The sequence below is a fragment of the Sphaeramia orbicularis genome, chromosome 19 (genome assembly GCF_902148855.1).
Source record: "Sphaeramia orbicularis chromosome 19, fSphaOr1.1, whole genome shotgun sequence".
NCBI lineage: Eukaryota > Metazoa > Chordata > Actinopteri > Kurtiformes > Apogonidae > Sphaeramia > Sphaeramia orbicularis.
In genome coordinates, this window is record NC_043975.1 from 46,423,411 (window position 1) to 46,495,499 (window position 72,089).

Consider the following 72,089-nt stretch of genomic DNA (forward strand, 5'->3'; position numbering starts at 1 on the left):
GCAGCGTTCATGTGTAGAAGAACAGTTCACAGATGATGATTCCACTGACCTGGAAATGCAACCGCTTTGTGTCTGTGCTTTGGATCACATTTACTGTCCCAGTAATTTCAGCTGTGAAATAAGAATTAAAAATACATTTGGAAACGTTTTTTTGGTCATTGATTGTGAATGACCTACTGCAGGGGTGTCACACTCATTTTAGTTCAGTTCCACATTCAGCTTAATATGAAATAAAGTGGGCCAGACCAGTAAAATAATATAAATAATAGAATAAGAACTTAGAGATAATATCAACTCCAAAGTTCTCAATGTTTTTGAGTGAAAAAAGTAAAATTCCATAATTGAAATGTTTACATCTACGAACTGTACTTGAACATAACATGAACAAATATGAACAACCTGAAAATTCTTAAGAAAAATAAGTGTAATTTTAACAATATTACACCTCAGTTTATCATTTATACATATGCATCACAACTTACAGGTCCCAGTGGATCTACAAATACACAAAACATTTGATAATAGGCAGAATATTGTTAAAATACTACATACCTCTCTTAAAACATTTCGGGTTGTTCACATTTTGTGAAAAGCCAGTCTGTAAATGTAAACATGTTTGTGTAATTTTACTTTTTTGACACTAAAACAAAAAATTAGCTTTTTTTCATCATTTATAGGTTATTATGATAGTATTTTACTGGTCTGACCCACTTTAGATTGAACATCCTTGACTGATAATATCTTCAGCGTAATTTTTACATTTCACAAATTCATCCCAGGGATCAGATTGGACCCTACGGCGGGCCGGTTTTGGCCCCCGGGCCGGGTGTTTGACACCTGTGACCTACTGGACAGATGTTGAGTGGTATTTGTAAATGTTGGAGCTGGAACCTAAGGGGTGTCAGTCAGAGGAGAGTGCACTGGTCTAGTCTGCATCTGTTCCATTTAAAGTTGCTCAGGAGTGGAACACACACCTGGAAAGATCAGGGAAACGCCCACATACAACACATTTAAAACACCTGGAACAACATGGCTTTGGACCAACCAGAGCTGACAACACCAGCCCCTGGAGTCTGGACTCCACCTGCTCCCAACAACACACCGACACTTGAACGCATCATACGCTCCGACTGTTTTCTAAATGTCTATTTTTATGAATGGGACTGATGTCTGTAGAGGACGTCACATGTCTTCTATATATATTTGCATGCATTCTATTTGTCACATAGGCTTTTACATCTATTCCCTGTGTCTTCACATAGACCACATAAGAGTGGATGACTTTCTTTGTAGTTTATAGCACCTGTAAAGTCTTAACCTTTTATGACCTTTCTTATCTGTTGTGTTTAGGCCACAGACCAGTGTGACACTTGGGGGGGATAAAATTGAGATCTCACAGACTCTCAGAGAGGCGTTATCTCTGAGTTCTGGGTCTCTCTGGCTCTGGTATAAGACACAGAAACTCAGATGATTCTTGGGACTCTCAGACAGACAGCCTCTTTCTGATCTGTACCCCTTTATTGGAGCTCCAATAAACTTTCTTCCTTGAAGACACTGATCGCTTGAACTGACCCTTCTTTATTTTAGACGAATTAGTAGAGTATTATTTTTTCCATAACATGTCGGATTAATGCTGATAGATCCCATTTTTTGGGCGACTCCAACATCTGTCCAGGGACAACAGATGAAAAACAGCCTTCATTCAAACTCTGGTCCATTTATTCATTTATTTATTAGTCTGACAGGGACAATGCAGTCAAACATAATTACAGCTGATGTGATGCATATAGACTTTATTAGAGAAGAGAATAAAATAGAACAGCACAGAACAAAACAGAATAAAATAGAATAGAAGAAGTCCAAGGAAAAATAATCCTAATTCTTTTTTTTTAATGCTGATGGATCCTGTTTTTAGGGCGACTCCAACATCTGTCCAGGGACAACAGATGAAAAACAGCCTTTATTCAAACTTTGGTCCATTTATTCATTTATTTATTTGTTTGTTTGTTTGTTTATTTGACAGGGACAATGCAGTCAAACATGATTATTTGGTATTCATCTGGTATTAATTCATGTTTAGGGGTTTTCCAGTTAGTATTTCCTGTTCACTATTAGTTCAGTATGTATTTAGTTACAAATTGGAAGTTATTTATTAAAGTCTAATCAGTTACAAAGAGTCGATATATTAAGAACTACAAAGCAAGGCATGCTGGGAAACTACGAATAAATGAAAAAATATTACAGAAACTACAATACGAGGATGTGTGTGCAGATAAATATGAAGGTCATTTTATTAAACGACAAAAAAAAAAAGGTGCAACTCCGTACAAATCACACCCAACGCAAGACAAATAGTCCTGTCATTGACAACCAAAACCATCAGTCTAGAGCAGGGGTGTCCAAACTTTTTTTAAAGAGGGCCAGATCTGATAATGTGGACATTGCCAGGGGCCAGTGGTCCCTTCAGACATTTTTTAAACAGTAAAAATTACATATAAATGAGCTGTTCTACAATAATTTTATTTTCATTGTCACAATATAATTTTTTTTAATGGCAATGTAACCAGATCTACGCCACTGAGGTGTGAACAAATTAAAAAAAAAAAAAAAAGAAAAAACAATTCTGCCTTCCTTTCACATCTGGAGTCAGATTACATAGAACAAACTGTATAGAGTATCTTAAACTTCAAAAAAGTTGATAAAAATCTTAACCCCACATTCATTTTAAACATGACTTATATGAGTAATCATTACTCATATATTACTCAGTAATGTAAAGTCTGTTAACGTTTAAGATGAAAACATATGACTCTTACTCTTGTCTTTCACAAAATCATTCAGAAAGTAATATTTGTGTCACATCTACAAGTACATAACACCAGCAGTTAGAGGCAACTAACCTGGCAACTTGGTAGCCTGCCTTGGTGGTGAATTCATTGAACTCCCAGGTTCACATGAAGAGTTACTGTTGTGAGTTTAAAGCAGCTTGAATTTGCTTCACTTTTTCAGAACGCTCACTCCCTGCTAGCTTGTCGTATGCGTTAGCATGTTTTGTCTGCTAGTGTGTCTTTACATTGAATTCCTTAAACAAGGCAACAAGCTCTCGACAAATTAGGCAAACACAATCACCTCGATTTTCAGTGAAAAAAAATTGCAATTCCCATCTCTCCTGGAAGCGGCGGCCCTCACTGTCAACTTTCCTTTTTTTTATTTACAGGCGCCATGGTTAGAAATGAGCGAAAATGGTTCACGGCGAAGTCACAGAGCCAGATAGAGTTAGAGTGGTGCTGCCACCATGAGGTGACAGGAGAAACTGCATTTAGAACCTTTTATGATTCATGGACTCGGATCAACAGTCCAAGCGGGCCATAAATAATATAATACAAAACCCAAGCTGTGGGCCGTATTAAATCTGACCGCGGGCCGTGATTGGCCCCCGGGCCGGACTTTGGACATGCCTGGTCTAGAGTCACACTGGGACCAACATCCAGACCCAATCACAGAAAGACGCTAATATGACAAAGAAGGACTTCAACCAAAAACCACTAGGATCGAACAAACAACTGACAAACCAAGAATTCAACTGCAATGAAATCCATCTGAACCACAGTCATATGTGTGAAAAGATGGAAACCCAGGAAATATACTGAACCAACTTCATATGTACCAACAGTCATATGGGCTGAACTCCATCTGAACCACAGTCATATAGGCTAAAAGATGGAAACCCAGGAAATATACTAGACCAAATCCATCTGAACCACAGTCATATAGGCTGAAAGATGGAAACCCAGGAAATATACTAGTCCAACTCCATCTGTACCAACAGTCATATGGGCTGAAAGATGGAACCAGGAAATATACTAGACCAACTCCATCTGTACCACAGTCATATGGGCTAAAAGATAGAAACCCAGGAAATATACTGGACTGACTCCATCTGAACCACAGTCATATGGGCTAAAAAAAATGGAAACCCAGGAAATATACTAAACCAATTCCATCTGTACCAACAGTCATATGGGCTAAAAGACGGAAACCCAGGAAATATACTAGACCAACTCCATATGTACTAGCAGTCATATGGGCTAAAAGATGGAAACCCAGGAAATATACTAGACCAACTCCATATGTACCAACAGTCTGAGGATCAGAAATGTTAACATGTGTAGATGTTGTGGCATGACCTAACTGTTTAAAAAAAAAAAAAAAAAAAAAAAAAGCAATTCACAGTAAATGCACACATCATCCATGTAAGTGTGTGTTTGTGCAGTTGAATGTGAAGCTAACACAAAACACAAGGTGAAACTCAAAGAATCACCTCATAATCACAACAGACGAAAGAGTTGAAACGACACAAAACTGAACCTAATCCAACTGTTCCTGTCCATGAGACAACAAAATCGATGGTTTTGGTTCGTTAAGTTGCACTAATGAACATTATACAGTCCCAGTACAACGTCCCAGTAGGATCCAACAAACTGACAAACCAAGAATTCAACTCTAATCAAATCACAAGCATATGGACTAGATGATGGAAAACCAGGAAATATACTAGACCAACTCCATATGCACAAACAATCTGAGCATCATATGAATGTGAACATGTGTAGATGTGATGTGATGGCACGACGGCCAACGAAACAGCATCGGAAACAAGCATGAATAAAGGGCAGCGATTAACAGCGAATACACTTAAACAAAAACAACAACAAAAAAAACACCATCGGCCATAACATGAATACAGGGCAGCGATTAAGAGCGAATACACACACAAAAAAACAGCATCGTACATAAACATGAATAAAGGGCAGCGATTAACAGCGAAAACACACACACACACACACACACACACACACACACACACAAAAAAAAAAAAAAAAACACCCAAAACAAAACAGCATCGGACATAACATGAATACAGGACAGCGATTAAGAGCGAATACACACACAAAAAAAAGAAAAACACCATAATAAATAACATAATAAACATGAATAAAGGGCAGCGATTTAGAGCGAATATACATAAAAATAGCAAATAAACATATCAAACTATTCATGTAAATGTGTTTGTGTGTGCAGTTGAATGTGAAGCTCAGTTTAATCCAAAGTGTAACTGCACAAATCTGAACCAGTCCAGTCAGTAAACTCCACCAACACAACCAGATTCAACCAAAAACTGACAAACCAACAATTAAACTAAAGAAACCACTGTCATATGGACTAAATGATAGAAAAACAGTAAATATACCAGACCAAACTCAACTTCATAAGTATGTTACATATGTGAACATGTGTTGATGTCATGGCATGGCGGCCAATAAACCAGCAGAAGAAGGGATGAAAAGAAAAACAAAAAAAAAAGTCCAAAACCAGCCATGTAAATATGTAAATGTATATGTGCACAGATGAATATGAAGCTCATTTCAACACACAACAGTTACAACACCACAAGACACATAGTCCTGTCATTGATGACCAAAACCATCAATATTAAGTCACACTGGGAAACAATATCCAGTCCCAAAATCACAGAAATAGATTTAAATATTAAAGACTTTACACAAACAACTAATTCAACCAGAGCCACCTGATTTAACCAAACTGACAAACCATGGCTCAGGGGGTAGAGCAGGTTGTCCAATAACCAAAGGGTTGGCGGTTCACCAACTGGTATGACCCCATACTTCTTCTTCTTCTTCTTCTTCAATTTTTAGTGGCAGTTGGTGAACCTTGCAAGCACAACTCACGTAAAGTCACGTCAGGTACAAGAACGAGCAAAGCCGAACGCAGCCGGAATGAGGGAGCCTGTGAGCCAGAGCCCAGGGCAGCCTGAGCCCAGGCACGCAAACCCTGGTTTTACAGACAAATCCCGCTACGCATTTGTGGATCTGTCACGGCAGAAGTGTAGCAAAATTCACGTGTGTAAAGAGAGCCAATCGAGAACCCGCTTGACTTGTAACCAATGATTTGTCTGTATTTCTGGGTCTTGTAGTGAAAATACTTTGACTTTTCAAATCTGATTACACACACACACAAGTTGTTTTACACATTTGCAGATTGTTGTACAGACACACAAATCTCATCACGCATTTACAGATTCATTTACACATTTGCAAATCCGACTGCGCATTGCAAATAATATTGCTACAATAATGGCCCCATAACTAGCATAAACCACTACTCTCTCCAGCCCCCCCTTATCCTAAGCTAACACTGCCCCTACAGCTTCCATTGAAGCATCTGTATATACCTTAAAGGAGACAGTATAGTCTGGCATGGCAACTAGTGGAGCAGAAGACAGGGTTGATTTTAAGTAGCTAAAAGCAGAATCACAGTCACTAGTCCATTCAAAAGGAACATCCTTGCATGTGAGGTGATGCAGCGGGGCAGCACAATGGGCAAAATCTTTTACAAATCGCCTGTAATAAGAGCATAGACCCAGGAAGGCTCTCACCTCTGTTGGCGACTGTGGCGTGTGCCAGGTCTTCACCTTGTCTGTGTTTCTGGGATCAGGCTGCAGGCCCTGGCGGGAAACAACGTGACCCAAGAATGCCACATGATCTCGAGCCAGGTGACATTTCTTTGGGTTAAGCTTTAGGCCTGCTGTCTGGATACGGGAAAACACTTCACACAGACTGGCCATGTGGGGCTTTGGGGGTTTTCCAGTGTTTAAGAATAATCCTAACTGCCACTGAGACCCCAACCATGATGACAGAAAATTTTCTATTTGATACGTTAGCTGTCTGTCCTTTTTCACCCAGTAGACACAGCCTTGGACAGAGTGGGACGATTCTGTCCAACCAGTTCCTTAAAATATGTACAACAACCATCCAGAAATGTTTGATGTAAATTGTACACTTTTTATGGCGATTAAGCACTTTTAAGAATGTAGCAGCTTTACTTCTCGTTGTAGAATTGTACAGTGACAATAAATATTCTGTTCTATAATTTTGAACCCTTATTATAATAATTTGACATGTTTTATTAAATTAAACAATTTTAAATGTTCTTTAAATAAAATTAAATTTAAGAGTGAAACAAACTGGGACATTGTTAAATGCATAAAGTGTTGTAGCAGCTATTTGTCATCAAAATGAAATCAACTTAAAGGTGACTGAACTTAAGACTTTAACATAACTCAAATAACCACTGGATGCACCGTGGGTTTGTAGTTTGCACAGTCAAAAACAAAATGTCCATACCATAGATGTAGTTCAAGTGGTTTATTTCCAGGATTTTACAGGCAAACAACAATCAAGGCCTTTTGTGCTGTCTCTCCTGCTCATCCTGTCTGACTGACTGTGTGTGAATAACTGACTGGTCGTCTGGTAAAAAACTTTAGGCCCACCCAGGTGCATGCTGATCTAATTTGGTGCTGCCTATTTATGCCCAAGTATATGGAAATAAATCTGTCTCATCAGATTTTGAATTATAAAAGCCACTGAATTACTAGCACTGAATTTTTTTGCACTGAAATTAAGTATGTGAATTTTTTTGGCGTCACATGACCAACCTAATGTAACTTGATTGGCTGGCTGTCGGTTTGACTTGAGATAGAATCAGTGTTTATCCTTGGTGTCCCAGATGTGTAATCTGAATTTTTGGCATCTGAATTTCTTGCTTCTGCATTTTTTGCATTTGAATTTTTTGCTTCTGAATTTTTTTACCTCCGCTAAGGAGGTTATATTGTTGCCGGTGTTGGTTTGTCTGTCTGTCTGTCTGTCTGTCCGTGTGCAAGATAACTCAAAAAGTTATATACGGATTTGGGTGAAAATTTCAGGAAATGTTGATACTGGCACAAGTAACAAATGATTAAATTTTGGTGGTGATCGGGGGGGGGGGGGGCGGGCACTGATCTACCTTGGCGGAGGTCTGCGCTCTCCGAGTGCTTTTCTAGTTTGCATCTGCATTTTCTGCATCTGAATTTTTTGCATCTGAATTTTTTGCTTCAGAATTTTTTAAATTCTACATTTCTGAACATAGTAAAATTGAGTGACAAAAAATTCAAATACTTAATTTCAGTGCAAAAAAAAATTCATATACTTAATTTCAGTACAAAAAAATCAGTGCTAGAAATTCAATGGCTTTCATAATTCAAAATCTGATGAGACAGATTGACTTCCATACAGGTGCCCATGATCTAAACCAGAGGTGGGCAATTAATTTTCCTGTGGGGCCACATGAGAAACTTTAACAGTTATTAAGGGCCGCATCAATTCACTTGCAGCTCTGTTCAATATATATCTCTATAAAAACAGTAAATGAAACAGTACAATGATACAATGAAAATGTGGAGCACAGAATACAACTATCTAATGAATATTCGCAAAAACATTTTCAAAAATGTGCAAAACCAGCTCCATGTTAACTTTACATGAAAAACCATAAATGCAGCTTTGTTTGCATATCTCAGTTCCTTTTCTGACTTCAGTGAAGAAATACCTAGAAGTCCATGTCTTCTTAAAATCGCTGCATTCTTAATCGATCTTTCTTTCTTTTTTTGGCATTAGCTGACATCTTAACGGGCTGAAACTGACCAACAAACCAATAAGCTTTATTATAACCATAAGCTTCATGCTGAGAATGGAAAGTAAGTGCGAAAACACGCTAATTTCGCAGATCCTACTAAATAAAAGCTGTGGCGTTGCACTGGTTGCATCTATTACCCTGATAAATATTTGCATTGACTTTTAATTTGCCAGTGACCTCATGCAGGCCGGTCAGGGTCAGCCATCAGGCTGCATGTGGCCCGCGGGCCTTACTTTGCCCAGGTCTGATCTAAACCAATAAGAAAACACAAAAAAAAAGGTGCTAAATACTAAAGAATGAAAGCAATAACTGTGAAAAACAAACAAACAAAAAAAACCCTCTAAATATTTAACAAACAAAAAGCAAACAAATCAAAATAAACAATTAGCAAAAAATACTAAATTTGTAAACAACAAAGTAAATTAACTTTGAACAAAAAATTAAACAGACAAATAGCTCCTACATAAAGGTTAAAGGTTAACTGACTGCATTATCCCTGAGGGGATATTCGGCCTCTGCATTTTACCCATCCTCATACATGCAGCATTTTCAGCATTTTGCATTATTATTACTGTCACATATACATTAAATAAACACACTGTGGAGTCTGCTGTTTGATGCCATATTCATACACATTGTAGGCCAACTCAGTTGTATGATTCTCTTGTTATATTTTTATACATAAATCAAAGTCATTTAAGTCTATGCAAACTGAAAACATGCATGTATATGGAAAGAAAAGCCTTCTTTAGGCACTAAGTGAAATACAGTTTCTTTATTATTGTGCTTCCAGTGTTGCTCTGTGTGACTAACATTAACTTGACTCAATCTGACTTCCTACAGTGGGGGTGTCAAACATAAGGCCTGTGGGCCAAAACTGGCCTGACTAATGGTCCAATCCAGTCCATGAGATGAATTTAAGATAAGCAACAATTACACTGAAAATATGACCATAATGCAGGAATTATACAATTTTTTTTTTCGAGAAAACATACAATCCACACATTTGCTCTTTGTTTTCTTTGTTTATTTATTTAGGAGCAAACTGTGACATTGGAATGTCTTTTTTATTTGCATACTTTTGCTTCATTGCCCCTTTTGAGCACAATGCATGATTTAGCTCCTCAGACCCAGCTATGGGTTTTCTGTCCACATTTGTGGACAAGAGTTTCACAACTTTATACAAAAGAAAAGAAAGCTGTCCACCACAAAGGACATTCCATTGTAGCCTCCTGACGGTGCAGTGGGTGAACAGAATCGAAAACAGAATTATAAATTATATTATCTTCTTCTCCGTGTCAAACCAAATTCCTGAACAACCATGCTGATTGGTTGGTATCAGGTCAATGCAGGGACATCCTCTGCAAGTGACATTTACGAAGACAGATGATCTTAAGGAATGAGCCTAATGGACTTAAAAAATATTTACTCAGCCATTTTCATCTGTTCTTCATCAGAGACATCCTCCTTGCCATAGTAAACTAAGGACTCATAAACTGAGTGTTTACACTTAGCTGACCATCTTCTTCTCAACATCTGTGTTTTATTATGTTTGCTCATCCAGAGGTGAAGATGAACCCAGAAACGAACAATAGGCTGAATAACCAAAATCACTACATGTGCCATGTTAATAGGATCACAGAAATGTGTTAATGTTGATTAACTCAGCATGCTAACTCTTTTATGTAGACGTAATACTTAAGCCATTTGCCTGACCTGTGGTTTCATATATGTGTGTCCTATTCATGTTCACGTTGAATTATGTTGAAAGTAAGAATATTACTGGTTATAACATGTCTGATAATCATGCTATTATCTTAATTGAAGCCGAGTGAGGTTACAGGTGATGTATAGAGTTTGAGTGATCTTTTTTAAGGATCTTATTTAAGGATGCAAAGTTTTCTTACAAGTCTGCACAATGTCCTCTCCCCCTCTGTCTTCCTAAGAGGGAAGAGAAACGTGATACTTTGAGATATGCAAACAACTCGTCAATATGCACGAGGAGGCCGGATTAGCGCCGAAACAGACAAAGAAGGCAACGCCCCGAGGCTTCGATGACTCATCAATATGCACGAGGAAGGCGTTCCAGGTTGGTTGGACAGAACTATAAAAGTAAATGAAACCAACTTTTCATCAGAGTCTTTTCCATCTTCTGGGCTCTCAGCTACTAAAAGAGCTTTCTCCACCTTATCTGCTCTCAATTACTCAAAGAGAGCTTGACTATCTCCTTGGTTCTCACAGAGCTGTTCCATCTCCGTCGCTCTCCAAACTTCACAAAGAGCTTTTACCATCCTCTGAGCTCTCAAAGAGCTTTACCATCTTCGCTGTTCTCCACTTCTCCTGGCAAGCTTTCCAGAACCAGCTGTCAGAGCCAGCTGTACACCTCTTCCAGCCAGCAGAACTTCAGACCTCCATACCTTCAGGCCTCCAGCGCAAGCACGTCGCTTCACAGCCTTTTCCTGCTTCGAACTCTGTCAGAAGACATCAGCCCAACTGCATCCGTTCTCCGTCAAGGCCTCTCCAGCCTGCATCCTCACCTTTGGCATGTCGCTCCAGCCACTACATGCTCCTTCTCCAAAGTCACGTCCTGCATCCTTCAGAAGGCCTCTAACTTGTAAGAAAACTTGCTCCTGATTTATCTGAGTTGGTGTTATTCCAATTTAAGCAGGTTTACCTCAACGTAACCTCACTAACATTATAATATCTTGAATATAGCTATCTGCCAACTTAATCTACGTATTCTCCTGTCCATAATCTCCTGCTCCCTATTATCTTGTTTGTCTCTTTTCTTTTTGTTATTTGTGTGTCTTAGTTTAGTTAATAAATTATATATAGGTGTATAAATCTGCTGCCTCAGTTTATCCTTGTGTACTGCCTTTTCACGCTCGGGTTCACTGTGCGATCCACAAACTACCACCTCTGCAAGATTTCCAAATTATTGTTTTGGGTTGATTTAAGTTTAAGCTTAGTTATAAATCTATAATTAAATTAATCAATAAATCAACACTCCATTCTTAAATAATTTGGTATCCTATTCTTGCTACACCATAAAAATTTTAAAAACTGCATCTGAAAAAACTGTTGCATCATGATGTTTCCAATATAGGCACTTATTTAATAAAAAACAAAAAAAGCTGGTACTTTACTGACATTTTCTGGGTCTTAGGAGGTTAAGACAGTTCACTTTATGACTGAAATATCATTTACAAATATCCAGATGATTCACGGGCATTTGGAAAACATTAAAAACCTCTACAGGAGGTTAATTAAAATAGACACTTAGAAATACATTATGTGCAAAAACGATCACAGGATGCTGTAAACATTGAAGCCCACTGGTCTGTGAACCCTAACCCTGGTGATCAGTAGGAAAATGAAACATGAACCCTCCACACTGACCTTCATTCCACTTCAGTGGAACTTTGTCTCAATGTGAAAGGTGTTTCCTGCAGAATGCTTCACAGTCAACATATGGAATGTGTTTTCCATCCATCGTCAGTGTCAAAGTGTGTCTAGTCTTGGTCCATTGGACACAGAGACACTGAGTTACAGCAGCCATAGGTGAACTCAGAGCGGATCCTGAAGGCCGGGTACACAGGTTCAGTGAAGCTGCAGTAGAAGGTGTGGATGTGCTCCAGTCTGTCCGAGGACACGGCATAGAAGGAAATGGTGCCGGCGCTCCAGTCCAGACACAATCTCACTCTGCCGCCGGCGCCGTCCGGGACGGGCTGCTGGATAGAGATGCCTTTGTTCTGATGCCAGGCACAGTAATGGTCAGAAGAGCAGTCCAGAGTCCAGGAGCAGGTGTTTCCTCCCAACATGGACTCTTCACCCGTCCTGCGGATTCCGCTGTAGGCCACTCCCACCGACACCAGCCCCATCCATGCCACCTCCCAGTAACAGCGACCTCTCAGAGCGTCGCTACAAAGCACCTGGTAGCAGGACAGGAAGCGGTCTTCCTTTTTGTCGTAAGGCTGGTCCTCGTCCTCATCGGTCACAGTGCAGTTGTCAAACAGACACAGCCTTGGGTGAGCGGTGGCAGAGTCCAAACTAGGCTGACAGGCATCTACGGGAAAGACCAGAATGCACCATTTAACACCAATACACCATGGAACTAACCCCAATCCTAACCATTTAACTAACCCTAACCCTAACCTTGTGTCTGAGTCCAGTCTGAGCTGACAGGCGTCTACAGGACAGGACCATAATGCACCATACTACATACTATATACCATACAATACTATAATATAATACCTTATACTATATTATACCATACTATACTATAGTATACTATACTATAGTGTACTATAGTATACTATATAACAACTACTACACTATACTATACTATACTATAAACTAAAGATCATTTCAGTTCAGGTTCCACATTCAGACCAATACGATCTAAAGTGGACCAGTCAGACCAGTAAAATATTATCTTAATAACATATAAATAATGTTTTAGTATCAAAAAGGAAAGTTACATGACAATATTTACATTACATCACAAAAAAATATGAATTAAAAACCTGAAAAGATATGAACAACCTGAAATGCTTTAAGAGAAGTAAATGCAATTTTAACATCCTTTTGTTAATCTGTCTCAAGTTTCTGTTCATTTTTCTGCATGTTTTGTTCTTGTTATTCTTTATTTTGTTCATATTTGGGGCTTTTTGGGGTTTTTTTTTCCCTGTTAATTGTTTTCATGTTTCTCAAATTTCTCAAAATTACAAAATGTTTTATGTATTTGCAGAGTTGTAAGTTGTAAGTCATCTTGTTCTCATAGTCATCCAAGCCTACAGCCTCCTGGGCATCACAGGAGCACAGAGAAGAAGAGCCATCAGAACAGCTTCTGAGGCTGCAGAGAGAGCCTCATGATGGCTGTGGATCAGGAGGGACAAGGAGTGGGCCAGCGCTTTTTGGACACGGGCTGGGAACTGATCACCGGTCGGGTCGCCTGGGCGAGGGGGTCTGAAGTTGAAAGACCCCAAACCCCCAGTGACCCCAGGTACGATCACTGATGATGTGTCCAAGAAACAGCATCACAAGAGGTATGTAAGAACCATAAGGCACATGTGTAAATGATAAACTGAGGCATATCATTAAAACTGCACAATTTTTTCTGAAGAAATTTCAAGCTGTTCCTTTATTCAAATTCTTCTTAAAGAACAGTTTTTAGATGTAAAAATTTCATAATGTAATTTAACTTTTTTCACCCCAAAACACAGAGAAACATTTGAAGTTGACATTATTTATTGGTTATTATTCTATTTTTATTCAATTTGAGATCACATTGGGCAGAATGTGGCCCCTGAACTAACCTTAGTGTATTTCTGTTGTAGATACTAGAGTCAAAAGCTGTGTTTGTTTTGTGAGAATATTCTGGAAGATGACGGGGGTCAGTCACATCATTTAATGGCTGCTATGACTGAAATTATTGAAATAACTGAAATTATTGCTTTCCATTATGGGCATTAACTCTTTTTCAAAAATCAGCTCAACTGAGCCTTTTTGCAAATTTCCAGATTTGGCCCCCTCTGTGAACATTTTCTGATGTGATGCTTAAAAATGTGCAACAAAAATGTACCTCATAACACCAGTAGATCACAACACACTTTTAACACCCTAATTGTACAAACATTTGGCTTTGAGGCGAATAAGACAGACACGATAAACCACAGTGTCTAAAGTCTTTGAACTTAGTACAGATGGAAAAGTTTTGTAAATTCTAGTTGATAAATCCAGTCAAAATTCACTCACACTTCTTCACCCCTGGTTTCAGTCGGTGTACTCCAGCATAATCCGTCCTGTAGAGAGTAAAAGAACAAAAAGTCAAAAAAGCATCTTCTCTTGGATGATAAGACGAAGTCATACTGTCCTCAGTTCAGTCCTACATGACAATCTTCTTTTTTTTTTTTTACACTTAGTTTTTATTAGTTATTTATCATTTTGTCATACAGAACATAACAAACAACAGCAACAGATAATAGTCACAATCTAATAGTAATAATAATTTAGGTAACAGTTATGAAATAGCAATCATGTTACCTAATGAATTACATTTTTAGAGCATTTAAAGCATTTCACAGGATTATGAGACAAACCACACATTAATTGTATTCAATTAAACTAATCCATTTGCCCCATCTTATTATGTAAAGTTCATCTTGCAAATGTTAATGTTAATCTCTCCATTTTGTGAATTTTATCAACAATTTTCAACCAGTCCTCCAGCACCGGTGGATCAAGTTGAGATGAGTGATTGTTTTTTTTGCTGCATCATCAAAGATTTTTAGAAGGTATTTATCACTTATTGTCAAATCATCAGGAAGATCTACTAACAATAGTGACAAAGTGGGTTATGGCAGTCTTCTTAAAGGTGGACAGATGTTTTAATGTCTGCACAACTGATATTTTTACACACCTACAGACATATACACAGTTATTTAGAAGACAGAACTTTACTACAACATGACTGAAAACCATGCGTATTTCACTGTTAGGGTTGGGGTATGTTACTGGGAATCCTCCTCTGTACCTGACAATATCCAGTTTGTAGTTTGGATCTTTCTGTTTGTCAGAGAGTGCGTTCATTCCGGAGTCTCCTGGATGATTGTAGCTCAGGTCTAGCTCCCTCAGATGATGTGGATTGGAGATTAGTGCAGATACCAAAGAAGTGCAGCTATTCTCTGTGAGCAAACAGCCTGACAGACTACATACATTCAACAGTAGAGAAGACCAGAGTCAGAAGAGGTTTACAATCAAACTCACTCAATCAGTCACTGAATGTCGTATCTGTAGAAGCAGTGTGTAAATCATCGGTCTCATTGATAAATAAGCAGAACAGTCGACATTGAACACTAAAAAGATGCATGTGTGTGTGTGTGTATGTGTGTGATATGATTTGTATCAGACAGCTATTGGTTGGTGAAGGAGTACAAAGTACTTAGCTAGCATTTGGTGGAGCTAATGTGCTATGGACACAAACAGAGCCTGTTCTATCTGTAATATCAGGTCCATCATATCCAGGCTCTGTCTGGAACCAGCTGAAACCATGGGTGTCTTTGAAGAAGGATGGAACTGTTGTGTGCGACCACTGTACATGTAAAGCAGGGTTAAAAACGAACAAAAACGGAACGTTCAGATCAAATTTGATATTAGCCGGTTTGCCGTCCAGTTTGCAGTCCGGCTCTTCCGCCGTCCGTCATGGCGGCTCGAACAGAGCGTGACGTAACGTGTAAAGGGTCAATATCTTAAGTGTAATTTTTGCATTTCACTAAATCACACCACAGGCCAGATTGGACCCTTTGGCGGGCCAGTTTTGGCCCATGGGTCATACGTTTGATATCTTTGCTGTAGAAAATCTGGCTGTAGTTCGACCGACAAAGGGTATATATAATTAGAGGAAGGGAAAAAAAGTGGAGGATCAGCATGAAACGTTGTACATGCTATGTATCAGTGGCGGCTGCTTGTCTTTCAGACAGGGGAAGCTCATTGTCGGCTTACATAAAAAAAAAAAAAAATCAAGTTATTTAAACATAAATTCGGCCCTCCGTTCCTTTTTAACAAAATGGTCGTATCGTACCAAGTAAACAAGAAAATGTTGAAATTATGTTAAATTGAAACAAGGAAGTACAATGAGTGTGTTTTATTTACAGTGCAAGAAATGAACAAGTAATTTCGTAGTGGTTTCTCTCTTGATTTCACAGCAGAATGCGTGACGGTATGATACTGAACTCTGTCGAGTGAAGGAGTAGATCTCAAACTAGCTGTCAATCAAACGAGATTCAGCCTTTAGACCGATCCTCCAACCAGCATGTGTAATCCTGGCATCCAGCCCAGCTGAGCTCCGCCCACAGCTCCATTCACCCCCAGAGATACCCGGCGTCCGGGGGTGGGACAATATCGTGGCATTTATCCAATTACCGTCCAGTTTTGAGGCAATGAAAAAAACTGTTCCACTCAGTCCCATTGAAGTGCAGTGTCCATGCGTCTACGTGCATTGAACAGAGATCGTAAGAGAAAACAGCGCAATGGTGATGTATGAGAAGTTAACAACATCGAGTCCGTTGATTTGTGATAAAGCTGATTCTGAATGAACTCATCTGTGAGATGAACGTGTTCTAACACATTTGTAGTCAATGAAATGTCAACACAACCGTACATATTTGATCATTTAATTTTCGTAATTTTAGGGGAAGCCGAGCTTCCCTTGCAGTCTATGAGAAATTGCCCCTGCTATATATAGTTTCACAGAAACATCATAACATGATCTAACCTGAGAGTTTCCAGTACACAATGTGAACTCTGGAGTCCAGTCGCAAGAAGATGTACTCCTGAATCCTGCAGGTCGTTGTTGCTCAAATCCAGCTCTCGAAGACTAGAGGACTGACATCTAAGAACCGAAGCCAGGACGTCACAGCTGTCACTGAACAAGTTACAGCTACTACACCTGAAGAACAAATACAAGAGTTCAGTCAAATGAACTCCTTTAAAGTCGTGTGCATGAACAAAACAGTAATTTCACAATCAGTAATGCTGCAATTTCAGCTTAAAGGTATCCATGTTAATTAAAGGGAAAATGTGTTTTTCTAACTTGAGAATTTCCATTTTGCAGTGTGGGCTCTGAAGGCCATTTGAGAGCGACACTACTCCTTCACGCTTCAGGCTGTTATTACTCAGATCCAGTTCTTTGAGCTTGGAAAACTGAGAGGAGAGAACCGATGATAGAGCACAACAGCTTCTGGACATCTTACAGCCATTTAACCTGAAAATCAATAACAGGGACAACAATAGGGGATCAAACTTCATAGTCAGGATTAAGAATATGCAGCCATTTTCCTACATAGTTGATTAGCCAAATCCTTGAGAAGAAGCAACAACAAAACAGCAACCAAAATGGCAACAAATTAGGTTGATAACACAATGGATCTGAGGTCACCATCAGGGAAAAAAATTAAAGATTTGCATTATCAGAGTGCTGCCGATATTAGTCTTCAAACCATTTAACTGCAGCCAACTGAATTTCACTGTTTCCATTCCCTGTGGTGACCCTAGTCAGAGTCAGTGTGTTATCCTTTCTGGTATTTTTAGTTATAGGTGCAGTGTGAAATGTTTTCCTGGAGCATTTTTTACTAAACTGCTTAAAATCCCCTTCACGCTCATATTACAACCAATTAATTAAATGCTCTAACACAAAAATAAAAAAATTTTGTCACCTGTGGAAGAGACAGGACTGAAAAAACACCATCCAATCATTTTAAGCGCCCAGTTGAAATGATTGAATGGTGATATGTCTATCAAACTCAACTGTAATTTGAGCCTCCCCCCTCCGTCCTCTGCGCGTACTCCTCTTCCTGCATGAATCATGCGTTCTCAGGTTTGGAGCACTTGCGGATGTTGACAGCTGTCATCTTCAGATTTAGGTTATTTTCACAGACTTTAATCACTGGAGTACATATGATGCTGCAATAAAAGATCCACACAATAGGTCCAAAAGAACACAGCATTGGAGGAGGCGGATGATATTAAAAAGTCACTTGACTTTCTCTCAGGGGAAGTAACTGTTGTAAAGACGCAACAGAAACAACTACTGGAGCTATACTTGAGGAGGTGAAACTGCTACGCCTTCAGAACGCCGAAAAAGATAAACGGAGAGCGGACCTGGAGAGGAGAGTAGATGACCTGGAGCAATACTCCAGAATGAACGAGGTGGTCATCACTGAGCTCCAGATTAAACCCTGGTCGTATGCTCACGCGGTGACCGCAGACAGCGAGGGTGAACCCGGTGAGCTAGAGATGACATCAGCAGAGCAACAAGTGACGGCATTTCTCAACTCCAGAGGGATTACGCTGGATTCTGACAGTATCGAGGCATGCCACCCTCTCCTCAGGAGGAAAGATGACACACCAGCCGTGATCCTGAGGTTTGTGAACAGGAAACATAAGACTGCTTTGTTGAAACAAGGACAGAAGCTGAAAGGACCGAATGTGTACATGAATGATCACTTCACCAGAAGGAATGCTGAAATAGCCAGGAAAGCCAGATATCTGAGGAAGCAAAACAAAATTCAAAGTACGTGGGTCAGTAACTGTAAAATATTCATTAAACTCAATGGAACACCAGAACAGGCCAAGGTTCTGGTAGTCAGAACCCTGGAGGAGCTGGGTAAATATGACTGAGACTCATCTTCATGACCAGTGAGGTACTAGGCCGCTGTAGCTGTATGTAAACAAGGACATCTGAACTAAGGAACATTTCATCTACCTCAAAAGACATGAATGACAGAGAGCTGCTATCAAGGATTCAAGGATTTGAAACGATGGAACTGAATCTATTTTCTGACACCGATCACAATACATTACACTTGGAAGAGGATATTGACCCAGACATGTTTTTTTCATCCACTATTATTAACTGTAACTACTACACCGAAGAGGAATATAATTCATTTTAATAGTAGAAGCATGTATTCTAATTTCAACTCCATCAAAGAATATTTATGTCAATTTGTCCATTGCTTTAATATTATAGCAGCTTCAGAAACAAGGTTTAATACGGACAAAGGAGTGGACTTTGAGTTAGATGGATATGAACTTCATTATGTAAACAGATTAAATAAAGCAGGTGGTGGAGTAGCTTTATATGTTGACAAATCATTGCAATGCAAAATAATTGATAATATGACAATAGCGGTCAAAGATGTACTGGAATGTATATCAGTTGAAATCCATAACGAAAAAAAGAAAAATGTTATTATAAGCTGTATATATAGGGCACCAGGTTCGAGTGTGGAATGTTTCAATGATTGGATGGAAAAATTGTTCTCACAAATAAGTAACAAAACCATTTTCATTTGTGGAGATTTCAACATTGATTTGATAAATCCAACTAAACTCAAAATGATGGATGAATTTGTAAATAGGATGTACAACATGAGTCTATTTCCATGTATTACTAGGCCTAGCAGAATTACATCTCACAGTGCAACTCTCACTGACAATATTTTTACTAATAACATTGAGTATTCCAATATCAGTGGACTTTTGGTCTGTGATATAACTGACCATTTACCAGTATTCACACTGTATGATGTCAACTACAGGAAAAATAACACTACAAACAAATATATTTACAAACGAGTACAAACTGAAGGGTCAATTAAAGCCCTCAGCTCGGACTTATTGGCACAAGACTGGAACACAGTGTATGGAGAGAAAGATGTGAATACAGCATACAATAACTTTTTTGAAATATTCAGTGCTTTACATAATAAACACTGTCCTATGCGACAATATAATATAAAGAATAAACGTATAAAGGGTCCCTGGTTAACCAAGGGATTACAAAACGCTTGTAAAAAGAAAAATACTCTCTACAGACAATTTATTAAACTACAGACAGAGGAATCAGAGAAGAAATATAAAGTATACAAGAAAAAGTTGACCACCATATTAAGATCTAGTAAGAAATTATACTACACTAAACTATTAAATGAAAATAAGAGTAATACTAAAGGGGTATGGGGTATATTAAACAGCATTATAAAAGATGGTGTAAAAAAGAATACATATCCAGATTATTTCATTGATAGGACTGGTGACAATTATAATATGAATGCTGTAGTGAATAATTTCAACAAGTTTTTTGTTAACATTGGTCCAGAATTGGCAGCAAAAATACCTGATATTGGAACCAATAAACAAAATGAACCACTTATACAAAGGAACCCAAACACAATCTTTCTCTCAGCTGTGACTGAGTCTGAGATCTCAACCACTGTTAATAAATTTAAAAATAAAACCTCTACAGATTGTTATGACTTAGACGTGATCTTAGTCAAAAAAGTAATAATTGGTATTTTGAAACTACTAACACGTATTTGTAACCTGTCATTTCAAACTGGTGCATTCCCAAACAAACTGAAAATCGCAAAAGTAAAACCTTTATATAAAAATGGTAAAAATCACATCTTCACAAACTACAGACCTGTCTCTCTGCTCCCACAATTTTCAAAAATTCTGGAAAAATTATTTAATAATAGGCTAGACAACTTTTTAAGCAAATATGACATAATAAATGAAAGTCAGCATGGATTTAGAGCAAAGAGATCAACGTCAATGGCAATAGTGGAAGCTGTGGAAGAGATTACAAATGCATTGCATAATAAAAAAATATGCAGTTGGAATATTTATTGACTTAAAGAAAGCCTTTGACACACTTAATCACTCAATTTTAATCAATAAATTGGAAAGGTATGGCATTAGGGGAATGGCCTTGAATTGGCTCAAAAGCTATTTGACGGGGAGACAGCAGTATGTGAGGATGGGTGAGTATACATCTGGATGTCTGGACATTGCTTGTGGGGTCCCTCAAGGTTCAATATTGGGGCCCAAATTGTTTATTTTATATATAAATGATATATTCAATGTATCTAAAGCTTTAAAATTAATATTATTTGCAGATGACACCAATATATTCTATTCTAAGGATAATTATAATAAACTGGTGGATATGATAAATAATGAATTAACTAAAATAAAATTATGGATGGATATGAATAAATTATCGCTAAATATAAACAAGACTAAGGCACTGTTGTTTGGCAATTATAAAAAAACCTCAGAATTATGCATATGCATAGATAGCGTTCCGTTAGAAATACGTGTCAGAACACACATTTTTAGGTATAATTTTTGACAATAAATTAAGCTGTAAATCACACATCAGATTCATCCAAACAAAAGTATCCAAAAGCATTTTCATCATTAACAAAGCTAAACACATCCTGGATTATAAGGCACTCTCTATATTGTATTGTTGTCTGGTCCTGCCATACCAAACCTACTGCATAGAATTATGGGGCAATAACTATAAAACTACTCTACACCCTCTCTTCATATTACAAAAACGTGCAGTCAGAGTCTTACATAAAGTCGGCTATTTGGATCATACTCATTTATTATTCTTGCAGTCAAAACTATTAAAACTCAATGATTTGGTACATTTTTACACAGCTCAACTTCTATATATAGCCAATAAAAATCAACTACCAGCCAACATACAAAAACTATTTGCCCATAGAGAGGGGGGCTATAACCTGAGGGGATGTGGGAATTTCAAAGTCCCAGCAGTCAGGACATCCAGGAAAAGTTTGTGTGTATCAGTGTGTGGGGTCAAGCTTTGGAATGGGTTGGGGGTAGACCTCAAGCAGTGTCCAAATATTCAAAAATTCAAGAAAATGTACAAAGAAATGTTATTTTCACAATATCTGGCTCAAGGAAGGGTGTGATCATTATTTGGATTGTCAGGTTGTTCTATTGTATGGTGTGTGTATATAAACATGGGGGTGCAGACGTGTGTGTACAGCGGTAGACAATAAACTGGTGTGTATGTATGTGTGTATGTAGATATGTATGTGACTGTATGTGTGTATGTAGATATGTATGTGACTGTATGTGTGTATGTAGATGTGTATGTGACTGTATGTGTGTATGTATATGTGTATGTGACTGTATGAGTGTATGTTGAAGTGCATGTAGATAATCACAATTTTATGTTGTATATCAAGTGATTTAGCACTAACAGTCTGAGGACTGGAATTAGGGGGTAGGACTGGATAAGCAGTGGCTTCTTCCTACTCCCTTTCAGGCACAACAGTTTTTCTTTTTTTTTTTTTTTTTTCTATTATTTGATTTTTTTGGGTACTGTTCATCATTATTATTATTTTTTTCTATTGTTCGATTTTTTATTTGTGTGTTGTTTATTATTATTATTATTATTATTTTTGTTTCATATGTTTGTATTATGTCTGTGTCTGAAATAAACTAACCTAACTTAGCCTAACCTAACTTGTTCAGGAAATGAAGCCAGAGCCAGAGCTTAGCTATATTAGCTGTATTAGGATGGAAAGTTCACCGGCAAACTGTTTTGTCACTAACATAAATCGGCAGTAAATGTAATGTTAGTCAGATAGGTATGAACTGGGGCTGTTCTGTAAGAGTAGAGGTGTTGGAGGAGACTGAGCGAGGTATGCATGGATCGAGGCTGCCGGAGCTGGGTCAGCCGGAGCTGGGTCAGCCGGAGCCATCGGGGCAAATTGTTGCAGTGCAGCGCTCGTGAACCCTCGAGAACAAGCACTGTGTGTGCCAGTACTCTGGAGGCGTGGCTTCAGGGGGATGTCTGAAGAAAGGGGTTTGGACTTCTGAATTGAGCGTTTTCAAAATTTAGCTGCTCGAACCATTTTTCTAAGATCTCATACCCCACCTTTAAACGGTTGATAACTGTGGCCCACACTCAGAGTAGATGATGGTAATTTAACAACAACAACAACAAAAAAGATTAACTTGCTTTATTATCACTGTAGGGAAATTTGGTCTCTGCATTTTACCCGACATAATACAAACACACAGTACCTAGCATTAGCATTAGCACAGACATTAGAAGAATTGAGCTGCCATTGAAGGCACTTTTAGATGGACTCCATATCTGGTCAGGAGAATAGAACAATGAAGAGACCAGGCAAACTCAACACAGAAAGGATCCGGTCTGACGGAATCAAAACCCAGAACCTTCTTGCTGTGAGGTGCAGGCGCTAACCACAACACTATTATAACACTACTATCATTTTCATGGGATTGCACATGAAGGAAAACATAATCAGATAATGTTCATGGTGTAAAACAACACGTTATGTTGTATATATTATATTCTGTTTCCGTAATTAGAACATTCAGAATCCCTTTAAAGTGCTGGAACAGGCTGGCCAACCAGAGGCTGTGGAACCAGACCGAGGGTTGGCAACTGCGGGGCAGCCAGCCTAGTGATGTGTGTGAATGTGAGTGTGTCTATGGTTGGTTAATGTGAGACTGGGTGGAGTCAGGGCCGAAACAAAGACCCAGCCCTCACATTTTTTGTGAAAAGATGGTTGTAAACATATTTATTCCTGGTCTCATCCACTTGAGATGGAATTTAGTTGTGTATGTGGCCTCGTGATTGTTAATATCTTCAGTGTAATTTTTGCATTTCGCTAAATCACACCACAGGTCGGATTGGACCCTTTGGCGGGCCGGTTTGGCCCATGGGTCATATGTTTGACATCTTTGCTGTAGAAAATCTGGCTGTAGGTTGACCAAAAAAGGGTATATATAATTAGAGGAAGGGAAACAAAGTGGAGGATCAGCATGAAACGTACATGCTATATATAGTTTCACAGAAACATCATAACATGATCTAACCTGAGAGTTTCCAGTACACAATGTGAACTCTGGAGTCCAGTCGCAAGAAGATGTACTCCTGAATCCTGCAGGTTGTTGTTGCTCAAATCCAGCTCTTGAAGACTAGAGGACTGACATCTAAGAACCGAAGCCAGGGCGTCACAGCTGTCACTGAACAAGTTACAGCTACTACACCTGAAGAACAAATACAAGAGTTCAGTCAAATTAACTCCTTTAAAGTCGTGTGCATGAACAAAACAGTAATTTCACAGTCAGTAATGCTGCAATTTCAGCTTAAAGGTATCCATGTTGATTAAAAGGAAAATGTGTTTTTCTAACTTGAGAATTTCCATTTTGCAGTGTGGGCTCTGAAGGCCAGTTGAGAGCGACACTACTCCTTCACGCTTCAGGCTGTTATTACTCAGATCCAGCTCTTTGAGCTTGGAAAACTGAGAGGAGAGAACCGACGATAGAGCACAACAGCTTCTGGACGTCAGCTTACAGCCATTTAACCTGGAAATCAATAATAGGGACAACAATAGGGGATCAGACTTCATAGTCAGGATTAAGAATATGCAGCCATTTTCCTACATAGTTCATTAGCCAAATCCTTGAGAAGAAGCAACAATAAAACAGAAATCAAAATGACAACAAATTAGGTTGATAACACAATGGATCTGAGGTCACCATCAGGGAAAAAAATGAAAGATTTGCATTATCAGAGTGCTGCTGGTATTAGTCTTCAAACCATTTAATTGCAGCCAACTGAATTTCACTGTTTCCATTCCCTATAGTGACCCTAGTCAGAGTCAGTGTGTTATCCTTTCTGGTATTTTTAGTTATAGGTGCAGTGTGAAATGTTTTCCTGGAGCATTTTTTACTAAATTGCTTAAAATCCCCTTCACGCTCATATTACAACCAATTAATTAAATGCTCTAACATAAAAATAAAAAATGTTGTCACCTGTGGAACAGACAGGACTGAAAAAACACCATCCAATCATTTTAAGCGCCCAGTTGAAATGATTGAATGGTGATATGTCTATCAAACTCAACTGTAATTTGAGCCTCCCCCCTCCGTCCTCTGCGCGTACTCCTCTTCCTGCATGAATCGCGCGTTCTCAGGTTTGGAGCACTTGCTCAGGAAATGAAGCCAGAGCCAGAGCTTGGCTATATTAGCTGTATTAGGATGGAAAGTTCACCGGCAAACTGTTTTGTCACTAACATAAATCAGTAGTAAATGTTATGTTAGTCAGATAGGTATGAACTGGGGCTGTTCTGTAAGAGTAGAGGTGTTGGAGGAGATTGAACGAGGTATGCATGGATCGAGGCTGCCAGAGCTGGGTCAGCCGGAGCCATCGGGGCGAATGGTTGCAGTGCAGCGCTCGTGAACCCTCGAGAACAAGCATTGTGTGTGCCAGTACTCTGGAGGCGTGGCTTCAGGGGGATGTCTGAAGAAAGGGGTTTGGACTTTTGAATTGAGTGTTTTCAAAATTTAGCTGCTCGAACCATTTTTCTAAGATCTCATACCCCACCTTTAAAGGGTTGATAACTGTGGCCCACACTCAGAGTAGATGATGGTAATTTAACAACAACAACAAAAAAGATTAACTTGCTTTATTATCACTGTAGGGAAATTTGGTCTCTGCATTTTACTTGACATAATACAAACACACAGTACCTAGCATTAGCATTAGCATAGACATTAGAAGCATTGAGCTGCCATTGAAAGCACTTTTAGACGAACTCCATATCTGGTCAGGAGAATAGAGCGATGAAGAGACCAGGCAAACTCAACACAGAAAGGATCTGCCAGCACCTGGAAAACGGATGGAATGTACGCAGAGGACGGACAGAACACTGCATCCGTATCTGTCTGTCTTTAACGTTACTTGCAGTCAGCGTTACTTTTATCAGCGTCATTTATTTTGAAAAATCTCCACACTCTTCACACTCCCCACACATTATTCCTCCTCCTCATACCTGCTGCACTGAACTGTGAATGTCACACAACCATAAGTGGTATCAGTGCAGTCGTATTGGATTACTTTTACGAGTACAAGTACAAGTACACACACTGAGTATCGGAGCCGATGCTCAGTGATTGGATCGGTATATCCCTAGTGAAAACAGTCAAAAAAAATAAAATACTAATATGTTAATCCTGACTAAAGAGACTGTTTGACTGAACAAATGATTAGATACTAGAAATCTTACCTCAGAACTTCGAGTTTACATTGTTTGCTGGTCATATTATCAGACAGCACCGTTAGTCCTGAATCTTGCATCTCAGTATAACTCAGATCCAATTCTCTTAGCAAACAGGACTGGCTCCTGAGAAGTGAAGCCAAAGCTGTGCAGCCTGTTTTAGACAGAATGCAGCCACTCAGCCTAGAAAGAAGAAAATCATTCAGTTGATCATTTCTTTTTCTTTCAATCATATGGCGTACATAAGGTTAAGCTTGAGTGTGAACATACAGAGATTTACGGGAAACTTTGACCACTGGCAGCAGCCTGAGAAGACCTTCTTCTGAGGGAGAGAATTTCTTCAGATCAAACACATCCACCTCTTTTTCAGAAAGTAGAATGAAGACCAATGCTGACCACTGAGCAGGAGAGAGTCTGTCCTGTCTGAGATTTCCTGAACTCAAGAAACGTTGAGTCTCATCCACCAGAGACTGGTCATTCAGCTCAAACAAACAGTGAAACAAATTGATGGTCATCTCTGTAGAAAAACTCTGGGAAATCTTTTCCTTAATAAACAGGACTGCTTCCTGACTGATTTGTGAGCTTCTCTGAATTTGTTTCATGAGCCCGTGAAGGAGTGTCTGGTTGTTCTGCACTGACAAGCCCAAGAGGAAGCGGAGGAACAGGTCCAGGTGTCCATTTGGGCTCTCTAGAGCCTTCACCACAGCAGCCTGGTAGAAGAGTTTCGCTTTAGCTTTGTCTGTGACAGGCTTAGGCCTCTGACTGGTCGACTGTGTTTCTAACAGATTGACCCCAGTGTTGAAGAATGTCAGATGGACATGAAGAGCAGCCAGAAACTCCTGAACACTCAAATGGATGAAGCAGAACATCTTCTCCTGGTACAGTCCTTTCTCCTCTCTAAAGAACTCTGTGAACACTCCTGAGTACACTGAGGCTGATCTGATATCGATGCCACATTCTGTCAGGTCTGACTCATAGAAGATCAGGTTTCCTTTCTGCAGTTGCTCAAAGGCCAGTTTTCCCAGAGACTCAATCATTTTCCGGCTCTCTGGACTCCAGTGTGGATCTGTCTCAGATCGTCTGTCATACTTGACATTTTTTACCTTGGCCTGAACCACCAGGAAGTGGATGTACATCTCTGTTAGGTTCTTGGGTAGCCTTGCACCCTCTTTGGTTTTAATCACTTCCTCCAGAACTGTGGCAGTGATCCAGCAGAAGACTGGGATGTGACACATGATGTGGACGCTTCGGGATTTCTTAATATGGGCGATGATTTTTCTGACCTGCTTCTCATCACTGAATCTCTTCCTGAAGTACTCCTCCTTCTGAGGGTCATTGAACCCTCTGACCTCTGTCACCATGTCAACATATTTAGCAGGGATCTGATTGGCTGCTGCAGGCCGTGTGGTTATCCAGAGGCGAGCATTTGGAAGTAGTTTCCCGGTGATGATGTTTGTGAGCAGCACATCCACTGAGACGGACTCTGTGACATCAGTCAGAGTCGGATTGTTGTCGAAGTCCAGAGGAAGTCGACACTCATCCAGGCCATCAAAGATGAACACAACGTTGGAGTCTTCAAAGCTACAGCTTCCTGCTTCTTTGATTTCATGAAAGAAGTGATGAACAAATTCCACCAGGCTGAAGCGTTTTTCTTTCAGTACATTCAGCTCTCTGAATGTGAATGGAAATATGAATTGTATTCTGTGGTGGGTTTTGTTTTCAGCCCAATTCAGAGTGACCTTCTGTGTTAGGACAGTTTTTCCGATCCCTGCAACTCCCTTCGTCATCAGTGTTCTAACCTGTCGATCTCTGGCAGGCAGGGGTTGAAATATGTCGTTACAGCTGATTGTTGTTTCCAGTCTTGCTGGTTTTCTTGATGGTATTTCAATCTGTCTGACCTCATGTTCATCATTAACTCCACCAGCTTCTCCCTCTGTGATGTAGAGTTCTGTGTAGATTTGGTTTAATAGCGCTGGGGTTCCTGCTTTAGTAATCCCCTCAAACACACACTGGTATTTCTCCTTCAGGTTAGATTTGAGTTTATACTGGCAACGTACAGCAGAGGTCCCTGTAGAGTAAACAACAAAGACCACTTAGAAAAGGTCAACATATTAGAGATGAAGTGGACAATGGCTGAAACTTTGTCAAGGTGCATATACTATATTACAAAAGGCATTGGGACACCTCTCCAAATAATTGAATAAAGGTGTTCTAATCACTTCCATGGCCACAGGCGAATAAAACCAGTGCATGCAGACTGATCCTACAAACATTAGTGCAAGAATAGGTTGAATGTCAGGAGCTTAGTGAATTCCAGTGTGGTGGAACATGAAAGGACACCACCTATGCACAGTCCATTCATGACATTTCCTCAGTACCAGTGGTGGCTCTTGACAAATTTCTCAAGGGGGCAACTGTTGTGATGATGGCTAAGATGAGTGGGTCAAATGGTCAATGGGTCAAATGATAGTAAATCAGTCCGATAGCTAACTTTACAGTGTTACATTGCATTGTTTAATTTGGGTTTCTTGTTCAACCACTAGATGGCAACACCAGACATGAATTGCACTGGATAGTATATTTGTACAACTACAGTATATCAAGTTCAATGTCTCAAATACAACAAATTTGGTTCCAGAATAAAACACTTCCACCATGGCCATGAACACATACATTTATCAACTAGTCTGACCATGAACTCACTGTTAGTACAGTCTACAGTTTATAGAACCATCATGGATGAAATAACCATAATCACATCAAATTACACTATCATCAAAACTGTAATTAATCCAATCTGTCCAGAACATATTCAGTGTATATTTGACTGGGAGTATGTAATCAATACAACTATTTACAATTTAACATTTGGAGAGTACAACAGAACACAACTCAACATTTAATAACATACTCAATCATCACTTGGATTGAAATGTTGCAAAGTGATCAGTGATCCTCTCTTTCAATCAAAGTGATCAATGACCATTTGATTGAAATCAGCCAAAGTGATCAATGACCTTCTTGACTGAAATCAGCCAAAGTAATATAAATATTCCATGGTCAACTGTTAATGGATTTATAATTAGTGGAAGCCATTTGGAACAACAACTCAGTTACGGAGAGGTAAAATCCCAGAGTGGGATCAGTCCATGCTGAGGCCACAGTGTACAGAAGTTGTCAACAAGTCAATATCTCGAGACGTCCAAACTTCATGTATCCCTCAGATTAGCTCCAGAACAGGCATACAGAGCTTCATGGAATGGATTTTCATGTTTGAGCAGCTGCATCCAAGCCTTTCATCACCAAGGTAGCAGCGTAAAGCAGCCGCCACTAGACTCCAGAACAATGTACACTGTCCTTTGGTCTGAACAATCACACCTATGTATGTCTGCCAATCCCATGGACCAGTCTGGGTTTGGCTGTTCCAGGAGAACAGTACTTGCCAACTCCACATTACACCTTACAGATTAAGAATGGGATGTCATTAAAGTTCATGTGTGATGCACCAGATGCCACTGCTCTTATTCAAATGAATTCAGCTCAGCCTGGATTAGTAGAGCCATTCACATTCACAACCACTTATCTGATGTAGGGTGGGTCTGATCAGGTTTGATATAACAATGGGCTGGCTTTTATCTGTATTTGTTGCTCTGAGTGGCTGTAGGTCAATCAGTTGCATTCAGAGACATTTAAGAATTAGTCCAGCAGTGTCAGGCTAATGAGCTGTGCCCATATGTCATTTAACGTGACCATGCTCTAAATGATCTAATACTATAAGCCTTGATACAGTCTAAACAATAAATAGTAAGAAAAACCATCCCTTGTACAGCTATCACCTACTGGGAAATAATCTATGAAGCAGGGATCTATGGAGACCAAAACTGTTATTTGTACCAGGTTGTAAACCTGTTTATTTCTTTAAGCTGGTCATTGTAACGTGGAGGTCTATGGAGAGTGACTGACATTTGGAGCCAGCCTAAAGTGGACAGTCAAGGAACTGCAAGTGTTGGAACTTGTGCATTGGTTTAATTTTGCAGCTCTGCAGGTTACTGCTTGATATCTACACAATGTTGCTTTACACTGCAATGGTTGAACAGTTGGTTGTCAGACAACCTTGAAATTTTTCTTCCACTGCAGCAATGCAGTAGCCATTTAAGTTGGTCAAACTGTTAGTACCTATATGTGGCCTTGGAGTGGCCTTTAATATGAGAATCAATGACAATACACTGACATAGACTACTTCACAGAAGAGTATATGCTTCATCAGTGAGCTCAGCAAGTCAAGACAAATGATATTACAGCAGCTTATTTTCACCTGGTGTTTTATGTGTTCATTTTCTAGTGAACGCCCACTCTTTCAAAAGTCAGGATGGATATCAATATATTACTTTTAGAAAAACAAAGCCATGAAATAAAATGCACAGAAAAACTGGACTGTAATTATAACATACACCAATTGCAAATATATGTCCATATGCAAAAGCATCTTACTGATTTGCAGACATTCAGCCAGGTCATTATGCTTCATCATCCTGAGAAAATGGATTGCAAACTTGGCCAAAGCCTCCTTGCTGCTCCTACACTGCTCCGCCTCCTCACTGTCTACCTCAGCACCATCATCTCTGGACTCTGATGAAAAGTCTTGGTAATCTGGACTGAGGAGCCTGGAAAAAAAACTTCAGTTCCTTCTTCACGAATGCAACCATCTTCTCCTCAAGCAGCTGCAGCAGAAAAGAATAAACACACAAATGTATAGAGCGAGAAGTCCACAGGTCCAGAGCCTTGTTGCAGAAAATGTGCTTATGTAATACCCACCGCCAATACTGAGCCCTGGTCGGTTGGACATGTGACCTCTGACCTCTGCTGGTCACTAAATCAAAACACACACACAAATATAAGCTGTGTCCAAAAGTGTACATTCATTCACTACAGTCAACATTACAATTTCTAGTCATTTGAGAGATCATTTCTCATTGACATTTAACACCACAACTGAAAGGTCACACAAAGGTCATTTTTCACATCTAAAATGTCTCCAAGCATTGCACTGATGAGTGGTAAGGACCGCAGCTCCACAATGAGGCAGAGACTGTGCTTTGAAGTGTAATAGAGCTGATGGTGTCGGCTCCATGAAGCCCTGGTTCCCATAGACCAGGACTAGTCAACTCAAATGTAAACAGGCCCAGTTAGACAAAATGCCTTGAAGCAAAGGTGCAGAAGATCAGAACGCTTAACTGTTTAGTGTGTTATATATTTAAGTAACCTGGTAGTCGTAACAATATTTGAATGTAATCAATACCTGACTGACAAATCAAATGAATTCAGTACAATTAAAAAACTGACAATATTTATTGTCACACAACATAGAACTGAACATTTATGTATGACTGCAGATATGTGTCACATTCCCTCATAAATTAAATAAAAGTAGCGCTGCATTTCAAAATAAGAGAAAATAAATAACAAGTAGTATGTTGACCTGTGGGGAAACCCAGGTTCTAGATCCTCTGGTCCAGTTCATTCCTTTCTTTCTAAATAAATTCCAGGGTCATTTTCAGTTGAATAACCTCTCAGCTAGACACACACACACACACACACACACACTCACCGAGTCTGCTTCCCTTTTATACTGGGACAGTATGAAAACTATAACTGGATATGGTTCTAGTAAGCCCAGTGTACAAGAGATAAATGTGAATGAAATTAATCAATATTTTGCGCAATTTGATGAAATTGATTTTACACATGAAAATTGTAAATTGTTTTCAGCTTTGGCAGCTGATGGTATGGAAAGTCTAGTCCTGTTATGGTTTTGAATGTCAGTGATGTCCAGCAGCAGCTTCAGTCTTTGAGGCCCAGTAAGTCTGCAGGGCCAGATGGGGTTCATCCTCACACCCTCAAAGTCTGCACTGAGCAACTGAGCTGGGTTTTGCATTCTATATTTACACTGTCTTTGTCAAGTGTTAAAATTCCTGCCATGTGGAAAACTTCTTGTTTGGTGCCTATCCCAAAAAAGGCAAATGTCAGCTGTACCTCGTCTAATCTGACACCTGTTGCACTGAAATCACACATTATGAAATGTTTCGACAGGGTTGTTCTTTGTCAGCTAAGGAAACAAGTAGCTTCATTCCAGGACCCACTCCAGTTTGTTTACAGGAAGAGTGTGTGTGTGGATGATGCCTTACTGGATATGCTCCACACTACCTACCAACACCTGGAAACCACTGGCAGCTCTGTTCCAAACTGGAGCTCCGCAAGGCACTGTTTTATGACTCTTCTTATTCACACTGTACACGACTGACTATAGGTACAGTTGTGCCTCTGTCATCTGCAGACATGTTCAGATGACACTGCCCTAAACCTGGGCCTGACTTCTCAGGGTGATGACTGGGGCTAACAGAGAGGAGAATGACTCTTCTATGAACTGGAGGGATTCTCATTTTTTTACAGCTCAACGTGAACAAAACACAGGAGCTAATTATTGACTTTAGAAAGAAAAAACAGCAACTCCAGTGGTCATCGAAGGTCAGTCCCAATGGTCATCAAAGGTCAGTCCCAGTGGTCATACATGTGTAAATGTGGACAGTAAACTGAACTGGAAGAGTCTGGAACACTGACACTGGGTTTAAAAAGGCTCTGTCCAGGTGGTTTTTCCTGAGGAAGCTCAGATCTGTTGAGGTGAACAGGAGGATCCTACATGTGTGTGATCAGGGTGTGGTGGTACTGTGGAACTGAGCCTGGACTGGGGGGTCCAGTGGTTGGTCTAAGCCTGTACTGGGTGGTCCAGTGGTTGGTCTGAGCCTGGACTGGGGGGTCCAGTGGTTGGTCTGAGCCTGGACTGGGGGGTCCAGTGGTTGGTCTGAGCCTGGACTGGGTGGTCCAGTGGTTGATCTGAGCCTGGACTGGGGGGGTCCAGTGGTTGGTCTGAGCCTGGACTGGGCAGTCTAGTTGTTGGTCGGCGTCTGGACTGGCACCTTGAATGCACAGATCTGATTGGCTGAGTGGGATGATGTGGGATGCTTTACATGCATGTAACTGGTCTGTGCGTTTCCTCAACCACTAAACCACTCCCTCAAAGACTACAAAACCTGCACCGCGCCCCACCACTGACTGTAGGTCCAGGTCTGTATGGGACAGCGGTCCACCTGTTAGTGACCTCTGGTCTACAACATTGATTGACCAGTAAAACCCATGGAGTTGGATCAATGTCAGTGGATGGACACGCTGGGTTTATGTTTAGTTAATAAGAGAATGGACTGAAAAAGACAGTGTTTATTCAGTTTTATCTGTTTTTATATAAGAACCTCTGGATTTACTCTGAGCTTTAATGAACACCTACATTATCAGATTAAATTAAATAGAGGAAAATACATAATTTACATTGAAAAATACAAAATACAGATTTTACTGATATTATAATAAATGCCGTTAATCACCTGGGAAAGACAAAAAATTGTTGTTGTGATAAAAATAATTGTGGGTGTTTAAGTGTTATGATAATGATTAGCATTAGCACTACCATGACTAACAGAACTGTAAAAGCTTCATAATGACCCCTAACCCTCATGTTGAAAAACCAGTGGGTGACCTCACAGTTACCTCTTACACAAACTGATGATGGGTGGATTGCTATCTCACCGTATTGTCCAAAAATGGACCCTTAGATTAATGTGGAACCGAAGACCCAAATCAGGGGCCAAAGTCCAAGACCTGACTTTGATCTGCTGCTCAAAAACTTCTTATTTGTGTTCAGAAATCATCTGGAGGAGTCAGCATTCAAAGCAAAGGAGTTTTACTGTTTACTGTGTGTTTACTGAGAGTGATTCACAGTGTCTGTAAGTTAAACAGCACAAGCATTTTATTCACCTCTGAACCACTGTTGTCCAGGTCAATGATCATTTCAGACCATTTACAAAGTTACACCACTGGACTAAAGCCCTTTGGCCATCGGATCACATGACACCATCAGCTCGTCCTGTTGTGGGCTAGTTCTACCGTTTCTGGGTGGTTTCCAAGGTCATGTTTACCTGGCTCAGGTGATGGTCATGTCATGAAATAACCCTTTTTTTCTTTTGAATCTTACTGAAAAATGTGAAAGATACTGAAGAAAGTGGAAAGAGTTCCTGAATCAGAGTTTACATCAACTGCTCTCTTTCTTTCTTTCTCTCTCTCATGCTTACTCACTAAAACAGGGGTGTCAAACTCATTTTAGTTCAGGGGCCACATTCAGCTAAATTTGATCTGCAGTGGGCCGAACCAGTAAAATAATAACATAATAATATATAAGTAATGTCAACTCCAAACTTTTCTCTATGTTTTAGAGTAAAAAAAGTAAAATTACATTATGAAAATGTTTACATCTACAAACTATCCTTTCAAACATTATGAATAACATGAACAAACTGAAAAAATAAGTGCAATTTATGTAATATGCTTCAGTTGATCATTTACACATGTACATAATATATAACTTACATATCACAGTAGGTCTAAAATACACAGAACATTTAGTAGCAGGTGGAATATTGTTAAAATTGCACTTATTTCTCTTAAGACATTTCAGGTTATTCACATTTGTTGTGAAATTATACTTTGTTTTAGTGTAAATACATGAAAATATTTACATTTACAAAGAGAAACATTTGGAATTATGAGTATTTATAGATTATTGGGGAGTATTTGACTGATCTGACCCTTTTGAGATTGAATTGGTTCGAATGTGGAACCTGAACTAAAAGGATTGTTAATATCTTAGTGGAATTTTAGCATTTCACAAATTCCTCCCAAGGGCCGGACTGGACCCTTTGGTGAGCCGGATTTGGCCCCCGGGCCACATGTTTGACACCTGTGCACTAGAAGGTCCTGAGTTCCATTCCAAGTTAGAGTTAGGGTCAGAGTCAGGGTCAGGTAACCCTGTCCTGAGTTCCCTTCCAACACCAAGACCTTTCTGTGTGGAGTTTGCATGTTCTCCCCATGTTTGCGTGGGTTTTCTCTGGGTTCTCTGGCTCCTCCCACTATCCGAACACATGCACTAATAGGGTTATTGGTTCATCTAAATCGCCCATAGATGTGAATGTGACAGTGATCGGTTGTTTGTCTCTATATTTCAGCCCTGTGATGAAAGGCGACATGTCCAACCCCACCTTCGCCCATACATAGCTCCAGGCTCCGCCCCCTCCATCCTCTCAAGGATAAAGCAGTTCAGAAGATGGATGGATGTTTACTCAGTCCATTTTGCTGTATAATTGTTTCTCTATGTTGTTAAAATGTAAATAAGTTCAAAAAAGAAAATAAAAAACCCAGTCTTACTGCACCACTATATCTTGACTGTTCTTTTTACTGTTTTTTAAAACAGCCCAAATGATCCTGGGCTGACTCCATTAGGTGTTAGTTCCTTTACATGTCTTTGTTTTCGTTTTAATTGGCCTATATGTTTCTTCACACGTTTTTTTTTTTTTTTTTTTATATATATAAGATAGATATGGCATGCAGTAATCATTTTATATGGTGACCTTGAACCCGTATTTTAAATCCTTCCACCTTATTCAGATGTGTGTATTAATAATATTGTTTTCCAACCTATAATTACAAATACATTTTAAACATGTTCTAACCCTAAAGCATTAAACTTCAGCACATCGTACATCTAAAAAAACATTATACTACAAGATGATATGGGGGATATTCAGGATTGGAAATGTTGGGCATGTGGACTCAGACTCGTAAAACAAACCATTTGTTTTATGTGTTAAACTCGAACCTTTGATTGGAGGTCTGTCCACATGTGAAGGACACAGGACCAGCTTCCATGGACCAGTCACTCTTCAGGGACTCACAGCTCAGGGGTCTTTGCACAATTCTGATAGAAATAGAAAAAAACAGGATTAAAATTTAAGTAATTACAACTGCAATTTTCAGTTCATGAGACTAAAGCTTCTGATAATAACTATTTCACAAGAGGCGTAATGTCGAATCAACTCAGAGGGACATTTAGATGAAATTCTGATTAAAGGTTAGATGTATAATCTGTGGTGACAAACCCCACTTCACCTTCAACAAAAACCTTTGTTAAGGGGATTTGTTTTGGGCTGTCAGAATTTTTAGATAAAGCATTTTGAAAACTTCTTATTGAACTAAAAATACAAACACACAAAAAAAGAACAGAAATCAAATTCAGGCATGAATAGATTTCTTTTTACTGTAAAGTGGCTTCAGGTTTATTTAAGATGCATATTCTATCAAATACGCTCATAAATTGTAATTTTTTTCTTCCCTCTGATATTCGGTTTTAAACACTAATCTTACTGCTTTACACTCCCTCCTTCTGCATGTGTTACTTGATTCTTCTCTGGTTTTATTTCTACCTTGTGTCTTCTTGTCTGCACAGACCTACACACCAAGACTAATCCCAAAATAAAATTAACTGATTTCTGTTGCATTGTCATTTGGGTGTCAATAAAATCTAGAAATATATACAGAAATGTAGGTCATATTAGTATTAGTAAAAAATAACCCTAACCCACATTAACCCTAAGACACACTAACCCTAAACCACATTAATCCTAACCCACATTAACCCTAAGGTACACTAACACTAACCCACATTAACCCTGAACCACACTAACCCTAACCCACCCTAACCCTAACCCACCCTAACCCACATTAACCCTAACCCACACTAACTCTAAACCACATTAACCCTAACCCACACTAACCTTAACCCACACTAACCCTAAGGTACACTAACTCTGACCCACACTAACCCTAACCCACATTAACCCTAACCCACATGAGCCCTTAGGTACACAAACCATAACCCATATTAACCCTAACCCATATTAACCCTAAAGTACACTAACCCTAACCTACATTAACCCCAACCCATACTAACCCTAACCCACATTAACCCTAACCCACACCAGCCCTAACCCACATTAACCCTAACCCACACCAGCCCTAACCCACATTAACCCTAAACCACATTCATTGTACCCCACAATAACCCTAACCCACATTAACCCTAAGGTACACTAACACTAACCCACATTAACCCTGAACCACACTAACCCTAACCCACACTAACCCTAACCCACCCTAACCCAAATTAACCCTAACCCACACTAACTCTAAACCACATTAACCCTAACCCACATTAACCCTGACCCACACTAACCTTAACCCACACTAACCCTAAGGTACACTAACTCTGACCCACACTAACCCTAACCCACATTAACCCTAACCCACATGAGCCCTTAGGTACACAAACCATAACCCACATTAACCCTAACCCATATTAACCCTAAAGTACACTAACCCTAACCTACATTAACCCCAACCCATACTAACCCTAACCCACATTAACCCTAACCCACACCAGCCCTAACCCACATTAACCCTAACCCACACCAGCCCTAACCCACATTAACCCTAAACCACATTCATTGTACCCCACAATAACCCTAACCCACATTAACCCTAAGGTACACTAACACTAACCCACATTAACCCTGAACCACACTAACCCTAACCCACACTAACCCTAACCCACCCTAACCCAAATTAACCCTAACCCACACTAACTCTAAACCACATTAACCCTAACCCATACTAACCCTAACCCACATTAACCCTAACCCACACCAGCCCTAACCCACATTAACCCTAACCCACACCAGCCCTAACCCACATTAACCCTAAACCACATTCATTGTACCCCACAATAACCCTAACCCAAATTAACTCCAAGCCACACTAACCCTAGCCCACATTAACCCTAACCCACATTAACCCTAAACTAGGGCTGAAAGATATGTCGTTATCGTATCTATATCTAGATATGAACATTCAAGATATTAATATCGAAAAAGCAATGATATAAACGATATAGATTTCCCCTGCGCTCGCCCTGCATGTACAGCTCTGGAAGTCACAACAAATTTAATTTTTACGATTGCCCTTGAATGCACCACTAAGGCCAGCCAACTACAAACCTTATACTGATGACTGGCAGTGAGTTCTTATAAATAAAACTGCACTTTCCACATTCTTTTGTACTATGATGTTTGTATTTTTCTGACAAATGCTTGGTTTTCACCAAACCCGTAGTCATATCGTATCGTATCGATATTGAGATATCTGGCATGAATATCAAGATATGAAATTTTGTCCATAATGTGTCAGCCCTACCCTAAACCACACCTAACCCATAATAACACTAATCCACACTGACCCTAACCCACATTAACCCTAAAGTACACTAAACCTAATGCACATTAAAACTAACCATCATCAACCCTCATCCACATTAACCCTAACCCACATTAACCCAAACCACTATACACCACTAACCCAAACCACTAGAGTTAGTGCAATAACATGTCATTTAGAAATCAAACAAATGTATAAATGCAAATATCAGAAGGATTTGTCACTGGGTTCTGATATGTGTTCATTTTAACAGTCTTAGTTATTTTTGTAACTGATTAATCTATCAGTTATGTACTTTGATTCATTTCAATGTTTATTTGAATAGATGAAACAAAATAATAAAATCGTCTGAAACTGACAATTCCAGAACCAGCTGAAACAACAACCACAACAGTTGTGTGCATTTGTGTAGCTCTAGTGTTTCTGATGTGATTCTGCTCTGTCTTTGTGTGCTATTTGTGTTTGTTTTTCCATTTCAGGTTTTTGATGATGGTAAACATAGAACACAGTCCTACCTGTGTTTGAAATGGAACGGAGGATCCATGGACTGGTCGCTCTTCAAGGACACACAGCTCTGTACAGGGGAACGTGGTCTCTGCTGGACCCTGGTGGGTTAGAGTTAGGGTCATTCATTCAGTCTCACATTCACACTCTGGTGGTGGTAAATGACATGTGTATCCACAGCTGCCCTGGGGCAGTGGGGGGGTGGGGTCAGGATGACAGAAGTGTGGCTGCCAATTTGCACCAAATGGTCCCTCCAAACGGTTATTTTTGTGGGTACAGACCCAGGTAAAACTAAACAAAATGCAGGTGGGTAGCAGGCAAGGAAGTGAAAAAAATAAAAATTTGTGAATGAAAATAATTGTCAGGACATTTAATGATGTCACCACTAACCCTAACCGCTATACATCACAAACCCTCACCATCAATGTACTTGTGATGTTCATATTAATCAAATTAAATTAAATCAAACTAAATTAAATAATTACTTATATAAACGCACAAAGAAATGACAGCCCAGATCCTGGGTCCTGGGTCTGAGTTTTAGATTCCAACCTTTTGTGAATGTTGTCCTACCTGTGTTTGAAATGGAACGGAGGCTCCATGGACCAGTCACTCTTCAGAGACTCCCAGCTCTGAGACCTCTGCAGGGTCCTGGAATCCCTGGAAGTATGGCACACACTGCATTCATACCAACAACACAATCTATAAATTATACATCACTAACACTAACCACTATACACCACTAACCCTAAACACTAGAGTCAGTGCAAAAACATGTGATTTAGAAATCAAACAAATGTACAAATGCAAATATCAGAAGGATTTGTAACTGGGCTCTGATGTGTGTTCATTTTAACAGTTTTATTCTAGTCTTTACTTTTAGTCTTATGTAGAGCTACAGCTACCGGTTATTTTTGTAACTGATTAATCTATCAATTATGTACTTTGATTCATTTCAATTAATATCTGAACAGATGAAACAAAATAATAAAATCGTCTGAAACTGACAATTCCAGAACCAGCTGAAACAACAACCACAACAGTTGTGTGCATTTGTGTAGCTCTATTGTTTCTAATGGGATTCTATTTGGTCTTTGCGTGCTATTTGTGTTTGTTTTTCCATTTCAGGTGATTGATGATGGTAAACGTAGAACACAGTCCTACCTGTGTTTGAAATGGAACGGAGGATCCATGGACTGGTCGCTCTTCAAGGACACACAGCTCTGTACAGGGGAACGTGGTCTCTGCTGGACCCTGGTGGGTTAGAGTTATGGTTAGACCTTACACCAGATACTGCATTGGTATTATAATAATTATGGATTAGGCTTCTATGGAGCTTCAAGGGACCCTTTACATTATTGATCCATCATTCATTCAGTCTCACATTCACACTCTGGTGGTGGTAAACTACATCTGTATCCACAGCTGCCCTGGGGCAGGGGGGGGTGGGGTCAGGATGACAGAAGTGTGGCTTCCAATTTGCACCAAATGGCCCCTCCTACTCACACTTCACCAGTGTGAGTGACACTGGAGGCAAGGTGGGTGAGCTTTCTTAAGGACACAAAGGCACATGACTAAAGCGGGGTACACACACCAGGATTTTCTATTATCTCTAGAGATTTGTTATTTGTTAAAGGTGCGGGAGACTTTCATGACCAATTTTTCATCAAATCTGTCAAACCTCAGTCATATCCTCAGTTTCATGAATCTGTAAGTCTTAATCTATCATTACTCACCTGAATCTCTTCCCTCACGGTGAACAATTTTTTAGTGCCATCCACCATGAACAAACCATGTGTTTACAAACAGAGCTGGGAGGGAACTCGGGGATCTTCGGAGTTTTGTCACGATGTGCATTGTGGGAAACGGAGTTCTAGCCGTTTCCGCGTCATGTTTGTTTCATCCATATAATATCATATGGTGGTATTGCTGCTGCAGCTGCCAGGTGCTGGCGTGAACCTCCGAATGATGAAACTGCGACTGTGCGGATCGAGGACGCCTTTGTGACTGACATGCCTGATATGGATAAGTTAAAGGAATGTCGGCATTGGATTGGACGGATGCGGAGTGTTGCCTTTGTCTTATGGTCAGTCACTAATGGCATTTTGTTTGTACCACAGCTTCACCTCACAGACAAAGGCAGGGGACGCTGGAGTGAGAAGGAAGATGCATTCAAGGCCGTTGGTTGACCATGGGAAACCTGTGCATTTGGTCTACTGGACTCGTGCCTGGCCTCCATGGCCCTACACTGAATTTTGATGTATGGCTGAACCACAGTCTGTAGAGCTCACTATTTTACCTTACTCTAATTTTCTCTTAGACTGTGGTTATCTGGTTTTAAGTGGGGTTTCTTTTGTTTGTTCGTTTGTTTTACTGCCACTTCCCTGACTAAAAAGGCCACTGTTTAACTGCATTACTGAAAAGAGAATGAAACTCTTTCTATTAATTTCTGGTGTGTGTTTGTGCTGTTGGCCCAGGATCTTGTTTAACCTGCTGAAGATAAAGTCTTAGCTCGTAATTGTGACATATAAACAAACCGAAACAAAGAGTTGCCAATAATTTGAACAAATATGAAAAAAATTAAATGTCTTAATATAAATCAGTGTAATTGGACCAATATTCTGCCTGTTCTTAAATGTTGTGTGTGTTTGTAGATCCACTGTGATCTGTACATTATAATGTACATGTGTAAATGATAAACTGAGGCAGAATATTGTTAAATTTGCACTTAGATTTCTAAAGAAATTTTAGGTTGTTCCTGGAAGATTATATTATTCACATTTCTTTAGAGGATACTATGTAGATGCAAACATTTCCATCATGTATTTTTTTTTTTTTTTTTACTTGTTTTGACTCTAGAACATAGAGAAATGTTTGGAGTTGTCATTGTTTATAGGTTATTACCTACCTATCTACCTTAGATTAAGGGGCGTCCCTGCCTATCTTCAAGAAGCTCCCGAAGACCCAGCTCTTCCAAGAGTACCTCCTGTCCTAGCACTTTCAAACATTCCATTTTAAATGTATTATTATGTTTATTCTGTTGTTTTACTTGGTATTTTTATTTCACTGTTTTAATTGTACAGCTGTTTTTATGTCTTCTTAATCTATTCTTGTATTTTAGTATATCATTTAGCTTTTTTAATCTTCTGTACAACACTGTTTTTAATTGTACAGCTGCTTTATGTCTTTAATCTATTCTTGTATTTCATTTCATTTTATTTTATTTATTTATTTTTTTTTTTAAATTCTGGTTTTCCCCTGTAAGTCATTTTTGGAAAAAAGTGTCTGCCAAATGCATAAATGTAAATGTAAACTACATTCTCCAAACTTCACATTTTGTGGTTCCCGAGTATCTGACAATTAGGATGTAACTGTGGTTTCAGAGCCGTTCTAAAGTCCAGTAGAAGCAGCGCTAGTTGGTCACAAATAAAAAACTGTCGAACCATTGGATTTAAATACACCTGGATGTGTCGTCATCTGTGTTTTCCAACTGACCTTTCCGCTGCGTGGTACCCATCATCCCTCCCCACAATGCTTTGGGAGGATGAGAGCCCCTCCTCTGTGTGTTCAGCTGTCTTCTCCATGGTGGAGGGGTGGAGGGGAAAGGGGGTTCACCTCTGAGCCCTGGATGAACTAGAAAGAAGAAGTTCAGGTTTCATACATCACACCTTTAAACCCCACATTAGAACACATGCAGTAGGGCATTTGATCATGTCACAAAAGACAAAGACCGACATCAACTGTTGGGAAACCAAAGCCCACCCTAATGCCCATTTCCTTGTATTATAGCTCCGCCAAGGAGGTTATGTTTTTGCCAGGGTTTGTTTGTTTGTCTGTCCGTTAGTGTGCAACATAACTCAAAAAGTTATGGACAGATTTTGATGAAATTTTCAGGGTTTGTTGGAAATGGGATAAGGAAGAAATGATTAAATTTTGGTGGTGATTGGGGGGGGGGGTGCAGACCAGAAAATTTCATCAAAATCTGTCCATAACTTTTTGAGTTATGTTGCACACTAACGGACAGACAAACAGACAGACAGACAAACAAACAAACCCTGGCAAAAACATAACCTCCTTGGCGGGGGGGGGGGGGCACTGATCAGCCTTGGCGGAGGTCTGCGCTCTCCGAGTGCTTCTAGTTCATTTATTTAATTTTAATTTTTAAAAGTTCAGCGAAATGACCTTCTGCCTTAAAATGACATCTTTAAAAATGTCACTTTCAGCTCATCTCAAAGTGAAGAAGTATCCCACTAACTCTAACCCTTTATCTGATACTAACTACCACCTTTTATCTGACAATAACTACCACCTTTTATCTGACACTAACTACCACCTTTTATCTGACACTAACTACCACCTTTTATCTGACACTAACTACCACCTTTTATCTGACACTAACTACCACCTTTCATCTGTTTTTTCTGCTGTTCACATATACAGGGTGTCCCATAAGTCTCCATACATAGGAGACATAATACATTCCATACATATATGGTTCTAACATGTATTTCTTTATATTTCTTCTTTATAGTTCTTCAGCAGTGGAGAACACGCATTGAAATGTGTTCCCGACAAAATGGCAGTCATATAGAGCATATTATATAAATAAAAATGGTTTATGTCAAGAAACGTTTATTTTTCCTATGTATGGAGACTTATGGGACACCCTGTAGATTGGATGTAAATACAGTTGTGTGATGACCCTAACCCTAACAGATGTGTGGACATCAGAACTTTAAACCAACTAACCTACTGGTGGAGGTGTTTTCTCATGGTCCGGGTTCTTCTGTGGTCCTGGTCTTTGGCTCAGGGTCCGGGTTCGGCTTAGCTCAGTCCATGTCTGGCCTTACACAGCTGACACCAGTGTTAGACTGGTGAATGTTTACCTCAGTTTTCAGATCCACTCAGCTCAGGCTGTTGGTCCTCTTCCTGGATCTGCGTACAGACCTGTCTGACCCGGTTTAACCCCACGGACCCACGGACCAACCCAGTCAGCTCCCACTGAAAATGATTTCACCATCACATGATACAGGTGATAGAAAAGAAGAGGATTACAGAGGAAATCAGACACAGATTTACAGAAACTTACGACAAACCTACATTTAAAGACCCGAGACTCGGAGGCGTAGTGCGCAAAGTGCGCATGCGCCAAAACTCAGAAATGAAACTGAAACTAACGGACATTGACGTAAACATTAACAACAACAGAAGTTTTCTTCTCTTCTTGGGTCAGACAGTAGAATTACATTCTTAATCCCCATAGTATCAATAATAAATTATGGATCACAATAACATACCCCTGCATCCATTCACACAAACGCATCTGATCCCACAATAAACCCCCAGAGTCCCCAAGTCCTATAGAAGTACTGTAACCTGAGCTAAAGAACTCTAACCTGAGCTCTTATAGAAATCCAAAAGTACCCTAACCTATGCTCTTTAAGAAATCCAAAAGTACTCTAATCTGTGCTTTTTAGGGTTAGGGCTGAAGCTACTGAAGAGTTTAGTGTAAACCTGGTCAGACCAAGAATCAAACCAGGGCCTTCAGTGTGACAGGCTAAAGCTCTACCTGTTGAGCTAGATCTACATTCACTAATAATTGCCCTATTTGTTATCTGATTGTCTTGGTACTTTTCAGGCTCTGACATTCATATTTAAGATTCAGGGTTAATTCAGATTAAAGTGTATATTGTGTTGTAAAATATGATCGTAGTGCACAATATGTTCTGTAAACAAAGCAAGTAGGAATATGACAGTTCACAGAAGGATATCATATATGTATGTATATACCCCCCCCCCCCCTTCATTTTTTTCTGTATCTGCCACTACCTAACAATAGAGCACCTCTGTGTTGGGAAGAAACATGTAATTTTAATTTCTAATTATTTTAATTTCAATTTATTGCTCCTGTACAAAGGTAAATACATTTTCATCTTTATCATATTTTTACCTAATAAATCTGTATCTGATTTAAATTTGAATTTAACATATTGTTAAAGTGAAGTGTTTTCTGTTAATGTACCAACATATACCTGAACTTATAAACAACACAAAAGCATTCTCAGAGCTAGCTGCTGTTACATTATTTCAAATTCCTCCTCCATGGAAAAAGTGGGCCGGTTTGGGCAGGAAACTCCCAGGCTGAAGAAGGGGTCCACTCCGCCTCTGGTTTACCCTAACCCTAACCCTGAGCTGACCTGTGGTCCAAGGAATCCCTAGAAGGAGGTCCTCTGGACCTGTCACCAACCAGGACACAAGTACCTATATTAAATGTAAGAACACACACACACACGCACACACACACACACACACACACACACTTACATGTGTTTCTAAATCTATGGGATGGTGTTTGTTCGGATAATGCATGTCTAACAGTGTGTTTGATGTGGGTGGAGTCAGGTGAACCTCAGGATTTCTGTAGAAAAGCTGCCAGTGAGCAGGTTCTGTTCACAGAGAATAGAATAGAATAGAATAGAATAGAATAGAATAGAATAGAATAGAATAGAATAGAATAGAATTTATTTACCATCTGCACAGATACAGTATAGGTACATTGGAATTCTTGTGCGTTTCCCTGAGTCACAGAGTTGAAAAAAAAAGACATGAACAAAAACAGAAACACAGCTAAAACACATAAAACAGTTATTGCACAGACAGGCACAAATGCACACTTGTAAAATAGAGTACTGTGTCAGAAAAATAATAATAAAAGTCCTGGGAGTCAGTTACAATGGTGACAGTGTCATGCGTCGTCGTTTATGTTAATTTAGTTTTGGGTTTTTTGTTTCTTCCTGTATTATTTTGGTGAGAGTAGTCTCCTTCCTGTTTAGTCTGCACTCGGTCAGTCTTGTCTCTGTCTTCCCTTCCCCTTCATTGTTTACACCTGGTGTTTCCCTCGTTATTGTCCACACCTGTTTTTGATCCCTGCCTCCCTTGTATATTCTCCCTGTTCCCTTTGTCTCTTGTCAGTGCGTCGTTTCTGTGATCTTGTGAAGACCAACCATTGTTAAGTATCTTGAACCTTGAATCTTGAACCTCTTGTTATCTTCCTTAGGCTTTATACTGAGTACGTTGTACTTCACTTTTAGCTCATTAGGGTTTTTAGAGCACATTGTGCTTTCTCCTTTTGTTAACCTTTTTGTGATTTTGAGTTCTTTTGTAAAATAAATCCTTTTTTTTGACCACTGATCCATCGTCTCGATGCATTTGGGTCCACACCTTGTGAAGTGTCGTAACAGAGGTCAGTGCGTTCTGTTAAATCTTATGAATAGAACAATAACATTTCGCTGTAAACACATTTGTTCAACCCCCTTTTTTTTCTTTCAAACAGCTTTGACCTTAGCTTAATCTGTGTACCTCTGAGGAACTCTTATGGCTCGACCTCTGGAGGTCACTTGCACAACTTTGCGTGGTGTTGAGTGTTGTGGCTGTTTTAAAGTCTCATCAGATTGTCCTGTGTCCAAACCATTTTGGTCATTAGGAATGATCACAAGAGGGCTACTAGACAGTTTTACTGGGGAGCCCCCTGGTGACAGTTCCTGTGGCTGTGTTGGATCTGGAACAAGTTGTAGATGTCTCCTGTTTCTGCGTGATACTGTACAATTATCCATTTTCACCAAGTAAGAACATGGTTCATCACACTTGCTGAGGACTTTAGCTGAAGTTTTCCATGCTTTTTCTCCATCCAACTTTATTTTGACATCCTGTCCAGGCAGTAGCTCAGGCAGCTGTTGAGCTGAGTAGTGGCGATCATGGAAGAACTTGGATGACTTGGTCTGAGTGTCCTTATGTAGAATGCTTTCTTTGTTTGTTTACAGGCTCACTCTGCATTTTGTTTTCCAGCATTGGTAGTGTGGTTCTGATATGTCTGCCTGTCATTATCTTTGCTGGGCTCACACCAGTTGCAGTACTTGGAGTAGCTCTGTAGCACATTAGAGCTAAATGCGGGTCTGGTTGTTTCAGGATACGTTTTGCAGTCTGGACAGCACGCTCTGCAGCACCATTTGCTTGTGGAAAGTGTGGGCTGGAGGTTATGTGTGTGAATCCGTACTCCACACAAAACTGCTTGAACTCATCGGACATGAATTGCGTGCCATTATCTGTAACTAGCTCCAGTGGTATTCCCCATCTCACAAACATGCTTTTTAGTCTACCAATGACCTGTCTACTTGAAGTGATTGACAGGTGACTTATCTCAATGTCTCTGGAATAGTAGGCAGTCACAATCAGATAGTTTTGTTTCTCAAACTCACATAGGTCAGCCGCGATACGCTGCCAGGGTCCTTCGGGTAGAGGAGTAGTGAGGAGAGGTTCATGTCTTTGTGAAGGTTTGTTCTCAATACAGAATCTGCATGTAGTAACAAGCTGTCTAATATCTGTGCTGATGCGAGGCCACCATACTGACATCCTTGCTTGGGCGCGACACTCAGTTAGTCCTTGATGGCCCTCGTGAATGCGTTTTAGAACATCAGGCCTGAGAGCTGCAGGAATGACTAGTCTGTCCTGATACAAAACCAGTCCATCTACCTCTGAGAGTTGTGAACGCGCTGAATAGTAGCCATGGAGTTTAGGATGTAGTGACTGTCTGGGTGGCCAACCTTTCTGTATTAGGCTGGTTACTTTTTTCAACTCTTCATCCTGTTGTGTGGCTGCTCGGATTTGTCTTAGCTTTTGTGGTGACACGGGTGCATTTGACACAACAGATTGTAAGTAAACTTGTACCTCTTTGTCAGTGCTGTTGTCACTTGTGTTGCTCAGTGGGTTTCTGGAGAGAGCATCCGCTACGGCCAGTTGTTTCCCTGGGACATGCTCTGCAACCACCTGAAACCTCAAAAGACGCATTAAAAGTCTTTGACACCTGGGAGGGGCTTTGTCCAAGTCATAAGTGTTTATTAAAGCGACCAGTGGTTTGTGATCTGTTTGCAATCAGAAACTGTCCATGCCCTGTACATACCGTGCAAATCTCTCACAGGCCCATACACCAGCTAGACACTCTTTCTCAATTTGTGAGTATCTTTTCTCTGAGTCAGTTAAAGAGCGGGAACAGAAAGCTACTGGCTTTAACTTACCCTCATGTACCTGTAGTAGAGTGGCTCCCAAGCCAAAGCTGCTGGCATCTGCACTAATGACAGTCTCTCTATTAGGATGATAGTACACAAGTGCTGGTGCTGATACAAGCATAGTTTTTACCTCCCTGAACGCTTGCTCTTGTGCATAGTCCCAAATCCACTTGCTCTCCTTCCTGAGCAGTTCAGTGATTGGATGTAACTTGGTTGACAGGTCTGGGAGAAACCGTCCCACGTAGTTGACAAGGCCCAGGACCTGGCAAAGCTCTTCCACATTTCTTGGGCTTGGCATTTCGGTAATGGCCCTGACTTTGTCGGGATCTGGTTTCATTCCCTCAGCACTGATTATGTGGCCAAAGTACTGTATTTCAGATTTTAAGAAATGACACTTCTGTTTGTTCTGTTTTAGTCCACTTTCTTTGATTGTTTTCAGAACTTTGCTCAGACGTTTGTCGTGCTCTTCTTTTGTTGTCCCAAAGACTAGCACATCGTCCATCACAACTACCACACCGTCGTGACCCTTTAATAACTCTGACATTTGTCTCTGGAATATTTCAGGGGCAGACGTAATCCCAAAAGGTAAGCGTTTGAAACAGAATCTGCCCATGGGTGTGATGAAAGTAGTTAGTTTTCTGCTGCTTTCTTCTAAAGGAATCTGCCAGAATCCACGTGACGCATCCAATGTTGAGAACACTTTAGCTCCCGCCAATTCTGGGGCTATGTCCTCCAGCGTTGGCAGCATGTACCTTTCACGTTTAACTGCATTGTTTAGGCGCTTCAGGTCAACACACACCCTGACTCTTTCTCTGTTCTTCTTTTCGACCGGTACCATGGGGGCGCACCAATCAGTGGGCTCTGTGACCTCTTCGATTATCCCCAGTGTTAACATGCGCTTCAGTTCAGTTTCGACTTTTGGCAAAAGGGGAAAAGGCACTCTTCGTGGTGTTGTTAGGGAGTAGGGCTCAGCATTGGCTTTCAGTTCAATCCTCACCGGATCACACTTTAGAAGACCAATGTCCCCAAAAACGTCCTCTAACAGTCCAGAGTTTATCCCATCAACTCGTTTGACTAGACCCATTCTCTTGGCTACACTGCCACCTAGCAGGTTGTGTGCATAAGGGCCAGTGATAACAGTTATCCAAAACTTGTACTTTTGTCCCTTGTAGTGACTAGTGGCCAGGAATTTTCCTGTGCACTGTACTTTTCCTCCTGGGCTTGTAATATGTCGTGACTTTCTCTGAGCGACCAGACGGGGGCAGTGTTGTAACTTGTTAACTTCACTCTGCCATGACTGTAATGTCGGCTCCTGTATCAATTTTGAACTCGACCGTGCTGCCATTGACAGGTAAGTTCACCAACCATTCCTCGTCTGTACCATGTTGCTCAATGACACTGTCCTCATTCACAGCTCCAAGGAAAAACTGATCCTCTATGTCCAACTCTTTGGTAATGACAGTTACTTCTTTCAGTGTTTTTGTGAAACGAGCCACCTCAAAATGACCAATTTTGTTGCATTTCCTGCAACTTTTATTTCTTGCTGGGCAGGGCTGTGCTTTTCCATGTTGCCTTTTGCAGCGGGTGCAGCTAGTAGAACTCTGCTCGCGGTCCTCAGCTCTCCCTTGCTGGCTGTGGGACAAAGTGGTCGCTGAACTTTTTAATCACTTTGTCATAGTCCAACTGTGGCCTGGGTCTTTCCACATCTTCCTCTTCTTCGTTTTCATTATCAGTCTCCTTGCCATCACTAAACACAAACGAGTCATATATGGCTTCTGCCTCTCTTCCCATGGCGTAGAGAAGCATGTTTACCTGGACCCCACCGCTGTCTTTGTTTAGCTTCGAGGCTATTCTGTAGCGGTCGAAACGGCGGCACCACATTGTCCATTCAGCCGGTCTTGAAAAATCAAAATGTTCTGGTGGTCCGAACTTTGCCATTACTCCGTTATGCAGGCGTCCTGTCGGCCACTTCTGACACCATGTCGTGTATAGCGAGTAATAAATGAAGAGGCAGTTCAACTTCTGATCGGTGTTCTTTATATAAAGCAGGACAGGCACATGTCAAGTCTAACAACAACCAATTTCCTGTTTACGTTTTGTGCTCTCTTCCAAGAAATACATGAAAATAATAAGTAAAAATAACTTTAAAAAGTGTATCTGTTTGGCATTGCATAGGGTCTTTTATTCAATATCTGTGTTGAGCCTCTATAGTTCTATACTCTTGAACTAACTTACACTTTGACTCCTAAAGAAGTGTCTTATGTCCAGTTTTCTTTTCTCTGACATCCTTCAAATCCTAATTACCAAGCACACATGCATGGACGCACGCAAACAGACACATGTACAAATGTACATGTAAATGACACCACTGATGTTCAAATCCATCTAGCTGATGTGACCCAGGCAGAAAAAAATGCAAACATAGTTGTTCAGACACCAGGGGCCTCATGTATAAAGCGTGTGCACGCACAAAAACCTGGTGTATGTCCTTTGCCACGCTCACGTTCAGATGTATAAAGAGTGAAATGACTTTGGAAATGTGCGGTGCTCCATGCCAACTCCATAGCTGGTGTACGCACGGTTCTAGTGCTTTTGAACCATTGGCGACACTTAGAGGTGACACTGGGAAACTGTTAATAATGTGAAAAAGGTCATTCCTCCGATTGATGGGCACATCAGAGATACACAGATGAACAATGAACACACCAGCACGTCATCCTACTGTCAGAGCAGCACATCCACCCACCAGAACCAGAACCAAACAGACCCTGGACCCACCAATGCCAGTCCTGCCCGGGAGGACATTAAGCAACAACCATATAAAGTAGGGCTGCACGATTAATCGATTTTAAATCGAAATTGGATTTTTTAATTAGTACAATTTTTAAAAAAAGGGAAATCGTAAAATCGATTTCATCTCTCTCGTGCCTGCGGGCTGCGCGCTTGCGGGCTCCCGTAGGCTCCTCCTCCTATCAGTGACAGCGGTCTGTCACAGAAGTCCGTGTAATGACTGGACTTTAAATGTGTTAATGAGCCCGCAGTACTTATACCAATGTAAGCCGTGGCTTCACGCACGGATCCCGCAACTGAAATATAACTGCATGCGGATCACTCATCTTCCGTTGTCCCGGATCCGTACTGTACTGTCTTCTTCTGAACCGGGTCCGGGTCTCGGGGTCAGCAGCCTCAGCAGAGGAGCCCACACAGCCCTGTGCCCACACACATCCACCAGCTCCACACATAGAATCCTTCCAGCGTGTCCTGGGTCAGTCTGTTCCACGCACGGATCCCCCAGTTTAAATAGAACCGCATGAGGATCACTCATATTAACCTGGTCCATGCACACACATACGCACGACTGATGCCTGTCACTGACTTACATTGGTATCACTGCTGTGGGCCAGATACCCAGGAAAAAAAAACAAAAAACAAAAAAAAACCCCACATATATATATATATATATATATATATATATATATATATATATATATATATTTATAATTTAGTCATCTTTCTTGCTAAATTTTTCATTCACAAATGTAAGTTCTGTAACACAAAACCAAATATTATTTATTTGTTGAAAGATGTTGAACTTTATTTAAAGCTGTTCGATAAATCTGGAAACAAAAAGGCTATAAAAAACATAAGTATTTGCTCTGATTTGGACATTATATTGTAGTGTATTCCCCCTGACAAACTTCTGTTATTTTCTTGTTGTATACATTGTTTGTATACTCTACTTCATTCAATAAAGATTTAATTAAGAATAAAACTTATGTGGGTTCATCACGTGATTCCATCACAGATTTGAGGTGCCTTGCATTGTTGGCTGCTCATGAAAACAGCATGCTGACTTCTGTTGTCTTTTGTAGTTTTACCCAAAAATCGAAATCAAAATCGAAAATCGAGTTTTTAGAGGAAAAAAATCGGGATTTTTTTTTTGCCAAAATCGTGCAGCCCTAATATAAAGAGATGAGGACACAAAATTCACTTGTTGATAAATGCATTTTTTCTAATATTAATGTCTGTGAGAACATTTATTAGTCGGTCCAGTCGCTCATTGACGCAGCTGATTGTCCTCTCGATGCCCTCTTGTGACTCGGGTCAGCATGGACCCATGCCGGTCGGACAGGCATCAGCAGTGAGCTGTGGCGGACTGCAGGATCAGCTAACGCCGGGGAGGCAACAGGAAGCCTCTGTGACAGGAGGATGATACTGCGTCTGACCGTCTTCTGCCTCTTTGTTGGAAAATAATAATTTCAGTGATTAAACATGAGTCGAAGTCTTTGATTTCCTCTTTGATATCCTGACATGATTACGCATCAATCTTTGTCTTGTTTGGTTGTGATCAGACTGTTGGATGACCCGTAGAATGAACTAATGTGTGAGTTACACAAATACTAAACATATATTTACCTTGGGGGTGATTCGAGTCAGCCCTGTTAGACCAGTGTCACTCATAGTAGTGTCGACTCTCAGCTCAAACAGGCTGAGTTTGTCTCTTTTCTCCTTCCGCCTGTTTTGGCCTCCGCTTCACGTCCACCTTGACATCATGTGATCATGCAAAGAGGGGAATCCCAGAGGGAATCCCACCTGCAGGCTCCGTTTATACTAATTTGCATATTTAAATGTGGGCGTGGAGAGGGAGGAGTCTAGTACTCCAACATATGCACTCAATTCCACGCTGATTGGGATGTACAGAGGAAATTAACTTGGATTCGAGCGTACGCTCAGTTTTATTCATCTGGATTTTTTTATGCGTACAGACTTTTCTGGATTTAAGCGTACACCAGGTTTCAGTATGAAATCCACACAAGTCTTTATATATGATGCTAAGTATTTGTTAATATTGCGCTCTTACTCCCTGTGTAAAAGAGGCTTTTATTTTGTAGACGCCTACAGGATGTTGTGTATGTATTTCCTGTTGTCCTTCTGCTCGGCGCTCATGGTCATGGCTGTAGTTGTTGCTACGCGCTATATAAGTTGTGAGTAAAAGTTATAATAAATATGCCCACAAAAGCGGCTAAAGAGAACACACGTGAAAACATCGTTTGTTGCAGTGGAAGCCAGAATCCGGACCTGCACGGTTTAACACATGAGGCCACTGGTCTAATTGCACAATTTGGATTTTTTTGTGAAATCTGATTTTTTTTTTGTGTGTGTGTGTGCTCATTCATATCACAAATTAAATACGACTTCTATCAGTTTTGAGTATGAACTGAATGCGACCCTGAAGTGACCCGCATGTGCAAAAGAGGTCCTGACGTATGTGTGGCACTGATAAAGTTTCTGTACAACCGAAGTCAGCACCATTACAGTCAAATAATTTTAAGTAGTAGATTAAAAAGAGCAGAGCCAGGTTTTTTTCGCTGGCCTTTTGTGGTGCAATGGCTGCTACGTCTGTACAACGGAGTATTTGGATGTGGAGGCGGAGTCAGGAGTGGTGGGATAGTGATGTTAGCAGCTTCACTGCCACAGACTTTATTCATAATTTTTGAATGACAAGAAGAATGTTTAAATATACTGAACAAAAATATAAACGCACCACTTTTGTTTTTGCTCCCATTTTTCATTAGCTGAACTCAAAGATCTAAAACTTTTTCTGTGTACACACAAGGTTTATTTCTCTCAAATATTGTTCACAAATCTGTCTAAATTTGTGTTAGTGAACACTTCTTCTTTGCTGAGATAATCCATCCACCTCACAGGTGTGGCATATCAAGATGCTGATTAGACAGCAGGATTTTTGCACAGGTGTGCCTTAGGCTGGCCACAATAAAAAGCCACTCTAAAATGTGCAGTTTTATCACACAGCACAATACCACAGATGTCACAAGTTTTGAGGGAATATGCAATTGGCATGCTGACTTCAGGAATCTCCACCAGAGCTTTTGCCTGTGAATTGAATGTTCATTTCTCTACCATAAGCCATCTCCAAAGCTGTTTCAGAGATTTCATGAAGAAGACTGTGCGAGGAAAATGGTGGTCACACCAAATACTGACTGGTTTTCTGACCCCCCTGGACCAGCCAATACAGTAAAAGTGCACATTTTAGAGTGGCCTTTTATTGTGGCCAGCCTAAGTCACACCTGTGCAATAATCCTGCTGTCTAATCAGCATCTTGATCTGCCACACCTGTGAGGTGGATGGATTATCTCAGCAAAGGACAAAGGAGAAGTGCTCACTAACACAGATTTAGACAAATTTATGAACAATATTTGAGAGAAATAGGCCTTTTGTGTACATAGAAAAAGTTTTAGATCTTTGCGTTCAGCTCATGAAAAATGGGAGCAAAACAAAAGTCGTGCATTTATATTTTTGTTCAGTGTATATCTGGGACCATCTCTGTAACACTCTCACAACAAGACACTCATCTACAACGACCTATATCTGTTCACAAGCGTGTTGCAGTTGGGCTGTACTGGCGTTTCAATAACATAAAGGTTGGATAAATGCGACCTGGCCGTTCAGACTGACGTCACATTGCAAAATATCCGATATGTATTGGAATGAGGACCACATATGAAAGAGGCCTGGGTTGGTTTTAAAAAAAATTGGATTTGTGCCGTTCAAACTGTCAAATAGCAGCAAAAAATGGGATTTGGGCCACATTTGGCTGCAGTCCAAACAGAGCCTTAGTTTCCAAATAAATGTTTAATGGACTCTTTAATGCCTTTCATTTACTTTTGGCTATTAATCATTTATTAAACATTAAACTTTTCTCATTTATTCTCATCATTTCTTCATTTTTCGACTCAATCTTTACCTATAAAGGTTGTAGTTTTCTGACTTTTGGTGGTAGTGGACTTGCTGTGTGCTGCTGCTGCTCAGTAGAAAACCTGGACCCTGCTGCCCTCTAGTGTCTCAGACAACAAACTGCAGCTCACTGACATTTATTTCTGTCACTGATTAAACCTGTTTCTGCTGCAATAACTCAGACTTTAAAGAGCACTGAGGGGACAAGGAGAACCTCTACACTGAACAAAAATAAATTAATTAATTAATTAAAAAAAAAAATAGTGTGTGTTTGAATACACAAAAAAGAAGTGAACAGATCTAACACATTTAAATCCTATTCCCACTGAACATGATGTGATCACATGGTCTTCAGTGATTTTTAAGGAATACTGAATAAACTAGTTTGTTTATTTTAACAGAAAGAGACTGAATTGGAAATATTACATGAATTCCATCACGTTTGTTCATGAATGGAAGTAAAATGACTGTTTATGATGGTGGAGCTAATGCAAGTTTGAGAACTAACAGGTTAGTTTTCTCCATACTTCAGTGTTTTTATTTATTTATTTTTTATTAAGTTTAATGAACAAAACATTCATGGCGTAAATTTGTTTACAGACCAGAACAGGAAAGGGTACAAAGGGCATGGAAAAGATTAAGAACAAAAAAACAAAAAAAACAAAAAAAAAAACGAAAAAACAAAAAAACACTTCAGTGGTCGGTGTGTCCGTGACCACCGGAAGTCCAGGAGTTCACTTCCGGAACAGCTGAAGGAACAGCGAAATATACAGAATTACTGAAGAAGTACATTACTATTATAGTTTGATACTCTTCTATTGTTTTCCCAGAGTATTTAATTGTGATATTTGTCTTTCTAGTCATTTATGTTTATTTAATTAGCTTTTCGGCTACCCAGCTAATAGCGATGCTAACAGTCGCTAGCTAATCTTCCTGCTGAGCTGTGATGGTGAAAAGTCACCAGTCGGTCCCAACCTTTTTTGGCTCCTGACCCCATTTTAACATCACAAATTTCTGCAGACCCCAGACATTCCAAACTGAGCCTTTTTTTTTTTGCTAAAAGTAATTTGTTTTTGATCATGTAATGGTTTGCTGTATTATGTTGTATATAAAAGGTAATTTTAGACAACTTTTAGGCTATATAATGTATATTATTATGGACGGAGGCAGTAAATCCAGGTGTAGTTTGCTGCACAAAGTGAGAATTTTATTTTCCTTGGTCAGGATATGTACAGTCAGTCCAGCTTGTATTTACAAGGCTGACAATGAATACTGAACAAACAAGAACTCAAACTATGAATTATGAAAGAGCTGTAGCATCTGAAACTGACCATAATGAACATTTGACAGAGAAACAGAACCACAGTGCTTCAGTTCCAGCTTCACAGTTTGTCATGTCTTTTATGTATAGTATTTGTCTTTCTCAACTCACCATGTATTTTGTATTTGTAATTTTTTTTTTTTTTTTTTTTAAATCAATTACTAGAAATTTCAGGTGACCCCATTTGAATTCCAGGCAACCCCACATGAGGTCCCGACCCCAAGGTTGAAAAACTCTGTTAGAGTGTCAGTGGGTTATTTAGTAGGGGATGACTAGTGAAACTGTAGCAGAGAAAATTTGTCCTTGTTTTTCTAAATTCCTTCAGTGCTAAACCTCATAGTGTCACACTTTAAAGATTGACATGAGAACTGGAACTGACTAATGATATGACTGTGAGAGCTGGAACAGGGTTTACACACGATTGTTCCCCTAAACAGTTTCTATTGGGTTGTTCTTTTTCCTACTTGTATCTACTTGAACATTTTCTTTGTCCTTTCAAACACAGACTTAAGGTTTGGAGTAGAGTTTCAAACCCAGTTGCTCCAATTTGCCTCTAACCCACGTTGTGCCGTGTTTGATTGACTTTCTGCATAAATAGCTGATTTCATTATCTTCTGTGAAAACAGCTGTATTTTGCATCAGTATTTGTGTCTGTGAATCCACTGCTGTTGTGGTGAAAACAATCCAGTGCTGATTCCCTTTGATAATTGTGTATGTGTGTGTGTTCTCATATCCAACCTGATGACACTGAAGAATTGTTGGTGTGAACGTATTTGGATGGACGGGCTGTTGAAGTGTCCAGGTGGGACGTCCCTCAGCTGTCCTCCAGGTTTGACACGTCTCTGAGGATGGTTCAAGGATTTCTTTAAGGAAGCCAAACTCCATTAAATGTCTGAGCTCATGTCCCTGATTGGACATTTCATCCTGTCAGGTTGGTTAATTTCATTCATGTTTTGGTTGTTGGACAGTTTTGGTAGCCTGTTGTTTGTGTTTGTATTTTTGCTGTTCTTCTTCTTCTTCTTCAGATGTTCAGAGTCAAACCACATGTGAGAATGAGCTGAAGATGGTGTAGTAGTGACATTTGAATAGGAGAGAACAGAAGGAAAGAGTTCATATTGTCAAACACAAGGGGGCGATAGAAGGACTGAGCTCTACTGTACTGTGTTAGGTTGTGTTGTTTTGTATGTTTTGTTGTGTTATATTGTGTTGTGTTTTGTATTGCTGTGTTTTGTTGTGTTGTGTTTTGTTGTTTTTTGTTGCGTTATGTGTTTTGCTGTCTTATATTTCTTTGCGTTATGAGTTGTTTTGCTGTGTTGTTGTGTTGTGTGTCCAGCAGCAGTGCAGAGTCTTCATCATTTTGTGGTTTTTCTCTGAGGGTCTGTCTTGAACTGGTCAAAGCCTGAATCTGGATTAAACTGAGTCTGTGAGCTCCTAGTGGGTCGACTGTGTTTAGTCGTTGAACTTGGTGTAAAAATGTGTTTGTGATGGCGTACGTGGGAGGAGGTGGATGATCAGATCTGAATGTGTTCTCTGGTTATTAGACTGTTGACAGAGAATCAACACTTCCTCTGTTCAACAGCCTCCACATTCACACCAGATGAAACCTCCACATTTAAAGAAAAGTTGACTCCATTTTTTAGTTTCCTGTCTGTTATCGATCTGTTGTCATTTATCGGAGCAGCAGAACATTAACCACACTGAGACGGAAACTAAAACCACTGAAACAAACATGTGGTCTTCAGGTTTAAAGGGGTGCAGGTGTATTTGTGTAACTGAAACAGAACTACTGCCTCCTCAGACCAGGTTAATGAGAATCAAATCAAATATGATCAAGTCATGACTGTGAACTAAGTGGAGAAAAGATGTCAATAATTTAAGGAGGTTATTTCAGTGTTTGTATTACAGTAAACAACAGCATCATCGGCATAAAGGTTTATGTCCACAGGTCAGAATATATGCATAATGTACAGAATAGATTTAACCTTTAACCTTCAGCTCTGATATTAAAATAATTCAACATGTTAAATAAATATGGTCAGTTTGATATTAGAAATAGTGTAATATTAATGAACGTTAGTATATTGTAAATGTTTGTTTCATAAATCTGACCATTTAATGTTTCTTCACTTTCTACAGGTTTTTCATGTTAAAAGAACAGTATCATCAACGTAGAAGTTGAGTTTCATAATGTTGGCCTGAGGAAAATTTATGTCAGCTTAAGTTTTTGTCGTGCTGTTTTTATTTACACAGTTGAATCCTTGACTTTTCTTTACTGATTTCTTCTTTCCTTGTTTTAAATCCATTTCAATCTCCAATGATAATAAGATGTAAATCTGTTTATTGTTTTCCGACCAATCTGACATCATTAACTCCATCTTCTGAAGATAAAACAAAGATATCCATCAAACATAAACGCCGCAATATTTGAGTTTATTGAAAAAGTTCCACTGGTTGAATCTCATGAACATATTGAATATAATCTACATATAGTGAAAAGAAAAAGTAAACAAGTACTAGAAACATTAAAACTAATAAAAACAACTGAAGACAAGCCAAAACATTCAAACTCCATTCAACCACATTTACTTCCACTAATTATTCTCTTATTATTATTATTATTAATAATAATAATAATAATAATAATAATAATAATAATAGGTATGTGTTCATGAATTTTAAAGCTACTTGGTAAAATGTGAAAAATTCAAATTAAAAATCAGACGTGAGACATTGAAATGACTGAATAATGATAAAAAACGACAGTGTGAGATTTGTGGACGTGAGAAAAAAAAAGTGTATCAACACAAAAATAAGACGATAAATTCACACGTGTTTATATGTATGTTTTATAAGTGGCCTCATCATAATCAATACAGAGAAACTATGCATGTGATGATAACGTCAATACAAGCAAAGACCTTCAGAATATACGATCAAATCAATGAAATATTCAACAGAAATGAAAATTATCTGATCTTTATTGTTGGATGTAAATGTATGTTAATGTGTATTTTTCCATTATACAGACGATGATGGAGGTGGAATTAACTGGATCCTGAAAATCAAACCAAACTCAACTATTAACTATTAAGTATCTGTAAATAGAATGTTGGACATGTGGAAGTCAAATGTCCAAATGTCCGTCCAACCGGGACGTGTCCGAATGTCCACGTGTGAATCATGAGCAAAGTGATGAATGAGCTGAAGTGATGTGAGCGAGCGGTGAACGGTGAACGGTGGGTGGTCATGTGATCCGGTGGTGGGCAGTCCCTGGTTTCAGAGGCTCATGAGCAGACAGAGTCCACAGGAGTAGACCAGACTCTTCACTATGAGGACGGTGTAGAATCCACAGAGCAGCTTCAGCCTGGTCTGAACCTGGAAGGACACTGATGGACGGAGGGACGGGAGGAGATGAGGACACAAGGACAGGAAGACACAAGGACAACAGGACATGAAGATACAAAGACATGAAGATACAAAGACATGAAGATACAAGGACATGAAGATACAAGGACATGAAGATACAAAGACATGAAGATAACAGGTCATAAAAACACCAGAATATAAGGACATGAAGACACCAAGACACAAGGACAGACATTTCTAAAGGATCCGTTAAACAACAGTCAATTCCAGATCCTGAAAATTCCAAAGCGTTGACGGATCAAATGTAAACGTTCAACATTGGTGGACACATGGTGTAGTGAGTTGACTGTTGGATTAGTGTCATGGTGTCCACTGGGGGGCAGTGTAACTCCTCCTTTGTCCTTTGTGCTGTTTGGTTCTGGGCCTAGGTCTTTGACAACACTGGGATTTTCCAACTTTTCAAATGTGGAACAGAGTGGATTTGACATTTGTGACTGATTGGAGCCTCGTCAAAGCCCTGAGTTTATATCCAACCATTTGAAAAGTTGGGATTTAGAAGGGAATCAGGAACAAGTAGCATCCATTTCTAAATATTTTCCACCATATTTTTCCTGCTCTGACTGTAAATAAGAATTTTCTACCACAACTAACCATCTACTTTCATCACATCTCACTGAGGAAGGAAAATCTACCATTAAACTATAAGGGAATATTGGTGTTTGTAAATTATATGGACATAAATATTGGGACACATCATGTCTCCAGCTGTCAGATGTCCTGTTCATGAGGATCTGACATAAAAACATCAATATTTCCTTCAAGTTTAATGGGAGAAATTGAAGATAAAAATCATAAAACAGGCAACAAAGTGAAGAAAAGCAGCCAAAGTATTTGATAAAATAAACAAAATTATAGAAAATAATACGCAACAAGAACAAAATAGAGTAAATAAAGTGAACAAAAATTAATGCAAGATTTACAACAACAAAAAATACATAACATGAAAAAATGAGCAAAAAAAAAAAGAAATATTGGTGTTTCTAAATTATATGGACATAAATATTGGGACACATCATGTCTACAGCTGTCAGATGTCCTGTTCATGAGGATCTGACAGAAAAACAGCAATATTTCCTTCTAGTTTAATGGGAGAAATTTGAGAAAAAAATCAAAACAGGCAACAAAGTGAAGAAAAACTGCAAAAGTATTGGATAAAATGAACAAAATTACAGAAAATAATACGCAACAAGAACAAAATAAGCCACAAACTGAACAAAACTGCAGAAAAAATACTAAACCAATGTACTTTAATAAATGAGTGGATGGAAACACATGGTTTTGTTGCCTTTTTATGATTTTTTTTCTTCAATTTCTGTCATTAAACTTGATGGAAATTTTGCTGTTTTTATGTCCAATCCTCATGAACAGGACATCTGACAGCTGGAGACATGATATGTCCCAATATTTATGTCCATATAGTTTACAAACACCAATATTTCATTCTTTTTTTTTTTTGCTCATTTTTCATGTTATTTATTTAGTTGTTTTTTTTTTTTTTTTTTTAAATCTATTCATTTTTGTTCATTTCATTTGCTCTAAAATTATGGAAAATAATACACAACAAGAACAAAATAGAGAAAATAAATGAACAAAAATTAATAAAAGATTTACAAAAAAAAATAATAACATGAAAAAATTAACAAATAAAAAAATAATTAAATATTGGTGTTTGTAAACTATATGGACATAAATATTGGGACACGTCATGTCTCCTGCTGTCAGATGTCCTGTTCATGAGGATCTGACATAAAAACAGCAATATTTCCTACTAGTTTAATGGTAGATTCCGCTTCCTCAGTCAGATACAACCTCATATCGTGTATCTGCGTAACTTTTGCGCTGCTTCATTTTGCATTATTGGCTTTGATGTGAAAAATGGGACTTAGTGGTGCTACGAGGCTAGCGATATGTGGTGGTAGGTGCGGCAGCATACCAGCGCTGTCCATGAGGAGGCGGCGGCTGATCTGCTGTGGTTTGTGCAGAGCTGGTGGGTCTGCTGACCTTCTCTGTGGAGGACAGGAGGCTGAAGCTGGAACCTCTGAAACACCAAAGCACATCTATGTCAGTGCTGCTGCTCTGAATGAACCCAGGAAGATCAACTACAGTGGGGGGGTGCCTTGACAGCTCGCCGTTATTCATTTTCATCTTGAGCAGCTGAAAATATTGATATTTGACTTTCTATCCTGTCGACTCTGACATCATTAAGTCCATCAAACAAACAGATCCATCAAACAGAAACGCTGCAATATTTGAGGTTATCAAACATGTTACAGTGGTTTAATCTGATAAATGTATGAAATACAATTGACATTTACTGGAAAGAAAAAGAACTATCAACTAAAAACAAACCAAAACATTCAATGACATTTACTTCCATTAATTATAATAAAAATGTGTTTTTGTTTATGTATATACTTCAATAATCTACATTTGGGTGAAGTCAAGGGAAGGTTAACATCTGGTCAAAACAATTAAATGACAATAATCTACACCAAACTTAGATTTCTGGGTTGGTAATTACGTATATTTTCAGGAAAATGTATTTTAAAACAAGAAAAGCACTCAGAGAGCGCAGACCTCCACCAAGACAGATCTGCCCCCCCCCCCCCATCACAACCAAAATTTAATCATTTCTTCCTTTCCTTGAGCCAGTATCAACATTTCCTGAAAATTTCATGAAAATCCATCCATAACTTTTTGAATTATCTTGCTAACAAACAAACACGCAAACAAACAACATGCACGCAAACACACAAAGCAAAGCAATCACAACACCTCTTGGTGGAAGTAATGAGAAAAGATTTGTGAAAAAAACATGTAAGGAGTTTTCTGAGTGTGTACGACGGCGTATTAGGGCCACATAAGAAAAAAAAAAAAGCTTGTCACTATTCTATTTTTTGGTTGTTTTTTTTTCTAATCTGTTCATTTTGCACTGTGGGGCCTTAGAGTTTTGTCATTTCAGTTTTCTATATGTGATGCACATATGGCAAAAACTGACAATAAAACTGACTTTGACTGTGATTGGATATGACAATAATCTACAATTACTGGAAAGAAAAACAACTAAAAACAATCAAGAAAAGACAAAAATGCCACAAAAAAAAAAAAAAAATCAATTCAATCACATTTACTACCAGTAGTTATAATAAAAATGTTTTGTTTGTTTATGTAAATACTTCAATAATCTACATTTACCGGAAAGAAAAAGCAAACAGGCATCAGGAACAGTAAAAATAATAACAACTGATAATAAGCCAAAGCATTCAAACTCCATTCAATGAGATTAACATCCAGTGAATGTTTCTATAATAAAACTGGTTTTGTGTTTGTGTGTACCTTAAAAGCTACTTGGTAAAATGTAAATAAAGAGAGAAAATTAAAAAATCACCTCTGAGACATTATGGATAAAAGTGAGAAAAAAACACATGTATTATATATATATATATATATATATATATATATATATATATACAGGGTGGGGAAGCAAAATGTTTAATATTTTGAGGCAGGGATTGAAAGACAGTGTATGACCAGTTAGTTTATTGAAAGTCATGAGAATTTATTTGCCACAAGAAAATTGACATAATAGAAAATGTTTTTATTCTATGTGTCCTCCTTCTTTCTCAATAACTGCCTTCACACGCTTCCTGAAACTTGCGCAAGTGTTCCTCAAATATTGGGGTGACAACTTCTCCCATTCTTCTTTAATAGTATCTTCCAGACTTTCTGGTAATAGTTTTGCTCATAGTCATTCTCTTCTTTACATTATAAACAGTCTTTATGGACACTCCAACTATTTTTGAAATCTCCTTTGGTGTGACGAGTGCATTCAGCAAATCACACACTCTTTGACGTTTGCTTTCCTGATTACTCATATGGGCAAAAATTTCTGAAAAGGTATGGATAATAGTGTTGGGTATGATTATGACATCAATATATGTTTGGTTTCAAAACAACTGACGTAGTGCCTACTGAGAAAAAACAACTAAATGTTCATTGTAAATTTTGCTTCCCCACCCTGTATATATATATATATATATATATATATATATATATATATATATATATATACAGTACAGGCCAAAAGTTTGGACACACCTTCTCATTCTTTGCATTTTCTTTATTTTCATGACTATTTACATTGTAGATTCTCACTGAAGGCATCAAAACTATGAATGAACACATGTGGAATTATGTACTTAACAAAAAAGTGTGAAATAACTGAAAACATATCTTATATTCTAGTTTCTTCAAAGTAGCCACCCTTAGCTCTGATGACTGTTTTGCACACTCTTGGCATTCTCTTGATGAGCTTCCAGAGGTAGTCACCTGAAATGGTTTCCTAACAGTCTTGAAGAAGTTCCCAGAGATGCTTAGCACTTGTTGGCCCTTTTGCCTTCACTCTGCGGTCCAGCTCACCCCAAACCATCTCGATTGGGTTCAGGTCTGGTGACTGTGGAGGCCAGGTCATCTGGCGCAGCACTCCATCACTCTCCTTCTTGGTCAAATATCCCTCACACAGCCTGGAGGTGTGTTTGGGGTCATTGTCCTGTTGAAACATAAATGATGGTCCAACTAAACGCAAACCGGATGGAATGGCATGTCACTTCAGGATGCTGTGGTAGCCATGCTGATTCAGGTTGCCTTCAATCTTGAATAAATCCCCAACAGCGTCACCAGCAAAGCACCCCCACACCGTCACACCTCCCCCTCCATGCTTCACGGTGGGAACCAGGCATGTAGCATCCATCCGTTCACCTTTTCTGCGTCGCACAAAGACACGGCGGTTGGATCCAAAGATCTCAAATTTGGACTCATCAGACCAAAGCACAGATTTCCACTGGTCTAATGTCCATTCCTTGGGTTTCTTGGCCCAAATAAATCTCTTCTGTTTGTTGCCTCTCCTGAGCAGTGGTTTCCTAGCAGCTATTTGACCATGAAGGCCTGATTCACACAGTCTCCTCTTAACAGTTGTTGTAGAGATGTGTCTGCTGCTAGAGCTCTGTGTGGTATTCATCTGGTCTCTAATCTGAGCTGCTGTTAATTTGCGATTTCTGAGGCTGGTGACTCAGATGAACTTATCTTCAGCATCAGAGGTGACTCTTGGTCTTCCTTTCCTGGGGCGGTCCTCATGTGAGCCAGTTTCGTTGGAGCGCTTGATGGTTTTTGCGACTGCACTTGGGGACACATTCAAAGTTTTTGAAATTTTCTAGACTGACTGACCTTCATTTCTTAAAGTAATGATGGCCACTCGTTTGTCTTTACTTAGCTGATTGGTTCTCGCCATAATATGTATTCTAACAGTTGTCCAATAGGGCTGTCAGCTGTGCATCAACCTGACTTCTGCACAACACAACTGATGGTCCCAACCCCATCAATAAGGCAAGAAATTCCACTAAGTAACCCTGACAAGGCACAGCTATGAAGTGGAAACCATTTCAGGTGACTACCTCTGGAAGCTCATCAAGAGAATGCCAAGGGTGTGCAAGGCAGTCATCAGAGCTAAGGGTGGCTACTTTGAAGAAACTAGAATATAAGAGATGTTTTCAGTTATTTCACACTTTTTTGTTAAGTACATAATTCCACATGTGTTCATTCATAGTTTTGATGCCTTCAGTGAGAATCTACAATGTAAATAGTCATGAAAATAAAGAAAATGCGAAGAATGAGAAGGTGTGTCCAAACTTTTGGCCTGTACTGTATGTATATATATATATATATATATATATATATATATATATATATATATATATATATATATATATATATATATATATATTAGTGCCGGACAGCGGTTAAATTTTTTAATTGCAATTAATCGCATGGATTTCTGTGATTAATCACAATTAATCGCATAGTTATATTTGTGTATGTGCGTGTGTGTGGGGGGGGGGGCGTTGCTGATCATTATTGTTGGATGTAAATGTATGTAAATGTGTATTTTTCCATTATACAGATGATAATGGAGGTGGAATTAACTGGATCCTGAAAATCAAACCAAACTCAACTATTAACTATTAAGTATCTGTAAATAGATTGTTGGACATGTGCTTGTCTATTTCTAAAGCAGTGGTCCATGAAATACCCACAGAAATCCCCCCCCCCCCCCCCCCCCCCCCCCCCCGTCCAGAACCTTCACCTTGGTGGGTCTGTCCCCTCTCGTGCTGGACCATGCACCAGTATTTATATGAGCTGTTGTGGTTCTGATGGATGGTTCTAATGGAGATTCTCTGTCCAGACTCTTGGACCTCCAGCTGTTCTCCCTGGGTGTCGAGCAGATCCTCCTCAGTTCCGTTGTCCTTCTGTCTTTTCCAGGAGAACCGGACCTCAGGAGGAAACGTTCCTGAGGCCACACACATCGGGGAGGTCTTCCCGTGCAGGGCCATGGATGCTGCCGGGTACACGCCCACCACGGGCTTCACCACCGGATCATCTGAAGGTGGACATGGTGAGCAACATGGACTAACCAAGAAACCACCACTGAACTATAGAAGCGCACCATGAATGAAGAAATAATCAACTGTTAAAGCTCATACCTGAACCCCTCCAGCCATGAATGATTAGAGCTATTACACACTAACATGCACAAAAATACACAAAAAACACAAACAAAAGCACTAAAATAAACCAAAATTAAGATAAAATACACTAAAAACAAGCAAAAGCACTAAAATAAACCAAAAATAAGATGAAATACACTAAAAACACAAGCAAAAGCAGTAAAATGAACCAAAAATAAGATCAAATACTCTAAAAACATAAACAAAAGCACTAAAATAAACAGAAAATAAGTTAAAATACACAAAAAAACAAACCCAAGCACTAAAATAAACCAAAAATAAGATCAGATACACTAAAAACACAAACAAAAGCACTAAAATAAACCAAAAATAAGATCAGATACACTAAAAACACAAACAAAAGCACTAAAATAAACCAAAAATAAGATCAGATACACTAAAAACACAAACAAAAGCACTAAAATAAACCAAAAATAAGATAAAATACACTCAAAACACAAACATATTTTATCTGATCAAAGAAAACTGTCAGTTTATCATCATATAATCACAGAAGCTATTTATTAACAAAAGTTATGACATAAAGATGTTAAAGTCATGAAACAGTGAAGTACAACATATTTATTATATCTGATTTAATTGATTCAATATATTTACCTTTATATGTTTATTAACAGCTATTTTACTATTAGTTCCATTTATAGTACTTTCACATAACATAGGCTATTAAATAGAATAAATATATGTGTAAGACACAAATGTAAATATAAGTGTGTATTTGGGTATTATTTTAGTCTTTATGCTATTAATTAAACACATTCATTATCATGTAAAATGCAAATGTAAACTTATATTTTACCCAATTAACATATTTAACACCACTGAGCATTAAAAGTGCATTTAAAATATGATTCCATTTATTTTTCTCATCATGTAAAACATGTTTTTGAATCTGCAGGTTTGTCTGAATGACTGAGATGTTTGAACAATATGATCATCATATTTTAAAATAAAATCACAATTAAAATTTTAAACAAATGAATTTGTCACTTGTGTTAAAAAGTGTATGTAAAAACAACCACATAAATAAATGTTGACTTATTTTGAAATAATGTAACCTAATGACTTGATGTATGAACATTATAATTAATAATATAATTGTGTCCATTTGTCTTAATGTGAACAGTTTGTAATACAGGTTATTGACATGTAAATAACAGTATCATTATACTTATACCATATTATTGAACTTATATTTTTGTCACAATTAACTTAACATTTAAAATGCTTTTACAATACAATTTAATTTATTTTTTACATCATGTATCAGATGTTTTTTAATCTTCAGTTGTTTCTGAATGACTGAGATGATTGAACTTCACTTTTATCAGGTTTTATAAAATAATAAAAATACACATTTTGTTTTTTTTTTATGAAAAATATTTTCTATTGAATAGAGACAGTTTAAAATATAATTAAAGTTTATTTATATAAAAAAACCTGCAAAAATAATTATTAACTTTAAATAATAAAATAAAAACATGTCAAACCTGAATCAGCACAAACTGACTTTAAACACATTTGACATATTTACAAGTAAATAAATGATATTAAATGTTGATTCTTACCTGTTACATACAGTTTAGTCCCAGAACCAAAGATCAGGAAGTGATTAAATCCTTTCACATTGAAATATGTTCATACAAAAACCTGTAGGCATCAACGCCGTGGGCTGACGTGGGCTTAATGTGTCCAGATGCCGAACCAGGATCAGATTCCAAATCCATGATGTGTTTGTCTCATTTTCACATCAACAGGACAGTTTTGTCTTTGTCTTTAGTGCATCAGTTGGACCGTTTGTTCAGTCCTTTAGTCCACATGGACTGGATCTGGACCCAGTGATGGATGGATTCACATTCATGGTCTCCAGAGGATTCACTTGAGCTTTGAACTGGACAAACACACCAGTGGTTTTCATGGACTGTTCATTTTCATGGATCCAACTCTGAGTCCAGCATTGGTCCGTGTCCATGACTCTTCAGGTTGATTGTGTTTGTCCTTTGGATTGGGATTTTTCTGCTCAGTTTTTTCCAACATTAAACCTGTTCAAATGTGTCAAATTCACTTGAAAATATGAAATGTATGGGATTCAAAGTGTCCTCAGATCAGTTAGTTTGTGTCTGAGATGGAACTGAAATATGGGATGGTTGTCAAGGTTTGCTGTTCTGTTCATGTCACTAATGCTGGTTGATGTTTGTGCATCTGGAGGTTTTTGTACAGACTTCAGGTGTCTTTTCTCACTGTGGGTAAACTGACATAACAGGCGCAGTAGTATGAGGCTGAATGAGAGGGTAGAACTGTCTGGATCTGCAACTCATAACCTTTACCTTTATCTACAGATGAGAAGTCAGCTTTCTGAGGATGATTATTATTGTTATAAATGAAACCGTCGCCCTTAAAACGGAGAATCAGTTTAACTGTTTCTGTGTCTTTCTTCTGGAACCAGCCTGTAAAACTCGAACACTTCTGAGTTCCTCCACAGCTGAAGGAGACTTGTTGACCGACTCTCCTGGTCAGTGTTACATCCTCCTGAATCAGCTGTGTTGCCGTGACAACCAGCGCTGTAGACAAACAGAGGTGTGGATGAAGGTTACTATGCCGGCGTGTTGTACAGGTAGAGTGTTGTTGCTCCTGATTGGCTGGAAACACTGACCTGAACACAGACAGCACAGAACAGCCGGCAGCAGCAGAAGCATTTTGTGTGGTTTCTTCTGGTGAACCTGGGGAGAAGTGGCGTCTGCTGCAGCTGAGGACGAAGCAGGACGAGCTGTGACATCAGACCGAGGCCGCCCGGTTTGGAACAACTCCTCCGACCTCCCATCAGCCCCTGCGGCTCAGCCGAAGCCACGCTGTGGTTTGGAGAGGGGAGAGGAGGCAGGGCTGGTTACCATAGAGACGGAGGAGCACATCCTGTGTGCAGGTGCACATCAGTGTTTGGACCTTAGAGCTGGTTACTAGTGAATAGAAACTCCATCAACTCAAATGTCTCATTGAGGAAAAGTTAGATTTGTTTCCTTCAAAGGTTAATTTTCTAGTGCAAAAGTGTCTTGTCAAGGATATTTTTGTTTTTAGGCAAAAGATTAGAAACAGAAGTTTGGTGAATTTCTTGAAAATCCTTTTTGCAGTGAATATTAGAAAGAAAACCAACACAAACTGTGAGTTCAACAGTGAAAATGATGCACAGACACAGGGATTCACACATCACTGACAATCAATTAATCAATCAATCAATCAGATTTTATTTATATAGTGCCAAATCATAACAAACCAGTAATACTAATCAAAGTATATTCAACCCTGAATCTACCTTTAAATCTGCTCCATGGGTCTATAAATTATGCTTTGATGGTATATTAGCAGTCATTTAGGTTCAGCTGTGGTTTTCCGGTGTGGAGCTTAGCCCAAATTTGGTGCTTTGTTGGTGAGTCTGAGCTGAATGTTCACCCCATGTTTATTTGTGAAGTCAAGAAATAGGATATGAATGTGAATGGATTTAGGTTTTGTACAGAGGTCGCCTCAAAATCAACCAGAATGTAGGAAATCAAATGTGCTGAATTCAAACCTTAGCCATGTTTGTGCTTTACCCAATGTAGCTTAGGTATTGTCTATCTACAGAATGCCACCCCACCACCAGAAACATGGAGGAGGAAACATGACACCAATCACTTAATTATGTCCAAGCCTCTGTCTTGTGTGGCTGCGTGTGCGGCAGAATTTGGGTCACACCCACCAAATCTCACTCCAAGGAGAAGTTGGCAGCCCTGATAAATCCCTATAGTATTGAACTTAGTTTTGGTAATCTGATATATGAACTAGAAGGTGATGCATGTTATGGACCTAAAGCAGCCAACCGGTGGAACAGGCCAAAGTCTACCATGATATCAGCAGTGTTGAGGGATTTATATGGGGCCATTATTGTAGCAATATTATTTGCAAATGCGTGTGGAGAGTTGAGTGTCCGTATTTCAATCTGTCTGTGCGCAGTCGGATTTGCAAATGTGTAAATGAATCTGTAAATGCATGATGAGATTTGTGTCTGTACAACAATCTGCAAATGTGTAAAACAACCTGTGTGTGTGTAATCAGATTTGAAAAGTCAAAGTATTTTCACTACAAGACCCAGAAATACAGACAAATCATTGGTTTCAAGTCAAGCGGCTTCTCGATTGGCTCTCTTTACACACGTGAATTTTGCTACACTTCTGCCGTGACAGATCCACAAATGCGTAGCGGGATTTGTCTGTAAAACCAGGGTTTGTGTGCCTGGGCTCAGGCTGCCCTGGGCTCAGGCTCACAGGCTCCCTCATTCTGGCTGCGTTCGGCTTTGCTCGCTCTTTATATTGGTAGTAATACAGCCTACATACCACCAGTTGGCGGTATTTTAAGGGTACATGACATTACTGGGCTTAGTGGTGGTTGCAGTGACGTGCAGTCAGAGGAGGCAGGGGAGGCAGAGCCTCCCTTGTCAATCTTGAAAAGAAAAAAAACTTGACTATAAAATAAAATAAATGTTGATCGTTGTCAGCTGGTATGTCCTATAAACTCATTTTCCGTTCGAATCCAATATTTTTATTTATTTTTATTTTTTTTTGTCAATTAGAATAGCAGAATTTCAGCATGCTCCATTCAAATACAGGGAGGAGGCAGCGCTGTGCTGTGCCTCCAGGAGAACTGTCTCCTCCCCTCATGAACTCTGCTGGTACCCGATGAAAATACTGTGTCGCTGTCCCTCTGTATATCGCAGTTAAAATGCTTTCAAACACTCTGATTATGTGCTCTATCCTTCCATAATCTGCATAACGTATGGAATATATTTCTGTAATGTGTTTAGGCTCGCAGATAATTCATAAAACCACAGTGAAAAAGTCACTAGGGGAGGCAAACAGTACCCCTGCCTCATGATAGATGGCGCCTGTGAGTCCACAGATTCATGCGCTTATAATCTTCTTCGTTCTTTTTTATACACTTTAATTCACCAGGATCGGCGCATGGATTTCATGTACAAATAAAGGTAAGACCATAAACTTTTTTTATTTTTAGTTTGAAATGGCTCTTTTTGAAGGTTTCTTGTTGAGTTCCTGCCAGTCTACCTATGCAGACTTGATGCAGAGCCCATATATATATATATATATATATATATATATATATATATATATATATATATATATATATATATACCATATATATATTTGTAGATCTGGCTCTGAAAGAGTCAGTGCCTCCCCAGCCATGAACCCCACTGCATGTCACTGGGTGGTTGTACCCATAGACATACGTGTACCTGCAAAGTTGCGGGCGATGGAATCCCAGCTGCTTGCTGTAAGTATATTTGTTTCTGGGTTTTTTTCTGCAGTTTTTTTTTTTTTTTTTTAATCAGTAATATTGTTGAGCTTTCTAAAAATACAACATTATCGAGATCTGTGAACAAGTTGCGTTTGCTGGGCAAACCGTTCATCGGGTTGCACTAGCTAGCTAACAGACCTAGCTTAGATGAATGCCACAGATTAGCAGTCCTCGGTCACAGAGATGGGCGCTGCTGAAAGTCACAGCGTAACATCATTGCGACTTAACATGAAGGCAAAACATTTGGTTATTATTCAAGATAAATAAGCTGGGAGCCTACAGCGTTTGTCATAAAGCTGGGGCAGGATAACAGCAACAAAAGAGAGTGAACTTGTGACAACAACAAGGGATTAGTTTACCTAACATTTCCCAACATTATTGTACATGGTTACTCACATTGTTAAAATTGCACTAAAGGCCAGTAATCACGAGTTCTGAATTGGTGTAACTGTGTGCAAGTGTGCATTTTCCTTAAGACTGTTGAAAAGTCAGTGGGACGGTGAACGTAAATAATCAGTAGCTATCTGTAATTGTCTTTGGGCTTTGCATTTGTTATACAGGTTAAAAATCTTGTGTGTGATATTTCTGTAGGGTCAGAGTGCCGGCTCAGAGAAGAATGTGGTGTCTGTGGCCAGAAACCTGATCACACTCATCCAACAACATCTTGATGGAGGCAGTAGTCAGGCAGGAGCACCTGGGAACCTCTCACCAAGAGCAGCTACTGTCTTCAGTCCTCCACCCAGCACAGCTGCTGTTTTCAGTCCCCCAACCAGAACAGCCACCAGTATGCAAACATCAGTATCATCAGAAATGCAAAGGTAGATTAATAGTTAAATAAATATGCTATTCCCTCCAAAGTTCGCAATGTTAATACAGTGTATTGCATTGGAGCCACTTTGCAGAGTTTTATCAATGAGTAGAACTGAATACAAT

The 72,089-nt window shown here is 39.3% G+C and overlaps 2 protein-coding genes and 1 gene segment (V, D, J or C); all 3 read right to left on the minus strand.

The window, feature by feature from the left end:
* Positions 1 to 9,637: 9,637 nt before the first annotated feature.
* LOC115439237 (NACHT, LRR and PYD domains-containing protein 12-like) lies at positions 9,638 to 30,620 on the minus strand. Its single transcript, XM_030163051.1, has 11 exons — positions 30,445 to 30,620; positions 26,224 to 28,021; positions 25,963 to 26,136; positions 24,086 to 24,259; positions 23,768 to 23,941; positions 17,127 to 17,297; positions 16,809 to 16,982; positions 15,069 to 15,242; positions 14,291 to 14,337; positions 11,710 to 12,598; positions 9,638 to 9,652 (listed from the first exon to the last, which is right to left on the minus strand). Exons 1-10 carry the CDS (start codon positions 30,482 to 30,484, stop codon positions 12,045 to 12,047), a joined length of 3,480 nt encoding a protein of 1,159 aa, XP_030018911.1. The 5' UTR covers positions 30,485 to 30,620; the 3' UTR covers positions 9,638 to 9,652; positions 11,710 to 12,044.
* LOC115439239 (uncharacterized) lies at positions 30,540 to 43,887 on the minus strand. 2 transcript variants are annotated; one of them, XM_030163058.1, is made up of 8 exons: positions 43,417 to 43,887; positions 42,163 to 42,300; positions 39,832 to 39,921; positions 39,241 to 39,327; positions 38,679 to 38,768; positions 35,714 to 35,812; positions 30,769 to 30,823; positions 30,540 to 30,674 (listed from the first exon to the last, which is right to left on the minus strand). In XM_030163058.1, exons 2-8 carry the CDS (start codon positions 42,249 to 42,251, stop codon positions 30,570 to 30,572), a joined length of 615 nt encoding a protein of 204 aa, XP_030018918.1. In that variant the 5' UTR covers positions 42,252 to 42,300; positions 43,417 to 43,887; the 3' UTR covers positions 30,540 to 30,569. The 2 variants fall into 2 exon arrangements, with proteins under 2 accessions (XP_030018918.1, XP_030018916.1); XM_030163056.1 differs by having other exon boundaries at positions 39,241 to 39,345.
* Positions 43,888 to 67,608: 23,721 nt separating this feature from the next.
* LOC115439346 (Ig kappa chain V-V region L7-like) lies at positions 67,609 to 68,586 on the minus strand. The segment is given in 2 exon segments: positions 67,609 to 68,374; positions 68,467 to 68,586. Coding segments are annotated over 2 exon segments (381 nt in total).
* Between the last annotated feature and the right edge of the window lie 3,503 nt (positions 68,587 to 72,089).

What these genes read in the sequence shown, in the direction of transcription:
- LOC115439237 (XM_030163051.1), bottom strand. Translation starts at nt 30,484, where the DNA reads ATGATGAAGCATAATGACCTGGCTGAATGTCTGCAAATCA. An exon ending in GGCTGAATGTCTGCAAATCA is followed by an intron (nt 28,022 to 30,444) that starts GTAAGATGCTTT and finishes TTTACTCTACAG; the next exon opens with GGACCTCTGCTGTACGTTGC. An exon ending in TGCAAAATGGAAATTCTCAA is followed by an intron (nt 23,942 to 24,085) that starts GTTAGAAAAACA and finishes TTTGTTCTTCAG; the next exon opens with GTGTAGTAGCTGTAACTTGT.
- LOC115439239 (XM_030163056.1), bottom strand. Translation starts at nt 42,251, where the DNA reads ATGGAGAAGACAGCTGAACACACAGAGGAGGGGCTCTCATCCTCCCAA. An exon ending in CCGTTCCATTTCAAACACAG is followed by an intron (nt 39,346 to 39,831) that starts GTAGGACTGTGT and finishes GTATGAATGCAG; the next exon opens with TGTGTGCCATACTTCCAGGG. An exon ending in ACCAGGGCTCAGTATTGGCG is followed by an intron (nt 30,675 to 30,768) that starts GTGGGTATTACA and finishes TTTCTGCTGCAG; the next exon opens with CTGCTTGAGGAGAAGATGGT.